The sequence below is a fragment of the Hyla sarda genome, chromosome 7, assembly GCF_029499605.1.
Source record: "Hyla sarda isolate aHylSar1 chromosome 7, aHylSar1.hap1, whole genome shotgun sequence".
Taxonomy (NCBI): domain Eukaryota; kingdom Metazoa; phylum Chordata; class Amphibia; order Anura; family Hylidae; genus Hyla; species Hyla sarda.
The window spans coordinates 199863063-199935151 of record NC_079195.1 but is presented as its reverse complement, the minus strand read 5'-3'; the positions used below and the strand labels follow the sequence as shown (position 1 = coordinate 199935151).

Genomic DNA, 72089 nt, shown 5'->3' with positions numbered 1-72089 from the left:
TGTGGGAGCCCTAGGTAAAATATAAGAGACCTAAACCGAGGATACTGCGTTGCACATATCCGTGTGCCAAATATATACTAATTTAAAAAATGGAAAAATAGCAGTCCTACTAGGCTAGGAAGAAAATTTAGAATAAGGCAGAATAAATAGAGATAAATAAGAAAGAAAGGAAGTGTCTGATAATAACATATAAAATATAATTACATTTATTGAACAATACTGTGAGGTCGGGGGCAGGGCCCTTGCCGCAGACAGCTCACTAAAATAGAATGGTAAAAGTTAGTTATAAACATTTAAAACATGACGTTAAAATAATATTGCACTTAAACGGTGGGACAATGGTGGGGGTTATAGTCCAATGTTTGTAATAGGATATGTCCAATAAACAGTTTTTGCAGCGCTGGAGGCTCACAGTTACGAGCCCACTGAGTATACTTGTATGCACAGTAGCGCTAAAGATCTATCCTCTATACCCCAACGGCACGGGGACAAAGTACAAGAGGAAAAATAGATCAAAGTCAGGCGCTCCGGCGAAAGCAGTCATATGCGCATAGCAGCGCTTAACGATAATCCGGATTGATGCCTCTCAGCCCCGGCAGCACGGGGAAGGTGTAGGAGAGGTGAAGATGTCCGGTACAGATGGTTATTGGGTAGTCCACTGGAAAAGGTAATGTTCGTTTGTAGCGTGTGGCAGCGCTGGAGGTCTTTGGTGTGGGATCCCTCTCTACCCCGACGGCGCGGGGAGAAGCTTAGAGGGCAGTAAAAGACCAATAGTGGTGGACAAATAATCCAAATAGTCCCGACTTCTTGTGCAAAGGCAGTCTTGGGCCAGTCTTTGCATATCCACCATTGTAAAAGGGGACGCTGCTCCCAGAAACGTGTCTGGCCCAAGACTGCCTTTGCACAAGAAGTCGGGACTATTTGGATTATTTACTGTGCTCTCAGCTTCTCCCCGCGCTGTCGGGGTAGAGAGGGATCCCACACCAAAGACCTCCAGCGCTGCCACACGCTACAAACGAACATTACCTTTTCCAGCGGACTACTCAATAACCATCTGTACCGGACATCTTCACCTCTCCTACACCTTCCCCGTGCTGCCGGGGCTTAGAGGCATCAATCCGGATCACCATTAAGCGCTGCTATGCGCATATGAATGCTTTCGCCGAAGCCGGTAAGAGGCACAGATATGGTTTTATGTTTGTCCTTAAAGGGGTACTCCAGTGCTTAGACATCTTATCCCCTATCCAAAGGATAGGGGATAAGATGCCTGATATTCGGAGTCCCGCCGCTGGGGACCCCCGGGATAATGCACGCAGCACCCCATTTGTAATCAGTCCCCGGAGCGTGTTCGCTCCGGGACTGATTACCGGCAACTACAGTGCGGGCGGCGTGTGACGTCACGCCTCCGCCCCCGTGTGATGTCACGCTCCGCCCCTCAATGCAAGCCTACGGGAGGGGGCGTGATAGCTTTCCTTTGGATAGGGAATAAGATGTCTAAGCACCGGAGTACCCCTTTAATTAAATAAAGTTCTTCTTGTTCTATTTGTGGGAAGAACTTTCGTCATGCACTGCGCATGTGCAAACTGCAAAACCATATTGTGCAAACCGGATGGAACCGTACGCACATAAGGTTCAGTACGGTTCCCATAGACCACCATTTTTTTAAAGAAACGTACACAGGTTGTTACTGGTTTTTCACCCGGACATAAAACCATAGTAGACTACGGTTTTGTGTACGGGAAAAAAACGGATAAAACCGTAAATGATGCAAAACGTACACAACCGGATGCTACGGTTGACATATGGTTTTCTATGAAATGTCTATACATACAGTTTGCAATACGGTTCCATCCGTTTTTTCCCCTGAAACCGGATGGGGGAACCGTATTGCATAAACGAGATGTGAATGCAGCCTAAAGGAAAGAATGAATGGGGCCATGTATTGTGAGATTTTGGGTGAAAACCTCCTTCCATAAGCAAAGGTATTGAAGATAAAACGTGGCTGGGTCTTTAAACATGACAATTATCCCAAACACACGCTTGGGCAACGAAGGAGTGGCTTCGTAACAAGCATTTCAAGGTCCTAGAGTGGCCTAGCCAGTCTCCAGATCTCAACCCCATAGAAAACCTTTGGAGGGAGTTGAAAGTCCGTATTACCCAGCGACAGACCCAAAACATCACTGCTCTAGAGGAGATCTACATGGAGGAATGGGCCAAAATACCAGCAACAGTGTGTGAAAACCTTGTGAAGACTTACAGAAAACATTTGCCAACAAAGAGTATATAACAAAGTATTGAGATGAATTTTTATTATTGACCTAATACTTATTTTCCACCATAATTTGCAAATAAATTCTTTAAAAATCAGACATTGTGACTTTATGGATTTTTTTTCTCATTATGTCTCTCATAGTTGAGGTATAACTAAAATGACAGGCCTCTCATCTTTTTAAGTGGGAGAACTTGCACAATTGGTGGCTGACTAAATACTTTTTCCCCCCACTGTACACGAGACGGTCATGTTCTAGCAATCAGGTTTTACTGGAGTCGGACCCCATAATGAAAGGTGTTGCGTGTTATGATACAGCAATGCCATTTCTTGCTGGGCATAAGTCTATGAATATTGATGCACTAAACAGGTTTGACAGCTCCAATCTCCCACTGTCTGCACCTGGGCACAGACTCACTGGCAGCGCCTCCAGTCTCCAATGAGCAGAGGAGTAACTTGTAGCTTCTGGGTCCTAATGCAAAGTCTGTAATGTGACCCATGTCTACCATGTGCCATTCATAATACTGGTGTCAGTCACAGGGCCCCAATGCGACTGCTACCTCTGTACCCACTTCAATTACGCCTCTACCAATGAGCAACAAAAGTATTGTCCAGCAGCAAGAAGTGCAGCGGAGTGATGTATATTTATGAAAGTAAAATCCCTTGATACAGCGCAAATAAAGGTTGACGCATTTCGGGTCTTGGCAACCCTTGGCCTTTCTATGCTCTGTATCAAGCGATTTTACTTTAATAAAGATACATCCCTTTGACTGCACTTCTTGCTGCTGGACAATACTTTTATTGTTGATAATAATCCTTTTATTTATATAGTGCACACAGATTCTGCAGCACTGTATGCTCAAATTGGTGCCTGTCCCCCGCAATATAAATTCACCTATCACTATGTTTGGGAGGAAACCCACACGAGGAGAACATACAAACTAATTGCAGACGTTGTTCTTGGTGGGGTTTGAACCTAAGATTCCAGTGCTACAAGGCATCATTGCTAACCACCGAACACCAGGATACTTATGAATATTGATGAGGCGATGATAAAAGTGTATCTTGGTGCATGTATTTTGTATTTTGGCGCTAATCTCTCATTTATTATGGACGGTTTCTCTGGCATCCAATATATCAGATATTTTTTTTAGTGATCCGAATCACCGTAGCGTGCGGCCAATTCTGGATACCTTGACTCAACAGTAAAGTTTCCCTAAAATCTATGTTAAAAACCTTTGCAACTGAGTCAGTTCCTTGTGAACTAGTAGGTGACACATTCTGCTTTATATGTCATATCACTATTTGCTAAAGAATTAGTCTTCAGTCGTATCGTTCTCCAGCCCTTCAAAAGTCATAAATATCTGCACCGGGCCAAAGGGCACAAAAGCCTCATGTACATGGCCCCGAAAGCTCAGTGCGGAGCGGAATGATCATTGTTCTGTGATTTTTTTAAGGGCAAGGACCTGTTGACAAAAACATATTGTACCGATTATGCTATTATTTTTCTCCTCTGACCTGCATGAGACAAGTGACAGAGATGGCAGACAGCTGCTATAATGACTCTATGTATCACCATCACGCTGTAAACTAGGAAAATGTCAACAACAACTGCTCGTGGCCCCAGGTTTGTGTTTACAGAACGGCTGCCATGAAATGATTTGTAAGTCAGACATGATCTGGTCGAAAGACGAAAAAAAAAAATTCTTTCAGCAATCCGTTACCTAACATGCCCTGGTCCCATAGCGACATTATCACAGGGCATTCTGGTCTCGAATAACATTATAAAATCGTTTGGTTCACATGGCCAGAAGAAGGGCACCTCAGAGGTTTACTAAGGGTGTAGCTGTGAAGGATAGGTAAACATGTAAAATGGGCACAATCACTTTAAAAACAAACTTTTGACATGTTCTAGGGCAGTGTGTTCCAATTTGTGTGTCTCCAGCTGTTGCAAAACTACAACTCCCAGCATGCCCGGACAGCCAAAGGTACAGATTGTTTCTGTTTGGCCACAATGGGGCACAGGGCATATTATTACTATATAGGGGCACAGAGGACGTTATTACTATATAAGAGCTCAGGGGACAATATTACTATATGAGGGCACAGGGGACATTATTACTATATGGGAGCTCAGGGGACAATATCATTTCAGGGGAAATTATTAGTATATATATAGGGGCGCATGGGGCATTATTACTATATGGGAGCAAAGAGGATATTATTAGTATTTAGGGGCAGATTGGACATTATTACTATGATGGGACACAGGGGACAGTATTACTATATGGGGCAAAGAGGGCATTATTACTGTATGGTGGCACAAAGGGCATTATTACAATATGAGGGCACAGGAGGACATCATTATCACAGAGGACAATGTTACTATATGGGACAGAAGGACATAATCATTATATGGGGCACAGGGGACATCATTATTACTATATGGTGGCACATGGGGCATTATTACTATATGGTGGCACATGGGGCATTATTACTATATGGTGGCACATGGGGCATAATTATTATATGGGGGTACAGGAGACATTATGTGGGCACAGGAGACATTACTATAATGGGCACAGGGGACATTACTATAATGGGCACAGGGGACATTACTATAATGGGCACAGGGGACATTATTGCTATATAGGGGCTAAGGAGGCATTATGAGTATATGAGGACACAGGGGGCATTAGAACTATATGGGGCACAGGGGGCATTATTACTATATGGAGTCACAGGGGACATTATTTCTATATGGGGGCACAGGGGACATAATTATTATATGGGGGTACAGGGGACATTAAGTGGGCACAGGAGACATTATTACTATAATGGGCACAGGGGACATTATTGCTATATAGGGGCTAAGGAGGCATTATAAGTATATGGTGACACAGGGGGCATTAGAACTATATGGGGGCACAGGGGGCATTATTGCTATATGGAGTCACAGGGGGTGTTTTTCTGCTATATAAAGGCATGGGGGAATTATTTCTGTATGGAGCACTTACAGAATGGAGGCATTATTATTGGAGCATAGGGGTTCAAGGGCCATTATTATTTCTTTGGGGCACTATTAATGAGTAGGGGTACTGTTGGGACATTATTTGTGAGTGGGATCACAGTAGAGGCATTATTAGTGAGGGGAACAAATGGGGTATTATTAGTGACTGGGAGGGGGCACAGTTGGGGAATTATTATAGAGGATAATATGACTGCATGGTAAACTAATAGTGGTCAGAAAAAAAGGAAAAGTGAGCAACCTGTGAGTCCAGGGATGTAACTGTAATAACCTATACGGACTGCAGAGCTCCTTTATCAGTTGTCCGGGCATGCTGGGAGTTGTAGTTTTGCCACAGCTTGAGGCACCCTGCTTGGGAAAAAGTGTCCTTTATAATACTGAAGTGTGTAGAGATTTCTGTGGATGTTCTGCATAAAAATCCACGTGGGAAAATACACAGGGTATATGATCCATATGAAAGTATCAAAACACTATGGGGAGATTTATCAAAACCTGTGGAGAGGCAAAGTTGCCCAGTTGCCCATAGCAACCAATCAGCTCGCTTCTTACATTCTTAATAGGGCCTCTGAAAAATGAAAGAAGCGATCTGATTGGTTGCTATGGGCAACTTTGCCTCTCCACAGGTTTTGATAAATCTCCCCACATTTTTACGAGGCCGATTTCCACCCTCTTACCATTTAGCGGATACGCATCTTCTGTATTAAATGTTGCGGGGTCTGTCAGGTGAGGTTGCCATTATCGATCTTTATACATGAGGTACATTAGCTGCCACTAATGACAAAGAAAAAGGAGTTTTAATAACTGAGCTAATACATTTTTAGTGAACTTCACAGACTGTTGGCAACCACCGGTGCGGCTCTGCTACAACCAGCTGAGACACTGATGCATTCTCCTCTCCGCAGAGCTGCGTTTAATTAGAGAGTCCATAAAAGCGGCGAAACGCAGTCAGGCCAATGCGCTCCGGGCAGAACACTAAATCTTATTGTTAGCACAGTAATAACATTCAAATACAAGTAATTGAGTTAATAATTAAAAGTTACGGGGGAAATTAAATAAGGAGGGCCGGCCAGATGGATTACATTACCGAATTTTTCCTAGTTTAGTCTTTATGTTCACGTAAGGAGGGTTGTGTAATCCATGGAATTTGTCAGACGGCCTTTCGCTGCAGTGAGATCTGGAAATGTCAATTCTGCAGAATCTACACAACAACTGAATAATAAAATAAAAAAAATAAAAAAAAATAATAAAAAAAATATATAAATATTTTATCTTTTCTCATGGTGTTTTGGTTTCTTCATGGCAGATTTAAATGTAGATAGGTGAAATCCATTGCGAATCTGCATATTAAACATGAGGATGTTGCTGCAGATTCTGCGCAGATTTGCAGCACAATCCACAGTCAGAGTTGGGGCAGTGTGGATGTACCCAGAAATTCCCTCCTGAAATTTAAATGGACACTGTAAGGTTCAAAGACTTTTTATCTGTTATACATCTTGGCAAAACTTTAACCTTTCTAATAAACGTCATAAAACATTTTTTTTTTATCTCCTTTTATCGAAATCATGGCTTAAAAAAAAAAAAGACTAGGGGTCCCCATACCAATGAGAACATAACAATCCTGTCCGGCTGCAGCTTTATTTTTTGTCCTAGCTGAAGTCAGGGTGGGACTAGCACTCCTCTGTGTTCACTCCTGTCCTGTCTATCAGACTCCTGTCTGAAAACACAGATGATGAGGTTACAGAGCATCCTACAGTGATTGGATGAAGAGACCCAGCACAGCACAGCAGACTCAGGGAGGAAGTGTATGCATGGTGAGTGAGGGCGGGCTCAGTGCTTGCCTCTTCCTGAGCAGTGGATGTCAGAATGCATGAGCAGTAAACTCAGGGAGGAAGATGATTCATGCAGAGTGAGGGCAAGAGACAGACACATCCCCTCCAGAACGCAGGATGAAAAACCAAGTGAGTAAACATAGAAAGTGTTTGTGAGAGAAATATACGTGCTAGACACATGAAAATTAAATATGCATGACCAAGCTTAGGTACTGAGTAACATATAACACTTTTTTTGTGGGATATGAGATACTCTTTAAATGTCACTGTCGATAAAAAACTTGACATATCAGAGACATGTCAAAAGTTTTGATTGGTCTAGAGTCTTTGTGTTCAGACCCCCTCTGATTAGTAGAATAAACAGGGAGAAGAGTACTGCTTAGCACTTTCCTCTGTGGCTCGCTGCTCTCCCCATCTTACTGCAGGAGGTAGGTTCCATAGACTACCTATAGAATCAGGGCGACAGGCAGTGCAGCAATCTGGGAAAGAAAGTGCTCAGCTGCGTGCTTCTCCCTGCACATTCTAGTAATCGGAGGGGGTCTCGACTTCAGACCAATCAAAACTTTTGACATGTCGGTGAAACATTTACATTTAAAGGGAACCTGTCACATAGAGAATACAGTCCCCTTGTAGACACAACGCTGCAGAACAGGAGACACGAAGCAGAGTGATAATATAGGTTTGTGGGAAAAGTTCCAGGATAACTTGTCAATTATTTATATAAATCTTTACTAATTCTGGGCTAAGTAGTCATGTGGGTGGTCCTACTCGGTGATTGACAACTCACAGGTAGCTGCCAATATAACTAATTTGTCCACAATGAGTACAGACTTACGTTTTCAAGGTTCCCTTTAAAGTGGGCGTGTCAGCAGCAAAACAGGGTTAATAATTGGATTAGGATTCCGGACATATCTTTTTAGTTAGCCAGCCCATCTCCTTCTATTCAATGCCTTCTGCAAATCAATGGCGGGTAGGATTATGCAGGCAGGCACAGAGGTGCTGAATAACAGGAGTTATGCTCAGAATCCATAGGACTAGTTTACCCGTTTAGTTGCTGACAGGTTTGAATGAAAATGCACCAGATTTATTCATGATGTGGCCAGGGCTGCCATCATAAATTTTGGGGCCCCTTACACAGGTGAAGGCATGGGCCCCCTTCCCCCTAGGTGGCCTGCCCCCCAAGTCTGCCCCCAGGGACCACCCACCCAGTTGTTTTCTAATTATGTATTTTTAATTAGATTACAGCAGAGGGCAGTGCCGTAAAACACTGTGCAGCAAAGTATGTAACTGCGCCGCACTCTGCTATAATCAAATATATCCTATTCTGGTTACTGTAAAATTGCACTAAATAATTGTGAGTATTCCCACATACTGGGGGAGATTTATGAAAACCTGTGAGAGGAAACGTGGAGAAGTTGTCCATAGCAACCAATCAGGTGGCGATCTGATTGTTGTTATGGGCAACTGCATCACTTTTCCTCTCTACAGATTCGGATAAATCTCCCCCACTGACCACACAGAGGTAGAATCCAGAAAGCGTCTGCTGACAGTAAAGGTGATTACAATGACAGGACTCACAGGCGACGTCTTCTCTGAGCGGAGTCGTTCAAGTTTCTTTTCCTTCTCCATCTGGCCTGGACCTCCATGAAGACTTTTTTCAACAGAACCTGATGAACACACAATTTAGGCTCCTTTCTAAAGCACCATCCCCACCTCTATACAAAATCCTCATCAATATTGCCTCACATAGTAATAGTGTTCACTTTGTACCCCCATACACAGATACAGCACAAAAACATGTGCGCACAGGCAGTATTATACCAGGGGCACAGTGTGTGACAGTGTTATACAGTATTATACCAGGGGCACAGTGTGTGGCAGTATTATACCAGGGGCACGGTGTGTGGCAGTATTATACCAGGATCACAGTGTGTGGCAGTATTATACCAGGGGCACAGTGTGTGGCAGTATTATACCAGGGGCACAGTGTGTGGCAGTATTATACCAGGGGCACAGTGTGTGGCAGTATTATACCAGGATCACAGTGTGTGGCAGTATTATACCAGGGGCACAGTGTGTGGCAGTATTATACCAGGGGCACAGTGTGTGGCAGTATTATACCAGGATCACAGTGTGTGGCAGTATTATACCAGGGGCACAGTGTGTGGCAGTATTATACCAGGATCACAGTGTGTGGCAGTATTATACCAGGGGCACAGTGTGTGGCAGTATTATACCAGGGGCACAGTGTGTGGCAGTATTATACCAGGATCACAGTGTGTGGCAGTATTATACCAGGGGCACAGTGTGTGACAGTATTATACCAGGGGCACAGTGTGTGGCAGTATTATACCAGGGGCACAGTGTGTGGCAGTATTATACCAGGGGCACAGTGTGTGGCAGTATTATACCAGGGGCACACTGTGGCAGTATTATACCAGGGGCACAGTGTGTGACAGTATTATACCAGGGGCACAGTGTGTGGCAGTATTATACCAGGGGCACAGTGTGTGACAGTATTATACCAGGGGCACAGTGTGTGGCAGTATTATACCAGGGGCACAGTGTGTGACAGTATCATACCCGGGGCACAGTGTGGCAGTATTATACCAGGATCACAGTGTGTGGCAGTATTATACCAGGGGCACAGTGTGTGGCAGTATTATACCAGGGGCACAGTGTGTGGCAGTATTATACCAGGATCACAGTGTGTGGCAGTATTATACCAGGGGCACAGTGTGTGGCAGTATTATACCAGGATCACAGTGTGTGGCAGTATTATACCAGGGGCACAGTGTGTGGCAGTATTATACCAGGGGCACAGTGTGTGGCAGTATTATACCAGGATCACAGTGTGTGGCAGTATTATACCAGGGGCACAGTGTGTGACAGTATTATACCAGGGGCACAGTGTGTGGCAGTATTATACCAGGGGCACAGTGTGTGGCAGTATTATACCAGGGGCACAGTGTGTGGCAGTATTATACCAGGGGCACACTGTGGCAGTATTATACCAGGGGCACAGTGTGTGACAGTATTATACCAGGGGCACAGTGTGTGGCAGTATTATACCAGGGGCACAGTGTGTGACAGTATTATACCAGGGGCACAGTGTGTGGCAGTATTATACCAGGGGCACAGTGTGTGACAGTATCATACCCGGGGCACAGTGTGGCAGTATTATACCAGGGGCACAGTGTGTGACAGTATTATACCAGGGGCACAGTGTGTGGCAGTATTATACCAGGGGCACAGTGTGTGACAGTATTATACCAGGGGCACAGTGTGTGGCAGTATTATACCAGGGGCCCAGTGTGTGACAGTATTATACCAGGGGCACAGTGTGGCAGTTGGAGAACAATTATGATTTAACAAATGTTTTTCTGGCATGGCATGGCACTGCGGCCGCTAGATGTGAACCAGGTCTTAGCGTTTAGCTCGGACCTTCACTGGATGTCAGACCTGGATAAGCGGACCCCTACTAAGAGTAGTTGAGTACCCCTGATGTATAGGAATTAATACACAGGAAAAAAATAGTTTTTTAGACAACGCATAACCAAATTAAATTACACTGTGTTCTGCTGCCCCCTTGTGGAAAAACATTAAAACTCAAATACATCTAACTAAAACTATGATGGGAATTTATCATTGTCTTTAGAGCTGATTTTATGTGTATAATTGTATCACAGTTGGTTTACACTTAACTCCTTAAGGACACAGCCCATTTTGGCCATAAATGGACACTGTCAGATACAAGAACTTTTCATATGTTGTAAAGCATGTATAACCAATAGGTTAACAATTGCTTTCCTTAGAAAATGTTCAGTATTTCATACTGAAAAAGCCAAAGAACTGCCCCCCTGCCTGCTTGGACACATAATAGTCCTGCTGTGTCCATGCATTATCAACTACATCATGGACACACTTCCTTGATTGACAGCTGTGAGCGCAGGGCTCACGGTTGGAGGAAAAATCCTCCCACTGTCATCTTGTGTCCCGCTACTGTCAGTGAGGACAAGCTGGGAGTTGTAGTTTTGCTAATGCTAGGGGAGATGTGAGCAGACAGCATACTGAGGGAGGGGGCGGAGACCTGCACAGTGAGGCCACGCCCCCTCCCTTTGAGAGGAATTCAGACTAGTGAGCTAAATTAAAAGTGTAATAAAAAAATAAATAAAGGTGCTAGACACAGAAATTGGATGTACATGGTCAGGATTAGGTACTGAGTGATATATTAGAAAAAACGCTTTAAGGACACATATTTTTGCATTTTAATTTTTTCCTCCTCTCCTAAAAATCATAAATATTTTATATTTCCATCCAAAGACCCATATGATGGCTTGTTTTTTGTGCGACCAATTGTACTTTGTAATGACATCACTCATTTTACCAAAAAATGTACGGCAAACCCAAAAACGTATTCTTTGTGTGAGGAAATTGAAAAGAAAACAGAAATTTTGCTAATTTTAGAGGGTTTCGTATTCACGCTGTACACTTTAACCCCTTAAGGACTCAGCCCATTTTGGCCTTAAGGACTCAGACAATTTAATTTTTACGTTTTCATTTTTTCCTCCTCGCCTTCTAAAAATCATAACTCTTTTATATTTTCATCCACAGACTAGTATGAGGGCTTGTTTTTTGCGCGACCAGTTGTCCTTTGTAATGACATCACTCATTATATCATAAAATGTATGGCGCAACCAAAAAACACTATTTTTGTGGGGAAATTAAAACGAAAAACGCAATTTTGCTAATTTTGGAAGGTTTTGTTTTCACGCCGTACAATTTATGGTAAAAATGACGTGTGTTCTTTATTCTGAGGGTCAATACGATTAAAATGATACCCATTATTATATACTTTTATATTATTGTTGCGCTTAAAAAAAATCACAAACTTTTTAACCAAATTAGTACGTTTATAATCCCTTTATTTTGATGACCTATAACTTTTTTATTTTTCCGTATAAGCGGCGGTATGGGGGCTCATTTTTTGCGCCATGATCTGTACTTTTTTTTGATACCACATTTGCATATAAAAAACTTTTAATACATTTTTTATAATTTTTTTTTTAATAAAATGTATTAAAAAAGTAGGAATTTTGGACTTTTTAAATTTTTTTTCGTTCACGCCGTTCACCGTACGGGATCATTAACATTTTATTTTAATAGTTCGGACATTTACGCACGCGGCGATACCAAATATGTCTATAAAAAAAATTTTTTACGCTTTTTGGGGGTAAAATAGGAAAAAACGGACGTTTTACTTTTTTATTGGGGGAGGGGATTTTTCACTTTTTTTTTACTTTTACATTTTTTTACATTTTTTTTTACACTTGAATAGTCCCCATAGGGGACTATTCATAGCAATACCATGATTGCTAATACTGATCTGTTCTATGTATAGGACATAGAACAGATCAGTATTATCGGTCATCTCCTGCTCTGGTCTGCTCGATCACAGACCAGAGCAGGAGACGCCGGGAGCCGCACGGAGGAAGGTGAGGGGACCTCCGTGCGGCGTTATGAATGATCGGATCCCCGCAGCAGCGCTGCGGGCGATCCGATCGTTCATTTTAATCGCGAACTGCCGCAGATGCCGGGATCTGTATTGATCCCGGCACCTGAGGGGTTAATGGCGGACGCCCGCAAGATCGCGGGTGTCGGCCATTGCCGGCGGGTCCCTGGCTGCGATCAGCAGCCGGGATCAGCCGCGCATGACACGGGCATCGCTCCGATGCCCACGGTTATGCTTAGGACGTAAATGTACGTCCTGGTGCGTTAAGTACCACCTCACCAGGACGTACATTTACGTCCTGCGTCCTTAAGGGGTTAAAAAAGGACGTTTTCTTTATTCTGTGGGTCAATACGAGTAAAATGATACCCATAGTTACATACTTTTCTGTACTGTACTGCTTTTAAAAAAAACTTTTATCACAAAATAAGTGTTTAAAATTGCCCTATTTTACCCCCTATAACTTTCTAATTTTTCCGTATACAGGGCTGTATGAGGGCTCATTTTTGCGCTGTGATCTGTAGTTTTTTTTGATACCCCATTTGCTTTTATGTGACTATTTGATCACATTTTACAATTTTTTGGGAATGTGATGTGACCAAAACACAGCAATTTTGGACTTAAAAAAAAACAAAAAAAAAAAAAACAAATATATATATATATATATATTTTTTTTTACGTTTATGCTGTTCACTGTACGGGATCATTAACATTTTATTTTGATAGTTCGGTCATTTACGCACATGGTGATACCAAATTTATTAATTTTATTTATTTTTTTAAGCTTTTTGGGGGTAAAATAGGGGAAAAGGCGCAATTAACTTTTTCTGAGGAGATGGGATTTTTCTAATTTTTTTTTTTTTTTTTTTACACTTTCTATGTCCCCATAGAGGACTATCATTAGATTGCTAGTACTGTTCAGTGCTATGCATAGGCATGGCACTCATCAGTATTATCGTCGATCTTTTCTGGTCTGCTCAATGTCAGACCAGGAGTCCGCCATTTTGGATGATCAGATCCCCGCAGCAATCATCCAACAGAACGCCCGCATTGCCGCAGATGCCATGATCTGCATTGATCACAGCATCTTAGGGGTTAATAGCGGACATCAGCGTGAATGCTGACCAGACCGTCTTTTTTCTAAAAAGTAGAAAATTCTTGAGCAAAAACCACTAAAGAGTCGCAAAAATACACCAGCCCAGACTAAGCTTAGCTTTGTAGTGTATGTGTACGGTGAAATTTCAAAAAATGTGTACCTGCACATATTGTATCCAATTCCCTTTAAAGGTATACGCCGCTGCTCAGCGTTTGGAACAAACTAGAGCTTGTGATGTCATAGCCCCGCCCCCTTATGACATCACGCTTCGCCCCCTCAATGCAAGTCTATGGGAGGGCGCCCCCTCCCATGGACTTGCATTGAGGGGGCGGGATATGACGTCATAAGGGGGTGGGACTATGACGTCACGAGCTCCCGGCGCTGGCTTCAGTGTTCCACTCAAGACGGATCCCTCCAAGGAACAGCACAGGATAGAGCCGGCGCACACAACTCCAGGTACAAACTGTTGATTTCCCGGCATGCTTCTTTTTTATTTAATAAATTATTATCATTGACACTTTTTATTAACTGATTATACTCCAAAAAATAAAGAGAAGAGGGGTCACTAGCCAAAACTTCTTAATACTCCTTATCAGAGAGGATTCTGAGGGCTTCATTGATATACGCAGCTCTGCCCAGAACTGTGATTCCGCTCCCCTTGTCAGCGGGGCGAATAATTATAGATAGATTATCCTGTAGACTTAACAGCCTGTCGTCGGACTATACTTAGGTTGTCTTGTATCTTACTAAAATTATAACTGTCTCGCAAAGTACAGAGTTCCTTTGAGACAATTTGATAAAAAGTCTCCACATAAGGGCCTTTATTATGGATAGGGTAAAAGGACGAAGGAGGAGCTACTTTTACATGTTTGATCTCAGTATCGTTGGGGACATCCGAAATGTGTGAATCTCCCATATCAGATTGCCCCAACTGTAAGTCCTCTACTGAAGAGTTACGTTTATTTAAAAGGGAAAAATGTCTGCTAAGTGTTAGTTTTCGTATAATACGATTCAAATCCAAAAATAATTGGAAATTGGGCAAAATGATAACCCTTTTGATAATAAATTAATTTCGTTCTGAGCAAAACATAAGAGGATAAATTAAAGATCTTAATTTTACCATCATGGTCTCTTAACTATATTATCAGGGGCAGTAGCCTCCAATTCTACATTTATTACAACAGATTTTTGTTTTTCTTGGGATCCGGGCTGGGACCCTTTAGATTTATATTTTCTACCTCCCCTACAGTATCGAATTTTCTTTTTATTGATTTTGCTGCGATCGGTTGGAAGTATTGGGTGATGCGATTTAAAGTCACACACTCCTCCATCTGCTGGAGTGTCACAGTGCTGGCAATTATAGGACGGGAGCCTAAAAAAAGACTCGAGTCTGAGCTAACTTCTATCGGGCTCTGAGTCAACATGGAAGAAGAGATATCATGTACCGTGAGTATAGAACTATTTAAACTAATATCCTCTAACATTGATTCATCACAAACAGATCCCTGCATAGGTGGATCTGGTGTGTGAATCATATTCACATGTTGCGGTTTTATGGAAACCAAATTTTTTTGTTGCAATTCAGTTTGAACTAAGCTCACATTTTGCGGTAAGGGAGCAGCATGTTGTGCTCGTCCCAAAGGTAAGTTAGTATTAACAGAACTAGTAGGAGCTGCAGCTACGTCTGGAATTACAATATTCCTAGGTGTTATGTGACTATCTAATAATAACGCTGTACCACTCGGGCAGCTGATGAATGGAGGTCAATAGAGACCTTCGGTGTATTATGTTTTTTATGAAATCTAGAATTATAAATCATGCGACTCCCATTAGAAGGAGATCTAGACTCATAGTGGTTTTTCATATTATGCTTCCCTTTGTATTGATTATTTCTAGGGGTATTAGAATAACCAACCTCAACGGGCAAAGCTCGGCAGTGACCCCTCTTCTCTTTATTTTTTGGAGTATAATCAGTTAATAAAAAGTGCCATTGATAATAATTTATTAAATAAAAAAGAAGCATGCCGGGAAATGAACAGTTTGTACCTGGAGTTGTGTGCATCGGCTCTATCCTGTGCTGTTCCTTGGAGGGATCAGTCTTGAGTGCTTCACTTGTGTTGCCAGGAGCGGCTGCCGAGCTTCACCTGTTGAGGGTCTATTTCATGCCTACACCATAGTTGTACTTGGTTGCAGTACAACTCCTCTCGGTGAGCAATATTGCTTTATACACTATACCGTAATCGTAACGTTATCACACCAGGAGCGCTTTCCCTTTTTGTTCATTGGCTTCAGTGTTCGGAACAGTTGAAAGGGTACCTCTCATCAAAAAAACTTTTGATATATTATAGATTAATGTATGCAGAATAACTTTACAATTGCATGTTATTAAAAAATATGCTTCTTTCTATTTAATTTTCCACTTTGAAGAAATGACCACTAGGGGTCTCCCTACCAGTCCTGGCAGCAAGCATTTCAGACTCATGCTGGAGTCCTAAACACTACAAGCTGCCAGTCTGCTTTGTTCACAAAGGAGAACACTCAGAGCTGCCAGCCTGCTTTGTTCACAGCCTGTTTGGCTGTGAACAAAGCAGGCTGGCAGCTCTGAGTGTTTAGGACTCCAGCATGAGTCAGAAATGTTTGCTGACAGGACTGATCGGGAAAAATACAATAGAAAGAAGCATATTTTTCATTAACATGCTATTGGAAAGTTATTCAACATTCATTAATCTAAAATATCTTAAAAGTTTATTTGATGAGAGGTACCCTTTAATAAATTTGGTGCACCTACACCAGCACACGAAAAAAGGTGTACAAAAATGCTTCACCTACAGTGATAAATCCCCCCCCCCCCAGTGTTCCTCCAGTGAAAATATATAAATGTTGTGATATAAAGTTACTGAGAAATAGCTTCCTATGAAAGAAGCCCACCTCTATAAGTAGGCCACCACCATATCCAGGCTGTATTTCTTGTGTCAAAATTCTCTGAGAAGACTACCCCCATGGAAGACCATTTGTTAAAGCAATTTTGCAATGGTCATCTCAAAGAGGTTTCACTCTCTATATACAGGTGAAACTTGAAAAAAAGTTGTGCAAAAGTTAATTTCTTTCAGTAATGCAATAGCGAATCTCTCTCATTTATTTATTTTACCTTTTAAAGGGGTACTTTGGTGGAAAACTTTTTTTTTTTTAATCAACTGGTGCCAGAAAGTTAAAATAGATTTGTAAATGACTTCTATTAAAAAATCTTAATCCTTCCAGTACTTATTAGCTGCTCAATACTACAGAAGAAATTATTTTCTTTTTGGAACACAGTGCTCTCTGCTGACATCAGGAGCACAGTGCTCTCTGCTGACATCTCTGTCCATTATAGGAACTGTCCAGAGCAGCATATATTTTCAATGGGGATTTTCTCCTACTGGACAGTTCTCAAAATGGACAGAGATGTCAGCAGAGAGCACTGTGCTCATGATGTCAGCAGAGAGCTCTGTGTTCCAAAAAGAAAAAAAATTCCTCTGTAGTATTCAGCAGCTAATAAGTACTAAAAGGATTAAGATCTTTTAATAGAAGTAATTTACAAATCTGCTTAACTTTCTGGCACCAGTTGATTTAAAAGAAAAAGTTTTCCACCGGAAAAACTAATATTTGAGAGAAAATCATTACAAGCAAAGCAAGATGGTTCAAGCCGTGATTTGTCATAATTGTGATGATTATGGTTACAGCTCATGAAAACCCCAAATCCCCAATATATGATATGATTTGGGGAGCCATGTCATCTGCTGGTGTTGGTCACTGTGCTTCATTAAGTCCAGGGTCAACACATCCGTCTACTAGGAGATTCTGGAGCACTTCATGCTTCCTTCCGCAGACGTTTTGCATTACTGAAATAAATGCATTTTAGCACAATATTCAAATTTTTCGAGTTTCACCTGTATTTTATTTGCACAGTGTTTTAAGGCCCCATTCAAAAGGCAGCATTTTGCTAAATTCCTCTCGAAAATTCAGTTGCAGCAGACTCCCATTGTTTTTAAAGGGATTCTGCTGCACCGTGCACACCGTAAAACATCTGCCACGAAAATTAAAATGCCAGACTCCACAGAAAGAATGGACTTGTCAATTATTTCTGCTGACTCTGCTGGGAAATGCAATGCTGTCTTCATTGAGACAACGGATTTACGAGTGGTCCTAGCCAGGGCTGTGGAGTGGGAGTCGAGGAGTCGGACGAAATTTTGGGTACCTGGAGTCGGAGCAGGCAAACAATGCACCGACTCCGACTCCTACTAAATTTAAATTGGAATGAAAAAAAAAGCAAGTTTAAATGTCCCAATTCACAAAAAGTTATAATTATTGACTTCTCTACTGTAAGAATAAAGACCAATGCATGCAGTGCCTCACGTATCCGCAAAACGAACACGTTAAGTGACCGTGTAGAAGCATGCTTTTCATGTGCTTCACTATATGGCACACAACGCACAATTAGGAGCGGCAATACTTATACTTTCCATAGTGCTGTGTCCTGCTGTTACAGGGAACCCATGGGTAACCTAGCCTCTCACTGATAAGGGATTAAGTAAATATGTTTTTTGCAGGACTAGAGACACTTGTATAAGTGAAGGGAATGGAGGGTCAATAGTTCAAGACTGAAGCTGTAAACCATTGAAAAAACTGCTGCCATTCAGCTAAGGCTATAAAAACTTGTAAACTCTGATTGTTAGCTTAAACTTTAAACATGACTATGGGATTCTACTAGGGAAATCATGTTTTATAATAAATGCCCCTTCCTGGATCCTCCCACTGCCCTATCTTCAGCAGCAGATCAGCACACAAAAAGGAGAAGGCAGCAGCTTCTGCCCAACTACCTCTCTCTGCTAGAAGAGCTTAGAAGAACTTGGTGGAACAGCTTCTTGGATACAACTGTAAGTGTTTATAAATACATTCGCATATTAATGCAGAGGAGTCGGAGTTGGAAGTACAAAAAACGGTGGAGTCGGAACCTTTATCTACCGACTCCACAGCCCTGGTCCTAGCGCCGGCTTGTCCTGCCTGTGCCTGCTGCCGATTGCACAAAGTCACCTACTAACCAAATTTATGAGCGTAATCCGCCAGAAAAATTCGGCTTGGAAATTCCGTTGCAGTAGAATCCCATTCTTTTGGTGGAATCCGTTCGGAAATGCTTTGCCATCCGTGCGGTCCTAGCGCCGGCATATTCTGCCAGTACCCGCTATTTGCGCAATGTCCGCCCATGTTTTCCAGGCTGACATTCCGCAAATATTTCGCCATGTGAACATAACCTGAGACTGCACATGAGTTTAGGATAAAGAAAAAGATGGTAGGAAACTGCACTTAAAACTTTTATTTGGAAATCTTTATAATTTGATATAGTTTGATAATTTCTATAGACTTTGAACTAACTTTATCGTGACAAAATGGCTCATAAAATGAGATACTCAAAACAGTCTAATCAGTCCTATAACTCATAACTAGGTAAACACAGATGGCAAACATACATACGTGTTCCCGAGATCTCATCCTATCCATTCACAGGCCATATCATTGGTCAATACAACATTCATGAAAATGCAGCATATCAATGCAGTATAAGGAGCATATTAATAGATGCTTGTTTGCATCCATTAAAGGCAGTGTTTTCCAAACCACGTGCCTCCAGCTGTTGCATAACTACACCCCCCAGCTTGGAGTTGTAGTTTTAAAACAGCTGGAGACACATGGTTTGGAAAACACTGATTTAGGGAAACGAGTGCCAGCCTGACTACGGGTCTACAGCAGTGCTCCCCAACCAGGGAGCATCCAGCTGTTGTGAAACTACAACTCCCAGCATGCCCGGGACAGCCAAAGGCTGTCCGGGCATGCTGGGAATTGTAGTTTTGCAACAGATAGAGGCACCCTGACTGGTCTGGAGACCCAAACTGAAAACATCACAGTGATCTATGATGCTGACAGTTTGGGCGATTGACCCTGTGGTTGGTAAATGAGCATCAATCATTCCGCTCGCCTGTGTAAAAGGGGTACTCCGGTGGAAAACAATTTTTTTTTAAATCAATTGGTGCCAGAAAGATAAACAGATTTGTAAATTACTTCTATTTAAAAACCTTAATCCTTCCAGTACTTATCAGCTGCTGTATGCTAGAGGCAGTTTATTTATTTTTTTATTTATTTTCTGTCTGACCACTGTGCTCTCTGCTGACACCTTTGTCCATGTCAGGAACTGTCCAGAGAAGGATAGGTATGCTATGGGGAATTGCTCCTGCTCTGGACAGTTCCTGACACGGACAGAGGTGTCAGCAGAGAGCACTGTGGTCAGACAAAAAAGTAATTCAAAAAGAAAAGAACTTCCTCTGTAGTATACAGCAGCTAAGTACTGGAAGGATTAAGATTTTTAAATATAAGTAATTTACAGATCTGCTTAACTTTCTGGCAGCAGTTGATTTAAAAAAAATAATGTTTTCCAGCGCAGTACCCCTTTAAGGCTCTGTTCACACCACTTTTTTCCCCCCTATATGTACACATCTGTATAAATGCACAAACTCGCTGTTCTGTATTTGACGTATGTTAGAAATATGGATTAGGTGAAATTCCAGATCTTGAGTTAAATTCATCTGGACCACCTCTGTTGGAGTGGGCTGAGCTAATTCATATGTGCTCACCCATACAAAGCATATGCACCCAGGAAAACATAAACTGCATCTTAAAATGTAACTATTTGTTTTCAGTCTCATTAAAATTGTACAAAAAAAAGACACATAAAAGATTAAAAAACAGGGCTGGGTATTTGGAATCTAAACAATATTGTTTCTTTAAAGGGGTTGTCAAGGGATAATGTTAAAAAAAAACATATATATATATAGCTTAGGATGGTGTGACATAAAAAAAATAAAAAAAGAAGTGATACTCACCTACCCCAATCAGCTGAAGCTGCTGTTTCGACAGCTCCTAGTTCCTGTTTGTCACCTCTGGTGACATGTCATTCCCACAAGAACTTCCCAATCATCCATTCAATGAGGAGAGACACAACGCTATGGACAGTGATTGGCCTAGTGGGGCCATTCTTGTGGAGACAACTCATCTTTAGAACCAGGTAGAGGCAGTGATGCTGGGATGGGGTAAGTGAGTATCATCTCTTGTTTATTTTTACACCACCCAAAGCTATATGTAAAAAAAAAAAAAAAGTATTACCACCTAATAACCCCTTTAATTATTTCTGAAAATATTTTGGTATCTATATAGCAACGTGGCAGAATTTCCAGAGTGATTAGGTGCTCTCGCTGTGGGCTGGTGTCTCACTTGTCCCTGATTCAATCCCAAGGCTCTGGCTATGTGGTACAGCCTGACCTAGAACACAAATGCAGAGAACATTAATAGAGAAATTATATTTAAAGGGACTCTGTTACCTAAACTAATGGGTAAATAGGTTAAACAACACAGATTCTGAATCTATTAGTCTGCAAACGGGGCAGGCTAATCCATACAGAGGACTAATAAATGTGGCAATAAAATAGAGAGGACCTTGAAGCATCCACACAATTTGGTCCAGTAGAGGTTGGAAATGAAAGCAACCCCTCAACATCACGCCAGGAGATAGATGCCCCATCCAGTCAAAGTAACACACAGCAAAGGGGGTCAAGGCGCGGTAATGTTGGGTCAGCTCCAGATTACACTGTAGAATCTGAAACCTTAGCTTTAATTCAGCGTGTGGATGGGGAAGACCGAGGGATCATCTGGCTTATTGTTTGGCTGCACGTCTATGAAAAATGGCAGATCATCGTCAATGGTGCTGTGTATCTGCAATTTTTCAAGTCATGGATTTATATGCATACTCTGAGGTACTTCCTGATAATATAGAGATTTTGCTATGTATAAACAACTTACCTAGCCGTAGAGGTACTGAAGTGCCACGTCAGCATCCTCCTAATTTGACAAGTGAATCTAGGAATCCTACAAATGTAGAATCAAATACCTATGCTTTTCATACTAATTCAAATCCAGGACCTCAGGGGGCTTATGAAAGGACATATGGCTTGTCCTCTATGTCTTTTAGAAGCCTCTTAAATGAACCATTACCACAATCAGAAATTCGTCCAACAATGTCCATTGACAATGATGAGAATGACAGGCCACCACGTTTTTTGAATATGTAATTTGGCCACTGAAAATATATATTTTTGTTTATTTTTTAATTAAGTTATGTTTCCTTTTACCTTTACCCATGCTGACCCTTGTTTCAAGGCCTGAGAAACAACTAGGCTGGTAAATTTTGTTACAATGCTGGAAGTAGTTTGGCCTGGAAGCTGTAATAGTACCCTTACTTTTTAGATTATATTGCATAATCATCATTGTTGACATGGGTGAAGTGTGCCAAGTCAGGCAATGTTTTGTTTCCTAATGTATAAAAAGTGTTGTTAAAACAATTATTGGTTCTTTGTTGAAACACAATATACTCCTCCAATATACTACTCCTCCTATGCTCCTTTGTTTAGCAAATAGACGTAACATCACAATTATATGTTGTCATATACAATTTAATAAAGGTAGTTTTTTTTACCACTATGTGTCCCTAATTGCTCATTTAAAAAAAAAACGGCTTGTGTGAATAAACACAATGTCATGTGTCTAGAGGGACCCTAGTTTCCTTTTTGGAAAAAATATTAAACATTATTTATGAATAATTAAACTTTGTATTTACACATGTTTATTTACCTATGTCTTTAAAGAAACACAAATCACATTTTAGAAAATTCAAAATAAAGATGTTGTTATTGAAAGTAAAGTGCATTTTATGACAGAAAGGAATAAAAAATTGGATAACATATACATGTTACCTTGTTAACCTTAAAACACATTAAAATAAAGATAATTTACAAATCATAAACATAAAATCGGGACACAATTGAAAAATAAAGAAAATAAATAGTACAACAAAACATAGGTATAGCAAATTTTGCTTAAATCAACATAGATAAATACATTACATTCTAAATTAAATAACATTTAATAAAAATTAATTGCAACTAACATATATTCATTAAAGTAATCACAAACATAAAATATTAAATAATGAAGATATTGAAGAATAAAATAAATATGGGAAACACATTAAACAGTGGTAGGGGATACACACAGGAGGGTGTGCTCTTTTGTCCACTGCATGTCTCCTATTGCTAAATTTTGATGGTTTGAACTCTGACATCTTCTTTTGGGTTAACATAAAAAGTTTTCTGCAGGGGCCTCTCATTGGGCCACAGACTCTGCAGAAGGATGCTCATCAACACAGGAATATTGCCAGGGTACGGCACCCTTGGCAGACATGAAGTAGTCAGCAAAGGATTCCCGAACAGGTCCACCATCCTCACCCAGGTGTGAGACACTCCAGTTGATGGCAGAATCTAAGGTATCTTCCTGGGTATGGGCGCAGCAGGTTTGGGAGCAACGGGAAAGGCTCATCCGATACCATCATGAAGGGTACTGGAAGTGTGGACCCGGGAAGAGGTTGGTGAGCTGGGACTGTCATGCAAGCTTGAAGAATTTACCTACCAATTTGTGATGTTTGCAACACCTGAGAATCCAATGAGGAATTCTGTACGGACATTCCGGACGTGTGAACATGGCCTAACATTCAGAATATATCTGACGGCATTCAGAATATATCTGACGGCATTAAGAATATATCTGACGTCATTCAGCTGTGTGTTACTCTGAAATACAGCTTGTAAATAGCTTTTTGGAAGTAAACATCTCACAAAAAGAGGAATTGTATATAAGTGGGTAATCTTCACCTAATTAGGATACCCTGGCAGATTGATGTTTAAAGGGTACCAATTCTTCGTTTGACATCGGTGGGGTATGGGTACTGAGCCCCACAGTGATTACTAATAGAAAGAGGCCGCAGCGCTGTGTTATTTCTATCGCTCTCAGCAGCGCTGTTGGTGTATGGATTCACAGAAAGTCCGTGAGAATTCTATGAATCTTTAGATGGCACTATTGTTTGGGCTCTATCTATAAAAACCTCAACGATATTCTTTCCCAGAAATAGAAATATACAGTAGGTATTTTTTTCTCTTACCAAATAAGCTTGTATTGGGTTCTGCCATGAAACTGACATTCATAGGCACAGTAGAAGGCATGTAGTGTGGGCTTGGCAGATAACCAGGTGGTATGTATTGAGGTATTGGAGAGTAATAGCTTGGACGGAAATCTCCCCTTACATCTTGAAGCTGTAAAAAAAAACAAAAAAACTATAAAAGATTAACATGTAAAATAAAATATCTAGGCAAATAAATATTTGCATGCTTTATATATGATGTGGCTTTTCTGCAGGCAGCTGTTCTCTGTACAGTGAAGGCCGTGGCTATTGATTTCATTGCTTCCACACACTGGGGGAGATTCATTAAGACCTGTCCAGAGGAAAAGTTGCTGAGTTGCCCATAGCAACCAATCAGATCACTTCTTTCATTTCACAGAGGACTTGTTAAAAATGAAAGAAGCGATCTGATTGGTTGCTATGGGCAACTCAGCAACTTTTCCTCTGGACAGCTCTTGATAAATCTCCCCCATTGTTCTAACATCCCTGAGCAAATGTATGACAAATCATTCATGCAGTCTGATCCTTTATCCTTCCATTCATCAGTATATTATAAATATGAATGAATAGGCACTAAATGATAACCCTATTTTAAATATATGATGGGGTGTTCCAATCTAAAGCATATTTCACCTATCCACTGCATAGGTGATACTGTATCCACAGGGACTCCCACCGACTGCTACAATACATGACTGTGCATACCATCTTTAAAAGGGTTATCCAGGTATAGAAACAGAGCTAATTTCTTTCAAAAACAGCACCACCCCTGTACTCAGGTTATGTGTGCTATTACAACTTGGCTCTATTCACTTCAGTTGAACTGAGCTGCAATACCACACCCAACCTGTGGACAGACGTGGAACCGTTTTTGAAAGATATTAGCTATGTGTTTAAATCCCTGGATAACCCCTTTAATAGAGCAGCAGTTGATCATTTCAGAACAGCAGAGCTATTTCCCCCCACTTTTGTGTTGGTAACGTGCCTGACTGGGGCCAGTTGTGTCACTATGTTTACTGGACTGATCAACATGTCAAAAGTTGTTTTTAACGACTGCAACACTTTACATTATTGATAAATATTATTAATGCTTGAACAAAATGTATACAACTACTATCTTTACTGTCCTGTACTCACTGGGTAGTATGGTCGTAAACCTCTAAATGGGAAAACTGAAGAAGCAGGAGTGGAACGAGTAGAAAGGGGTATAAATGCATTCCTAAATCCTGAGGCAGGTCCGCCTATTGGGAATGCTGGGTAGTGGTATATAGGTGGGCAGCCAAGATACATCCTTGTGGTCTCTCTTGCGAAGTAATCCAAGGTTTGCAAATATTCTGTGGGATACATGGGGGGCCCTGCAAAAAAAACGCAGCAAACATACTTATTTATACATTGGTCTGGAATAATGTATGTATTAAAACCATTTTCTTATACAAGACGGAGAAACCAGAGAACAGGGCCAAATCAAGAACTAAAGGGAAACTACAAATAACTTAAAGGGAACGTATAATCCATATTTGTTTTTCTAAGATACTGAAACACTGCACAGCGACTCACACATCGCAGCAGTGTGTCTGCTCGTAGCATCGGATTGACGCTCCGAGCAGGCACATCTGGAGGCACACTATAGGGGTCCATCGTCGGTGGATCCGCAGTGTAAAATATGCTGTGGATCCACCCATGTGAACGAGCCCTTATAGCATAACCACAAATGACGTGGCATTTGTGGTTATAGATGCTACGAATGCTTATGATCATGGTATCTATACAGATAAAGGACTGGCATCAGAACAAGCTCCAATGTCGGTCATTACTGGTGGGTGTCAGTCGCAGACAGAAGCCGACACCCACAGTGTATGGCGTGGTCTCAGCTTCTGATCACATTCCATACTTCCCCACCCAATACATGATGTACAAGTACATAATGTGTCAGAAAGGGGATTAAAGCACATTTCTCTATCGGCTCCATTGGGGGACACAGACCGTGGGTGTATGCTGCTGTCTCTAGGAGGTGTGACACTATGGTAATAAAAAAAAGTCGGCTCCTCCCAGCAGGATATACCCGCCTTCAGGCTCTGAGCTAATCAGTTTAAGCTTAGTGTCTGAAGGAGGTGGACATGGTCTGGTTTGCTCCAGACCAGGTCTTCTGTTTTTTGTTTTCCTAGTATAGGGACGTTAGTTTTTTATTCCCTTTTCTTTTCTGTTTTCAGGTGGGGACTCAGGGACTCCGGTTCCGTTTCCCCATTGCAAGTAAGGGGGCACAGACATTGCGTATATGCGCTGTTCACCCCCCCTCGCCAACGGTCAGCGCCTGGGTGGTACCTCATGGGTCCGGGTCCCCCTATTTTCCTGCTCGCCTCGCTCGCGCATAGCAGCCAGGCGTGATGCAGGTAACTAAAGCTGACTAAAGACTTCACTGAAGACTCCATTAGGTAAGTTCTTCTGACTGAGGTAAGTACTTTTCTCCATAGGTACGGACTTGCAACCTCTGGAGACCCCCTGTTTTTGCCCCACCTTTCCTATGGAGCTGGCTCATACAGGGGCTGCATTTTTATTCCGGGGGAGCAGTGGCACTTAAGGGGGCAGTAAATATGGAGCACTTCACTTTATATGTGTGTGTGGGGCACTTCACTTTATATGTGTGTGTGTTTAGTGCACTATGTCCTCAGCGCCTTATATGCGGCTGTCAGCCGCGGCGCTGTTACGGGCCGGGCGCTCTCAGCGCCGGCTTTACTTTCACTATGCAGACAGCGCCTTATATGCGGCTGACAGCCGCGGCGCTGGTACGGGCCGGAGTTTCTCAGCGCCAGCTTAGTTATTCTTTCTCCGGCAGCCTCTGCCGGCGTTAGGCCACCGGCTCCATTCCCCCGAGCGCATATGCGACGACAGGTGCGCTCGGGACAAGGAGCGGGCGCCATGACAGTTCTTCACGGCCAGTCTATAGCTCCGCCCACAGGGCTGGGAGCTCTCAGAGGCGCAATGCAGCCTCCAATCAGCACTGGGGGCGCGATTTTCAGTCAGAAGGGGTCACTTAGTTAGTGCCTGGCTTCGGGCACGCCCCTCTCTTCCTATTGGCTGGCCTGTTCCTTCACTATAGCTGCACGGAGCGAGCTCTTCTCTCTGCAGCTGACAGGGGACACAGTCTTTTTTCTCATTATGCCATACCCAGGGCTGTTTCTCCCTCTAAACAGAAGCCTGGGACTTCAGTGACTTATTTTCTCTGTAAGCACTGTAATACCAAGATGCCTGGCTCTACTGAGCCCACTTGCCCTGTCTGCTCCCCTGATGCCCTTTCGGTTCCGGTGGGTTCAGCCACTCCACCAGCCTGGGTTTCTTCCCTGACCCAGTATGTGGCTGACTTGACCCAAGTCTCCTGTTTCGGTGGCTGAGGCCTCCCGGGAAGTGGTGTCCGCCTTGAAGAAGTTTCTCCCTGCGCAGGACCTCTGAGAGGGCCCGCTCCTCAAGCGTACTAGGGGTGCCTCGTCTGACTCTTCCATTGAGTCTTCAGATAGGCGTGAGCGTTCCCCTCGTGGGTCTCACCCCCACCCCCCTGTCATTTGGGCACAAACGTTGCTCCTCCAGAGGACGTTCTCGGAGTCGCCGCTCTGCCACGCCATAGCCGCGTACCCGGTCAGGGTCGCCCCCCTCCAGGACTGCCTCTACTCATTCTCATTCCCCTGGTGAACTGGTGGACGAGGCTTCCGAGCTGGCATCTGACTCAGAGGACCGCTCGGACTCAATTGCAATGGTGAACTCATTGGTGACAGCCATAAGAGACACCTTTCCTTAGAGGACCCAGGATCTTCGGATGTCAATCCAGAAGTATCCTTTGATCGTGCTAAGCCAGCACCTCAAAGGTTCAGCTCTCACGCTGACTTTAACGACATTCTGGAATCTGCATGGAAACATCCAGACAAGAGGTTCCCGAGAATCAAGACAATTCAAGAACGTTTTCCATTTGACAAAGTCTTTGTCGCTAAGGTGGTTTCACCTCCCTCAGTGGATCTGCCAATCTCCCGGATCTCTAAGGCGACTACACTGCCTCTGGCAGATGCCGCTGCCTTCAAGGATTCCACGGACAAGAAGGTAGACTCCTTAGCGAAGTTTGCTTCTGAAGCAGCTGGCTCTTCTCTTCTTCCCATCTTCGCCTCGACATGAGTGTCCAAGGCCTTGTCGGAGTGGTGCCAAAAGCTCCATCAGGATATCTTAGCGGGATCCTCTCCTGAGGATCTATCTGCTCTGGCTCTCCAATGCTCTACAGCTGGGGACTTCCTGTGCGCAGCTTCCATGCAGTCAGCCCGTTGTTCTGCCTTTGCAGTGGGTCACCTAGCGGCTCTCCGCCGCTCTATGTGGCTTAAAACTTGGCATGTGGATGCCGCTTCCAAAAGATCTCTCTCGGAGCTTCCCTATACGGGGGGCCGTCTTTTTGGCAATCGCCTTGATCAGATTATCTCTGAGGCAACGGGAGGTAAGAGTTCCTTGTTACCTCAAAATAAGGCTCGCCCTACTTCCCAAAGAAAGTCTTTTTCCTCGGTCCTTTCGGACCTCTGGCTCCAGCAAAGGGTCCGGGAAAGCTCCCTCGATCTGGGCACGCCCGTCTTGGAAGTCGGACTCCAACCGATCCGGCCGTTTTGCGCCCAAATCAGGCAACCGCAAACCCACTTCTGCATGAAGTGAGGCCCCCACCCGCGGTTTCTTCTCGGGTGGGAGGTCGTCTCTTGCTTCTTCGGGACATCTGGACCTCGCACATTCAGGACTTTTGGGTCAGGGACGTGGTGTCCAAAGGTTACCAAATCGAATTCGTCTCCCTTCCAAGGGATCGCTTTTTTCGATTACGGGCCCCCGGTCTCCTCCTTTGGCAAAGCAATTTTGAGCGACTCTCCAGTCTCTGCTTCTCCAGGGGGTGATTGTTCCCGTTCCTCCAGGGGAACGGTTTCGGGGTTTCTATTTAATTCTTTTGTGGTCCCCAAGAAGGACGGTTTTGTGCGACCAATCCTAGACCTCAAGCGTCTCTACCGTCTTCTTCTCGTCCGCCACTTCCGAATGGAATCCTCCATTCGGTGGTGGCGTCTCTGGAACAAGGGGTGTTCCTTTCATCGGTGGACATCAAGGAAGCCTACCTCCATGGGCAAATATTCCCAGGCCAACATCGGTACCTCCGCTTTCCGGTTCCGGAGGGGCACTTTCAATTCGTAGCCCTCCCCTTCGGTCTAGCCTCGGCTCCTCGGGTCTTTCCAAAGATCTTTGCGCCAGTGATGGGTCTGTTTCGGTCGAGGGGAATCTCGGTGATACCCTATCTGGACGGCCTTCTCATCAAGGCTCCAACCAGAGCCCAGACTCTGGAGAATCTGGACACCACTCTCCACACTCTGACTCGTTTCGGGTGGATGGTCAACCGGGACAAGTCAGTTCGCCGTCCTACCCAGTCTCTGACCCTCCTGGGTCTTCGATTCGACACGGCCTCTGCCCGAATTTGTCTTCCGTCGGACAAACGTCTGACGCTCCGGTCGGGGGTCCGCTCCCTTCGGACCCGGGTATCAGTCTCCATCCGCACTTGTATGGAAGTAGTGGAACAGGTCTCCTCTGTCCCTCGATCGTCAGATTGTTCTCCCTTGCAGGGTCCATCAGGCTCTGCTCTGGTGGCTCCACTCCCCCCTTCTTCCCCAGGGGCGGTCGTTTCTCCCCCTTCACTGGCAGGTTGTTAGAACGGATGCCAGCCTGTCGGGCTGCGGCGGCGTGTTCAGGGATCGGACGGTCCAGGGACTCTGGTCTTCCCAGGAGACCCTTCTTTCGATAAACATATTGGAATTACGGGCGATTCTTCTTTGTCTTCTTCATTGGGAGGCCCGTCTTCAGTCCCGTCCTGTCCACGTTCAGTTGGACAATGCCACGACCGTGGCGTACATAAATCGACAGGGCGGCACTCGCAGCTCGGCAGCCATGGCCGAGGTAACCAAGATTCTCACCTGGGCGGAGAACAAGGTTCCGGCCATTTCGGCAATTCACATTCCAGGAGTGCTCAACTGGGAAGCAGACTTCCTCAGTCGGTCCTCACTACCCTGGCGAGTGGTCTCTACATCCGGAGGTCTTCGCGCAGCTCTGTGACCTCTGGGGCTTTCGGGCGTGGATCTCTTCGCGTTCCGCCACATTCGGAAGATCCTTCCGTTTGTGTCCAAGTTCCGGGACCCTCAGGCTCTGGCCGTGGACGCCCTAGTGATTCCCTGGGCGGGGTTTGCCCTACCCTATCTGTTCCCTCCTCTTCCACTCCTTCCCAGGGTGCGGAGGACGCTCACGGCAGAGGACGTCCCCGCCATTCTGGTAGCTCCAGATTGGCCTCTAAGGTCCTGGTACGCCGACGTAGTCAGGCTCCTGGACGATGCTCCACTGCGCCTTCCGCTCCGCCCGGACCTGCTCTCTCAGGGTCCTCTTTGCCACCCCAATTTACAGTCGCTGCATTTGAAGGCGTGGCGGTTGAGACTGCGGTTTTGAGGGCCCGTGGGTTCTCTTCCCAAGTCATTCACGCCATGCTCAAGGCTTATTTTCGTTGGTGTGAAGCTCAGGACTTCTCCCCGGTAACCTTCTCGGTTCCCCGTCTTCTCTCCTTTTTGCAGTCAGCGTTGGAACTGGGGTTGTCTCTCAGTTCACTTTAATGTCAGGTTTTGGCCCTTACTGTTCCTTTCCAGCGGCCCCTGGCTTCTATTTCTCATATCCGGATCTTCCTTCAAGGAGTGGCGCACGCTGTCCCTCCTTATCGGTCACCCTCTCCCCCTTGAGACTTCATTTTGGTTCTGAGTGCCCTCCAGGGTGCACCCTTTGAGCCCTTTAGAGAGGTGTCTTTCCGTCTACTTTCTTGAAAAGTGGCGTTTCTTGTTGTTATCACCTCCATCCGGAGGGTGTCTGAATTGGCAGCTCTTTCCTGCCGTTCTCCATTCCTGCTGATCCACCAGGACAAGGTAGTTTTCAGGCCAGACCCTTCCTTTTTGCCTAAGGTGGTCTCGACCTTTTCATTTCAATGAGGATATTGTCCTCCCGTCTTTCTCCTTCTCATCCTAAGGAGTGCTTACTACACATGTTGGATGTAGTTCGGGCTGTTCGGTCTTATCTCTCCATCACCTCTTTATTTCGTCAGTGTGCTTCCTTTTTCGTCCTTACGGAAGGTCGTCGCAAGGGACAACCTGCTTCCATGGCCACCATTTCTCGGTGGATTCGGTCCACCATTCGGAAGCCTATCGCTGTAAGGGGACGATCCCTCCTTTCAGGGTTGTGGCTCTCTCTACCCATTCAGTTGGGGCATCCTGGGCTCTCCAGAATAGAGACTCGGCCTCGCAGATTACAAGGCGGCTACCTGGTCGTCTTTGCACACTGTCTCGAGGTTTTACCGAGTTCATACTTTCGTATCGGCTGGTGCTAGTCTGGGTAGTAAAGTGTTGCAGGCGGCAGTGGAGCAGCCGTCTGCCTGACTGATTGTCTGCCCACCCAAGGGACGGCTTTGGTACGTCCCACGGTCTGTGTCCCCCAATGGAGCCGATAGAGAAAAGGAGATTTTTTAACACTTATCGTAAAATCTCTTTCTCGAAGGATCCATTGGGGGACACAGCTCCCGCCCTTTTTGGGATTTTTCCTTTGGTTCTCTGTCCGAGGGTGTGTTCAGTTGTGTTTGTTCTTCTGGTCCTCAGACAGTTTTGGGTCTTTCTTTGACCTGATGGTCTCCTCCTATTGCTCTAGAACTTAAACTGATTAGCTCAGAGCCTGAAGGCGGGTATATCCTGCTGGGAGGAGCCAACTTTTTTTATTACCATAGTGTCACACCTCCTAGAGACAGCAGCATACACCCACGGTCTGTGTCCCCCAATAGATCCTTCGAGAAAGAGATTTTACGGTAAGTGTGAAAAAATCTCCTTTTTGAAGCCAAAGCTTGGAGTTGATAATAAATAGAGGACATACAGTAATCCCTCGAGATACGATGGCCTCGAGATACGTTATTTTCAACATACGATACTTTTTGACGGGGCCATCATGAAAATGAACGATTCTCCGGTGGCACTGGTTGCTGCAGCTGCCGCCACGCTGTTTCAACAAAGTACTGTAATCGCAGAGGAGCGGAGGTTCAAATCTTGTGGCTATGTCATGTGACGTTACATCGTCACATGACATTGCTGCGTCACACAGAGATTCGCTCTGTGACAGTGATGGTCTGCTGCGGGCTAGGTGTATACAGTAAAAAAGAGTGGCGAGTCCTCTAAAACCTATCCCCGGCGCATTAACCCCCATGGCTGCATGAACCCCTTAACCTGTTAACGTCCATGTGCCGTTAACGGGGTATGCAATGGGCTCCCGACTCGAGCCCGCGTCATACCGGCCGGCCGGCCCCCAGCTGATTCATGTAGCTGGGAGCCGGCGTTAATAGCCAACATGCGGCGATAGCTGCAGCCGGCTATTAACCCTTTAGATCGCCGCTGTCAAATTTGACAGCCGCGTCTAAAGGTGCCTTTATCGTGTCCATAGTGGTCCAGTGGGGTGGATCGGAGCGCGATTGCGGGGGGGGGGGGGGGGGGGGGGGGGGGGGGCGATCCACTGTGGAGGTAGCCCGAGGGCTTACCTCTGCTTCCATGCTGGCTGCTGTGCTCTGAATGATAAAGCCTGGCAGGACCAGGCTTTATCAATCGAGCACAGAGCACACAGATCAATATGGTTCTATGGAACCATAATGATCTGTATGAGGAATCAAGTGATTCCTCCTAAAAGTGTAAAAAAAAAAAAAGAAAAAAGTTAAGGACGCAGCCAATTTGGGCCTTAAGGATGAAGACAATTACATTTTTGTTTTTTCCTCCTCGCCTTAAAAAAATCATAACTCTTTTATATTTTCATCCACAGACTAGTATAAGGGCTTGTTTTTTGCGCGACCAGTTGTCCGTTGTAATGCCATCACTCACTTTACCATAAAATGTATGGCGCAACCAAAAGAAATAATATTTGTGTGGTGAAATTAAAAAGAAAAGCACAATTTTGCTAATTTTGGAACGTTTTGTTTTCACGCCATACAATTAACGGTAAAAATGACATGTGTTCTTCATTCTTTGGGTCAATACGATTAAAATGATACCCATGATAACATACTTTCTATTACTGTTGCGCTTAAAAATAATTGCAAACTTTTTAACCAAATTAGTACGCTTAAAATCCCCCTATTTTGAAGACCTATAACTTTTTCATTTTTCCGTATAAGCGGCGGTATGAGGGCTCATTTTTTGCACCATGATCTGTACTTTTTATTGATACCATATTTGCTTATATAGAACTTTTAATCCATTTTTTATTTTTTTGGGGGAATAAAATGTTATAAAAAAGCATCTATTTTGGACTTTTTTTTTATTTTTACGTTCACGCGGCAGATATTTACGCACGCGGCGATACCAAATATGTATATAAAATATATTTTTTAACACTTTTTGGGGGTGAAATAGGGAAAATGGGACAATTTACGTTTTTATTGGGGGAGGGGGTTTTTCAATTTTTTTTTACTTTATTTATTTACTTTTATTTTTACACTTTAATAGTCCCCATAGGGGATTATTTATAGCAATCACTCGATTGCTAATACTGTTCAGTGCTATGTATAGGACACAGCACTGATCAGCATTATCGGTCATCTTCTGCTCTGGTCTGCGGGAAGGCAGATCGGAGCAGAAGACGCCGGGAAGGCAGCAGAGGCCGGTGAGGGGACCTCCGTCTGCCGTGCTGGTTGATCGGATCACCGCGGCAACGTTGCGGGCGATCCGTTCATCCATTTTAGTGACCGCGATGCTGCAGATGCCGTGATCTGTATTGATCACGGCATCTGAGGAGTTAATGGCGGACATCCGTGGGATCGCAGATGTCCGCCATTACGGGCGGGTCCCTGGCTGCGATCAGCAGCCGGGACCTGCCGCTCATGATCCGGGCATCGCTCCGATGCTCGCGGTTATGCTTAGTAGGGATCGACCGATATCGTTTTTTTAGGGCCGATACCGATAATCTGTGGCCTTTCAGGCTGATAGCACCGCACACCGCCCCCCCACCGCCGCTATCCCCCCCCACCACCGCTACCCCCCCCCACCGCCGCTATCCCCCCCCTACCCCCGCACCGCACACCGCCCCCACCCCATTGCCTCCCCTATCCCCGGTTTTATAATTACCTGTTCCCGGTGTCCGCGTTACTTCTGGCTACCGTCCTGAGCTGTCACTGTGCGCACTGACGGTGACGTCACGTTGAGGACGTCACTGCGCTGCGCAGCGCACAGCGTAATGCAGGACGCAGCAGGAGCCAGAAGTAGCACGGGCCCCAGACCCCGGGAACAGGTAATTATAAAACCGGGGATAGGGGAGGCAATGGGGGCGGTGTGCGGTTGGGGGGGTCGTCGCGGGCGGGACATTATCGGCAAGGTAATTGCTGATACCGATAACGTCAAAAATCGTGAATATCGGCCGATAATATCGGCCAAACCGATAATCGGTCGATCCCTAATGCTTAGGACGTAAATGTACGTCCTGGTGCGTTAAGTACCACCTCACCAGGACGCACATTTACGTCCTTCGTCGTTAAGGGGTTAAAAACACACACATTAACCCCTTCCTTATTAAAAGTTTAAGTCACCCCACTATTCCCAAATTCCATATAAAAAATATATAAACATAATAAAAATAAACATATGTGGTATCATCGCGTGCGTAAATGTCCGAACTATAAAAATATATAATTAATTAAACCGCATGGTCAATGGCGTACGCGCCAAAAAAATTCCAAATTCCAAAATAGCATATTTTTGGTTACTTTTTATACCATTAAAAAAATTTATAAAAAGCGATCAAAAAGTCAGATCAAAACAAAAATGGTACCGCTAAATACTTCAGATCACGGCGCAAAATATGAGCCCTCATACAGCTCCATACACAAAAAAATAAAAAAGTTATAGGGGTCAGAAGATGACAATTTTAAATGTATTAATTTTCGTGCATGTAGTTATGATTTTTTCCAGAAGTACGACAAAATCAAACCTATATAAGTAGGGTATCAATTTAATCGTATGGACCTACAGAATAATGATAAGATGTAATTTTTACCGAAAAATGTACTGCGTAGAAACGGAAGCCCCCAAAAGTTACAAAATTGTGTTTTTTCTTCAATTTTGTCTCACAATGATTATTTTTCCGTTTCGCTGTAGATTTTTGTGTAAAATGACTAATGTCACTGCAAAGTAGAATTGGTGGCGCAAAAACTGTGCATCCCTGGCTACCTAAGTCCCTGGCATACCTAACTGTTAACCAACCAGGGTGCATCCTAGTGTTGTAAAACTAGAGATTATCTGGGCATGCTGAGAGCTGTAGTTTTGCAACAACTGGATGCACCCTGTACAAAAAACTATTTTTTTCTGGTTTATCTGTACTTTGTGTGGTTATTTTTACTTACTTTGGGTTAAAATTTTATTGACTCAGGAACCAATTACCAGTTTTCCACAGAGATATGTACTCAACATATGATGGTTTCAACATACAATGGTCCTCCCTAAACCAATTACCATCATATGTTGAGGGACCACTGTATATGAAGGAACTCTTGAGACTTCTCTTTTCCAAAAATTTTTTGCTTTGGATTCAAAAACTGCACCTAAAATCCCAAATGTGTAAAGAACCCTAATTGTTGTACTTTCCAAAGGAAATCCATTAACAACAAGGCTTGAGTAATAGTTAAAGACATACTATAACCACATAATATATGGGATAAAGAATTTCGCTTTGTATAATTGGATTACAGAAGGGCAATCCTGTTTTATGTGTTTCCTCTACGTTTAAAACAGATAAATTCTACTCCACCCAAGGGGTCTCAGGTACAACCTATACAGACATTTCCAGTTTATTAGTTGCAGAGATCGCAATGCACTTTGAAGGAGTCCTTGTACTCATGAGCTGCGGAATGTGCTGGTATGAGCAGATGTAAACAATGAAGAGGCTGCGGTGCTTGCTCGAGCGCTATGGCCCCTGCAAACAGCTGAGTCAAATGAGAGCTGGACCCCTACTGATCTAAGATTGATGGCCGTCAATTTGAAAAACCTGGATAATCTCTTCAAACGTTATTAGCTGCAGAGCTCACATCGTCTCCATATATCCATGATGCTTCCCTGCCCCTCAGACGATGACCGTTTTCTTTCTCCGCACAATAATACACAGAATGTAATAAAAAGTAGTACAGGTGAACGTTATCAAGCTGTCTACATGTCTATATGTGTACATATACGTCACAGCGAATTACCGTCTATGAAGCAAGCGCTGGAGCTGCACTCGCTTCCCTGCAGGGGTCCGATGAGCATCCTGGAACCTAAGCCTTTAGATTTCATGATCGGCCTTGATCATGGCATCTAAACAGTTAATACCCTAAATCAGCATAATCACTGATGTCTGTGATAAGCCGTGGGACCCACTGCTAATCACAGACATCATTGATTATGCTGAGGCCCGCCATTAACCGTTTAGATGCTGTGATCAATGCCAATCATGACATCTAAAGGCTTAGGTTTCAGGATACTCTTCGGACCCCCGCAGTGAGATTGTGGGAGTCCACTGAGTTAAACTGGGGGAGGTCAATTATATAAATGCTTCTAACCTAATAAAAATGTTAATCCCTCTTTTCTATTTTACAAATATTAATAAGTATAAACATATTTGGTGTCGCGTATGCAGAATCGTCTGAACTATTAAAATATGCTTATCAGAAAGAAAATTAAGAGAAAGTAAACAAAAAGTTCAATCCGATAAAAATTACAGATGCTATAAAATGAGCCCTCATATAGCCCAGTATAAAAGTGTTATGGGGGTCAGAATATAGCCATTTGAAACATACTTATTTTGATTTAAAGAAAATGAAATTTTAAAAGTGGTACAATAATAGAAAAACCATGGGAATTGTTTTACTCATATTTTTCAACATATTAAAGAGAACATGTCCATTTTATAGTAATGTATACACCCCCCCCCCCCCCCCTCCAAAATGTGCAAAACTGATGTGCCCCTTCATATGGGTCTGTGGATGGAAAACAAGAGTTACAGTGGGGCAAAAAAGTATTTATTCAGCCACCAATTGTGCAAGTTCTCCCACTGAATAAGATGAGAGAGGCCTGTACTTTTCATCATAGGTATACCTCAACTATGAGAGACATAATGAGAAAAAAATCCATAAAATCACATTGTCTGATTTTGAAAGAGTTTATTTGCAAATTATTGTGGAAAATAAGTATTTGGTCAATAACTTTGGTCAATAAATTCTTTAAAAAATCAGACAATGTGATTTTATGAATTTTTTTTTCTTATTATGTCTCTCATAGTTGAGGTATACCTATGATGAAAATTACAGGCCTCTCTCATATTTTTAAGTGGGAGAACTTGCACAATTGGTGGCTGACTAAATACTTTTTTGCCCCACTGTATGTCTCCTAAAAAGTGAGGAGGAAAAATGAAAACACAAAAATGAAAATTGGCTGTGTCCTTAAGGGGTTAAGTTCTATCAAACGCACAACACAACAAAATAAGGCTAGGTTTCCACTTTGTGAAAAAACGCTGCAGCCAGATGTTAGCTGCAAGTCAATAGTTGACTGCAAAATGCCATATGCACTTGGCGTTTTTCAGTTTGGCGTTTTTCAGTTTGGCGTTTTTCAGTTTGGCGTTTCTTTTATCCTTTTGGCATTTTTGGGCTCCTTGGCAGTTTTTAAAAAACGACCTCTTGTTGAGACTTTGGCGTTTTTTCGGGAAAATCTTGGTGCCAAGAAAAACGCCATGTGGGTTTTAACTTTGGCATTTTTTCAGGCGTTTTTTTATAATTTTTTGGACTTCCAAAAAAGGGATGGGATGGAGATACCTTTTTTTTATTAAAATCTCGTAGGGTACCATAAAAAAGAAAATAATAAAAAAGATACAGTAGTCATGGAAAAAATTGTATTTAACTAAATGTATCTTTTTTTATAACAAAATTTGAATTAATTTTTAAACAGGGATCAATTTATGTAGGCAGGAAGGGCACTAAAAATGTAGCCGACGATAATAAAAATGTAGTGTGTGTGTGTTTTTAACTTTAAAATTTTTTTTTTTAAAGGTAGTACTACTACTCCCAGCATGGAACACACTGTTCCATGATAGGAGTGGTAGTACCTGTACTAATTGACAGATCGCCGCGGGTCCGTTGCAATCCTTCTGTATAATGTATAGATGCGGCAGGCCACTTTTCTATGGTCCCCTGCCCTGCCATATATATACACCTATTCATATTTCCCGCGCAGAGCTGTGATTGGCCAGATGGTTCCAGCCAATCACAGCTCTCTGTGGAAAATATGAATAGGTGTATATATACGGCAGTGCAGGGGACCATAGAAGAGCGGATGGCCACATCCATACATTATACAGGAGGATCACAGTGGGTGTAAGGAGTGACACTCGCTGTGATATGTCTATTAATGCAGGTACTACAACTCCCAGCATGGAGCAGAGTATGCTCCATGATGGGAGCAGTAGTACCTGCAGTAAGGGACAGATCACAGCGGATGTCACTCCTCCTGACACCCGCTGTGATCGTCCTGATGTGAATGTCGGGATCAGCAGTACACACAGCTACAGAGTCGGGAGATCAGCTGATGCTGAGCAGTAGATATACATAGTATATCGTATATCTACTGCACAGCAAAAACTTACAGTGAGCCTGCAATGTGTATACAGTATATATATCTATAGATAGCTGTATATAGTGTATACAGAAGACGATGTCCGCTTATTTCCCTTCAGTCCCGGGCAGGTCCGTGTAGCTCCGCTCCCTAGTGATGACATCATTGTACTTTTTGTATAATGTGAACAGACCCTTCTGGCAGTGTCTTCCCAGATAGGGAGACTCCAGCTGTGACTAAACTACAACTCCCAGCATGCCCAGACAGCCAAAGGCTATCTGGGCATGCTGGGAGTTGTAGTTTTGCAACAAAGCATTATGGGTGCTCTCCCCAGCAGACAGCGCCAAAAATGTACTAACCAATATTTTGTGTTTTTTTCTTTTCTTCTCGTTTCAGATCCATGTATGCAGAGGATTACGGCGGATTCAATGGATTATGGTGGATAAACTGGATTTTTCCCCTTTTAATAAAATGGTTAACGGGGGCTGTGGGAGAGTGTTTTTTTTTAAATAAAATAATTTTTCCAATGTATCGTCTTTTTTTTTTTTTATTGAATTTTCAGGCTTAGTTGTGGAAGCCGGTTTTATTGACGGAATCCATTACTACATCCAACATAGAAGGAATAAGATGGCAACTCACTTGAGTGTAAATAGCTTTATTCCACAGGATACGGTGCGTGCAGGTGCGTACAAACAGAGCAACGTTTCGCCAAGTGCTTTTTCCGGCTCACTGCAGTGAGCCGGAAAAAGCACTTGGCGAAACGTTGCTCTGTTTGTACGCACCTGCACGCACCTTATCCCGTGGAATAAAGCTATTTACACGCAAGTGAGTTGCCATGTTATTCCTTCTATGTTGGATGTTACATTGGACTGTTCTTTTTGAGGATGTAGCACCGCTTGCAGCAACACCCGGGCTTGTATGTTTTCAAGCAGAATCTTGCGGCAGCATATAACCCTGAGAGACTTGTTTGCACAGGAGTAGTGCCAGCAACTCTTACTGTTTGGAATCCATTACTAAGCTGGGCTTAGCGTTAGCCCCAAAATTATTACCCCGGTACTCACCGCCACAGGGGTGCTGGGAAGAGCTGGTACCAACAGGCCCGGAGCGTAAAAAAAGGCGTTCCTGGGCCTAGGTGGTAACAGGCTGGTGTTATTTAGGCTGGGGAGGGCCAGTAACAATGGTCCTCGCCCACCTGGTAACGTCAGGCTGTTGCTGCTTGGTTGGTATCTGGCTGAGAATAAAAAGACGGGGAACCCTATGCATTATTTTTTTTTGATAAATAAAAAAAACGCATAGGGTTCACCGTATTTTTATTCTCAGCCAGATACCAACCAAGCAGCAACAGCCTGACGTTACCAGGGTGGGCGAGGACCATTGTTACTGGCTCTCCCCAGCCTAAATAACGCCAGCCTGTTACCGCCTAGGCCCAGGAGCGCCATTTTTGATGCTCTGGGCCTGTTGGTACTGGCTCTTCCCAGCACCCCTGTGGCGGTGGGTACCAGGGTAATAATTGGGTGTTAGCGCTAGCTGTTTTTGGGGTTAACACTAAGCCCTGGCTTAGTAATGGATTCCTTCAATAAGACAGCTTCCACTACTAAGCCTGAAAATTACATTAAAAAAAAAAGACGACACATTGGAAAAATTCTTTTATTTTAAAAACACTCCCCCACATCCCTCGTTAACCATTTTATTAACCCCTTAAGGACTCAGCCCATTTTGGCCTTAAGGACTCAGACAATTACATTTTTACGTTTTCATTTTTTCCTCCTCGCCTTCTAAAAATCATAATTTTTATATTTTCATCCACAGACTAGTATGAGGGCTTGTTTTTTGCGCGACCAGTTGTCCTTTGTAATGACATAACTCATTATATCATAAAATGTATGGCGCAACCAAAAAACACTATTTTTGTGGGGAAATTAAAACGAAAAACGCAATTTAGCTAATTTTGGAAGGTTTCGTTTTCACGCCGTACAATTTATGGTAAAAATTACGTGTGTTCTTTATTCTGAGGGTCAATACGATTAAAATGATACCCATTATTACATACTTTTCTATTATTGTTGTGCTTAAAAAAAAACACAAACTTTTTAACCAAATTAGTACGTGTTACGCCGAGCGCTCCGGGTCCCTGCTCCTCCCCGGAGCGCTCGCGGCGTCCCTCTCTCTGCAGCGCCCCGGTCAGACCCGCTGACCGGGAGCGCTGCACTGTCATTGCCGGCGGGGATGCGATTCGCATAGCGGGACGCGCCCGCTCGCGAATCGCATCCCAAGTCTCTCACCTGTCCCGTTCCCCGTCTGTGTTGTCCCTGTGCGTGCCGCCCCGCTCCTTAGGTCGCGCGCGCGCCGGGTCTCTGCAATTTAAAGGGCCACTGATTGGCGCAGCAGGCCTAATCAGTGTCATCACCTGTGCACTCCCTACTTATACCTCACTTCCCCTGCACTCCCTTGCCGGATCTTGTTGCCCTTGTGCCAGAGAAAGCCTTTCCTTGAGTGTTCCTAGCCTGTGTTCCAGACCTCCTGCCGTTGCCCCTGACTACGATCCTTGCTGCCTGCCCTGACCTTCTGCTACGTCCGACCTTGCTCTTGCCTTATCCCTTGTACCATGCCTATCTCAGCAGTCAGAGAGGTTGAGCCGTTGCCGGTGGATACGACCTGGTTGCTACCGCCACTGCAAGACCATCCCGCTTTGCGGCGGGCTCTGGTGAAAACCAGTAGCAACTTAGAACCGGTCCACCGACACGGTCCACGCCAATCCCTCTCTGACACAGAGGATCCACCTCCAGCCTGCCGAATCGTGACAGTAGATCCGGCCATGGGTTCCGCTGAGGTGCCGCTGTCAAGTCTTGCCGACATTTCCACGGTGATCGCCCAGCAATCCCTAATGATCACCCAACGAAATCACCAGCTGTCATACTTGACCACCGTGACACAGCAACTTCAGTCACAGATACAGCAGCTGCTACCGCAGATACAGCAACTTCAGTCACAGACACAGCAGCTGCAACAGCAACAACCATCTCCTCCGCCGGCTCCTGTAACTCCTCCGCAGCGAGCGGCCGCTCCTAACCCCCGCTTGTCCCTGCCGGACAAATTTGATGGGGACTCAAGACTCTGCCGTGGTCTCCTGCCTGGGAAGGCCCTGCCATGGGCCACACCGCTCGGAGCACCTCTCTCACAGTATCCTTTGCAATCTACCCCTGTGCCTCCCGCCGAGGAGGCTATGCAAGTGGATCAGTCTCGCCTGACCCCTGAAGAGAGGACTCGCCGCAGAAAGAAAGATTTACGTCTATACTGCACTGTGCGTTACCGCACAGAACCCCTGCTCATGAGCATGGAACTGCATCTCGAAAAAATTGAACTTTTTGTTTTGCCCAAATGCTCCTCTGAAGTCCTCCTCGGTCTGCCATGGCTCCAACGCCACTCTTCTACCCTTGTCTGGACCACCGGGGAGATCAAGAGCTGGGGTGCTTCTTGCCACAGAAAATGCCTCACGTCTGCTCCCAGTCCCGTCAGTCAAACCTCTGTGTCTCCTCCTTTACCTGGTCTCCCCAAGGCCTATCTGGACTATGCTGTGTCTCCTCCTCACAGCCCCCGTCCTGTTAACATTCTACCCCGTGCCAAGCTTCACCCTCTTCCCTCCCTCCCCACTCCCACGCCTTCTTGTGTGCCCGCTGTTGATGAGGTTTCCCGGGGCTTCGCCACCGTCTGGAAAAAGACTCTAAAATCCCTCATACTAGCCTCATCCCGGGTGAAGAAGCATGCCGAAAAAAAGAGAAGAGCTCCTCCTGTTTTTGTGTGGCTCTCCGCCAAGTATATCCGCTTCCGTGTCCCCAGTTTTTATCCGGGACCACGTTATCTTGGACCCTTTGAAGTGAAGTACCTAGAGGAAGCTACTCCTGTCTCCGGGTCCTCAGACGTCTTCCGGATTAAAGAATTTTCAGGTCCCAAAAAAGGGGGAGACCCAAGGGGGGGGGTACTGTTACGCCGAGCGCTCCGGGTCCCTGCTCCTCCCCGGAGCGCTCGCGGCGTCCCTCTCTCTGCAGCGCCCCTGTCAGACCCGCTGACCGGAGCGCTGCACTGTCATTGCCGGCGGGGATGCGATTCGCATAGCGGGACGCGCCCGCTTGCGAATCGCATCCAAAGTCTCTCACCTGTCCCGTTCCCCGTCTGTGTTGTCCCTGTGCGCGCGGCCCCGCTCCTTAGGGCGCGCGCGCGCCGGGTCTCTGCAATTTAAAGGGCCACTGCGCCACTGATTGGCGCAGCAGGCCTAATCAGTGTCATCACCTGTGCACTCCCTACTTATACCTCACTTCCCCTGCACTCCCTTGCCGGATCTTGTTGCCCTTGTGCCAGAGAAAGCCTTTCCTTGAGTGTTCCTAGCCTGTGTTCCAGACCTCCTGCCGTTGCCCCTGACTACGATCCTTGCTGCCTGCCCTGACCTTCTGCTACGTCCGACCTTGCTCTTGCCTTATCCCTTGTACCATGCCTATCTCAGCAGTCAGAGAGGTTGAGCCGTTGCCGGTGGATACGACCTGGTTGCTACCGCCGCTGCAAGACCATCCCGCTTTGCGGCAGGCTCTGGTGAAAACCAGTAGCAACTTAGAACCGGTCCACCAACACGGTCCACGCCAATCCCTCTCTGACACAGAGGATCCACCTCCAGCCTGCCGAATCGTGACAGTACGTTTATAATCCCTTTATTTTGAAGACCTCTAACTTTTTTATTTTTCCGTATAAGCTGCGGTATGGGGACTAATTTTTTGCGCCATGATCTGTACTTTTTTTGATACCACATTTGCATATAAAAAACTTTTAATACATTTTTTATAATTTTTTTTTTAAATAAAATGTATTAAAAAAGTAGCAATTTTGTACTTTTTTTTTTTTCGTTCACGCCGTTCACTGTATGGGATCATTAATTAATGACATTTACGCACGCGGCGATACCAAATATGTCTATAAAATGAATTTTTTAAGCTTTTTGGGGGTAAAATAGGAAAAAACGGACGTTTTACTTTTTTATTGGGGGAGAGGATTTTTCACTTTTTTTTAACTTTTACTTTAACATTTTTTTACATTTTTTTTACACTTGAATAGTCCCCATAGGGGACTATTCATAGCAATATCATGATTGCTAATACTGATCTGTTCTATGTATAGGACACAGAACAGATCAGTGTTTTCGGTGATCTTCTGCTCTGGTCTGCTCGATCTGCTCGGGAGCCGGACGGAGGCAGGAGAGGGGACCTCCGTGCGGCGTTCTGAATGATCGGATCCCCGCAGCAGCGCTGCGGGCGATCCAATCATTCATTCAAATCACGCACTGCCGCAGATGCCGGGATCTGTATTGATCCCGGCACCTGAGGGGTTAATGGCGGACGCCCGCGAGATCGCGGGCGTCGGCCATTGCCGGCGGGTCCCTGGCTGCGATCAGCAGCCGGGATCAGCCGCGCATGACACGGGCATCGCTCCGATGCCCGCGGTTATGCACAGGACGTAAATGTACATCCTGGTGTGTTAAGTACCACCGCACCAGGACGTATATTTACGTCCTGCGTCCTTAAGGGGTTAAAAGGAAAAAAAATCCAGTTCATCCGCCGAATCCACCGTAATCCTCTGCATACACGGATCTGAAACGAGAAGAAAAAAAAACACAAAAAATTGGTTAGGACATTTTTGGCGCTGTCTGCTGGGGAGAGCGCCCATAATGCAATGTCTTCCCAAACAGGGAGTCTCCAATTGGTGCAAAACTACAACTCCCAGCACGCCCAGACAGCCAAAGGCAACAGCTGGAGTCTCCCTGTCAGGGAGGACACTGCCAGAAGAGTCTGTTCACATTATACAAAACGGACAATGTGAACAGAGCCTCACAGAGCCTTACTAGCCTGGCTCCCTTCTGTAGCCCTGCCCCATAATGACATCATCACTAGGGGGCGGAGATACACGGACCCGGCTGGGCCAGGAGCGAGGGAGGTAAGTGGACGTCAGCTTCTGTATACACTATATACAACTATCTATAGATAGCTGTATAGTGTATACCGCCCAAAGGGGCTATAGGAGCAGGGAGTCCTGTCAGTCTGGTGACAGGATTCCTGGCTCCTGTATAGTATACACGGGTACACTATGCACCCCTGTATACTATACGGCCGGGGGAGGTGAGTAGTGATGCGGTACATCACTCCTCATCTCCTTACACTCTGTGGACCGGGCGCTCAGCATCTGACCCACAGAGTGTTACCTGAAGGCAGTAAGAAAACTTCCACAGGGGGGAAAAAATGACTATTTCCACACACCAGGAAAAATGCCAGAAAAACTGCCAAAACGCAGGAAAAAGCTGTGGCAGTTTTCTGGTGTTTTTGCTGGCGTTTTATTTGGTGTAAAAAAAAAAAAAAAACAAGTGGAAACTAGCCTAATACAATAACAGAATAATCAAACTGCAGAAAAAAATCTGATCTGATGTTGTGGAGACAATTTTCTGCTATTGGGTGTCAGAGGTGAAGCTTTTCTGTGTGAACAGGTACAGCGTACAACTCATGGATGGATACTGTAAATAAACTGTTCTAGAGTCAATATTCACCTGTCAGTACGGTGGCTGGGCTTCTTTTTACAGTTTCAAAAGATGAAATCCTGGTTGGGGACATTTTCTTCCTTTTTAAATCTAAAACACAAACGTGGAAATGGTTACTAAAGGGACACAAAAGTCTAGTGTAAGGCTATGTTCACACAGCGGAATTTCTGCATGGAATTCTGAATGAAAATTCTGCGGTAAATTCCGTGGAAATTTACAACGGAATCCCATTGAAGTATATTGGCTATAACGTCATGCAGAATTTTCATGCAGAAATTCTGGCGTGTAAACAAATCCTTAGGGCAGTGTTTCCCAACCAGGGTGTCTCCAGCTGTTGCAAAACCTCAACCCCCAGCCTCTGGCTGTCCGGGCATGCTGGGAGTTGTAGTTTTGCAACAGCCGGAGGCCCCTGGTTGGGAAACACTGCTCCTATCTAACATTGGGCCACAGTTGTTCTGATGAATTCAAAATAGCAGTTAGGCTACGTTCACACGTCCGGAATGTATGCACAGAATATCTCCATGCGGACATTCTGGAGACTGTGGACGCCGACATAATATGCCAGCACTAGGACCACACAGGAATATGCCATCTCACAGACGGCTATGCATTCTGTGTGGAGTCCACAGAAAGTGAAGGGGTTAATTCTTTCTGTAGACACGGAAAATGGAATTTCATCTGGCAAGGAAATTCCGCCATGTGCACAGTGCAGCAGAATCCCATTGAATCATGCTCCGGAATCTCTGGTGGGATTCCAATGCGGAATTCCGCACAGAAATTCCGAATTTGTGAACATGGCCTTAATGGCCAGTTTTAATGAACTGGTACCAAAAAGTTAAATAGATTTTTAAATTACTTCTATTAAAAACCATTATCCTTCTAGTACTTATTAGCAGCTGTATGCTACAGAGGAAATTATTTTCTTTTTTTAATTTCTTTTTTGTCTTGTCCACAGTGCTCTCTGCTGACACCTCTGTCTGTGTCAGGAACTGTCCAGAGCAGCAAATGTTTGCAATGGGGATTTTCTCCTGCTCAGGTGTCAGCAGAGAGCACTGTGGACAAGACAAAAAAGAAATTCAAAAAAGAAAAGAATTTCCTCTGCATACAGCAGCTAATAAGTACTGGAAGGATTAAGATTTTTTAATAGAAGTCATTTTCAAATCTGTTTAACTTTCTGGCACCCGATGATTTAAAGAAAAAAAAATGTTTGCTATCATGAACTGTTATTTGGAACAGAGAGTGCACAAATATTGGTGGAGATTTATTAAACCTTGTGCAGAGGGACAATGGAGAAGTTGCTCATAGCAACCAATCAGATTTCAGCTTTTTTAAAGGCTTTTTGCAAATGAAAGCTGAAATCTGATTGGTTGCTATCCAATGTTCCTCTGCAAGTTTGTTGGCTCTCCTACTCTTGAAGGTTGTCCACATCCTGGAAGCCAATAACAAGAGGAGCTCGTCTACTGGATAATGTTCTGTAAGGGCGGGAAGGCACTTGTTGTATGACATTTTTTGTTTTTTTTTTGCACCAAAAACTTGGCTGCCATATATTAGCTGGGAGTCAATAGGAAGTATATGAAATGTCATACTTATATGAATTTTTGAGGGGTTGTTTTTCCTCATTTTGTGGCATTGTTAGACTAAGTTTCCAGTTGTTGTTTTTTGTGTTTTTTTGTGTATTTTTGACCTTTAAAAAATCTATATATATAAAACTCAATGTGTGTATGTATGTATGTGTGTATGTTCCAGCATCACGTCCAAATGGCTAAAGATATTAACATGAAACTTGGCACACGCTACTTATATGTCAACAACAAACATAGGATAGGTGATTTAACCCTTACTCACCCCCATTTGCCAGGGTCGGGGATTATGTTTAAAGTCCCATACAAGTCAATGGGAAATATATGTTACTGCATAACTTCCAAACGGCTGGAGATATTTCGATAATACTTGGTCACATGTTACTTATATGTCCACTTAAAATATAGGATTGTAAATTTAACCCTTAACTACCCCCATTTGTGAGGGTCAGGGTTTTTGTTTAAAGTCCCATGCAAATCAATGGGAAATGTATGTTCCCACATAACTTCCGTACGGCTGGAGATATTTCATTACCTGGTACACATATTATGGGTCGGGATAGGAGGTCAGGATAGGAGGTCGGGATAGGAGGTCGGGATAGGAGGTCGGGATAGGAGGACGGGATAGGAGGACGGGATAGGAGGACAGGATAGGAGGTCAGGATAGGAGGTCGGGATAGGAGGTCGGGATAGGAGGACGGGATAGGAGGACGGGATAGGAGGACAGGATAGGAGGTCAGGATAGGAGGACGGGATAGGAGGACGGGATAGGAGGACCGGGATGGGAGGTCGAGATAGGAGGACGGGATAGGAGGACGGGATAGGAGGACGGGATAGGAGGACGGGATAGGAGGTCGGGATAGGAGGTCGGGATAGGAGGACAGGATAGGAGGACGGGATATGAGGACGAGATATGATGACGGGATAGAGGACGGGATAGGAGGACGAGATAGGAGGTCGGGATATGAGGACGGGATATGGGGTTGGGATATGACAACAATATATGAGGACGGGATATGAAGTCAAAAGCTTCCTCCTTTGTTTATTTTCCTCCCCAACAAGGATTAGGAAGGAAAAACTGGGCAACGCCGGGTATTCAGCTAGTAAATAAATAAAAATAGAAACACCAATGCTAAACCAACATGGCGTTTTTTTTTTTTTTTTTTGCTACCCTAGACTTCTATGTAAAAGAAACACTAAGATTTTATTTTAAAAAACGCCATAGTATCAGCAATTTTTTAACCTTATATATGTAATTACTATCTATGTAGTTCCCTAATACCATGAACCTTACCTATTTTTCTACTATCTATGCTGTTTCCTTTTATGTTTAGTTACTATATATGCAGTTTCCTAATACCATAAACCATATATATATATATATACTAGCTGAGTACCCGGCATTGCACGGTTTTTCCTTCCTAATCCTTGTTATGGAGGAAAATCAACAAAGGAGGAAGCTTTTGTCTTCATATCCTGTCCTCATATATTGTTGTCATATCCCAACCCCATATCCTGTCCTCATACCTCGACCTCCTATCCCGTCCTATCTTGGCCTCCAATCCAATCCTCCTATCCCGTCCTCCTATTCCGTCCTCCTATCTCGACCTCCTATCTCGACCTCCTATCTCGACCTCCTATCTCAACCTCCTATCCTGACCTCCTTTCCCGACCTCCCATCCCGACCTCTCATCCCGTCCTCATATGCCGACCCGTAATATGTGTACCAGGTATTGAAATATCTCCAGCCGTACGGAAGTTATGTGGGAACATACATTTCCCATTGATTTGCAAGGGACTTTTAAAAAAAACACGAACCTCACAAATGGGGGTAGTTGAGGGTTAAATTAACTATCCCATATTTTAAGGGGACATATAAAGTAACATGTGACCAAGTATTATCGAAATATCTCGAGATGTTTGGAAGTTATGCAGTAACATATTTCCCATAGACTTGTATGGGACTTTAAACAAAAACCCCTCCCCTGGCAAATGGGGGTGAGTAAGGGTTAAATCACCTATCCTATGTTTGTTGTTGACATATATGTAACATGTGTGCCAAGTTTCATGTTAATATCTTTAGCCTTTTCGACGTGATTGTGGAATATATATATATATATATTTTTTTTTGCTACCCTAGACTTCTATGGGAAAGAAACGCTAAGATTTCGTAAAAAAAATAAATTAAACGCCATAGTATCAGCATGCTGCGATTTTGGAAAACTACCACTGAACCTAAAACCATAGCAAAATGCCAAAGATGGGTGAAAAAACACCAAAGGGGGTCTGGCATTTCATAAATCTCTATTTAAAGGGGTACTCCGCTGCTCAGCTTTTGGAACAAATTGTTCTGAACGCTGGCGCTGGGAGCTCATGACGTCATTGCCCCACCCCCTCATGATGTCATGTCCCGTCCCCTCAATGCAAGTCTAGTTCATGAACTATTTCTCCCGTTACTATCTTCCGTCACAAAATAACGGCCGTTATTAATAACGGGCTATAACGGGTTAAAACGGCTATTAGAAAAATCCCGTAGACTATAATGGTATTTTCTAACGGCCTTATAGGATTTTGTTTCTGCCGTTTTCAGCTGATTTTCAGACGGAACTTTGTACGGATGTTTAAAAACTGAGAATTTTGTAGTGTGAAAGGGGCCTAAGCTGAGCTGTGACTGGTTCTTTTTTTTATTAGATAAAATGAATTAGAAAAAACTGCAAACTAGAGTTGTGTGTGAATAAAGACTCCTGGATCAGGGCACCTACAGGAGCAGAATGGAGAACTTTAGCGCATACACACAACTATAGGAAAGTAAGGCTGTGTTTACATTGTGCTAAGAAGGTACAGCCAATGCCAATAAATGCTCCATAAATGCCAGATTCTAATTTTACATGCCCTAAAATTGACACCTTCTGTCATTCTCGACTGGCACAAGAACACAGTGTGTTGGCAAACACAACAACATGGCGCCAGATATCATCAGGAGTGGTAAGTTATACCAGCGCCACCCCTGACAGTAACCATTTCCCTGACAATTAACCAGCATGTAAGGGCTGGTGGGGCATGATCACTACTCAACTGGGTTACTATGCCCAAAGCATGCCAGTCCGGGGTAGTACCCAGTGGTTACTAGTAGGGATCCACCGATTATCGGTTTGGCCAATATTATCGGCCGATATTCACGATTTTGGACATTATCCGTATCGGCCAGAGACAGCTGCCCCATTGCCTACCCCATCCCCGGTTTTATAATTACTTGTTCCCGGGGCCCGGGGTCCACACTACAGTGACCCCCCGACATACGATGGCCCCGACATACGATCATTTCATTTCATACATATGATGGTCTCTCAGAGGCCATCGCATGTTGAAGGCAGCATCAACATACGATGCTTTTGTATGTCGGCGCCATCGCATAAACAGTTATCCGGCAGTGCAGACTGCTTCAGCTGCTGCCGGATAGCCGTTTACAGTGCCCCGTGTGGTCCGCTGATGATCACTTACCTTTCCTCGGGGCTCCGGCGCGTCCTCTTCGGGATCCTCTGCATCGTCGGCGCTCTCCGTTGACGTCATCACGTCGCTGCGCCCGCCGTCCCGTCATCCAATAGGAGCGGCGTGCGTAGCGACGTGATGGCGGCAACGGAGAGCGCAGATGCCGGGGAAGCAGAGGCCTTGCCGGAGCATCGGAGACACCTCGGGGACGCGGCGACAGCGATGGATGGCGACACCCAGGGCAGCGGTGAGGGTCCGGAGCGGCGGGGACAGGTGAGTACAACTTCCTCTAACAGTGGTCTACAACCTGCGGACCTCCAGATGTTGCAAAACTACAACACCCAGCATGCCCGGACCGCCAACGGCTGTCCAGGCATGCTGGGTGTTGTAGTTTTGCAACATCTGGAGGTCCGCAGGTTGTACACCACTGTCCTATACTTTACATTGCACGGATCCCTCAACATACGATGGTTTCAACAAACGATGGTTAATTTGGAACGGATTACCATTGTATGTTGAAGGACCACTGTACTTCTGGCTCCTGCGGCATCCTGCACGCTGCGCAATGACGAGTGACGTCCTCAACGTGACGTCCCCATCAGTGCGCACAGTGACAGCTTAGGACGCCGCTCGAGCCAGAAGTAGCGCGGACCCCGGGAACAGTTAATTATAAAACAGGGAATGGGGGAGGCAATGGGGCAGCGGCGGCAGTGGTGGGTGGACTAGGGAGGACCCCCAGGACAGGCAGGGGGAGACAAGCAGGCGGCGGCGGTGGTCTCTGGCCCCACAAAAGCCGCTGCAGTTCATTGATTTAAAGCGCCTTTAAATCATTGATCTGCAGCGGCTTCTGCGGAGCTGGGGGGGAGGAAATAGCTGATAACTTATACCGGAATATTGGTATAAGTTATCGGCTATCGGCCTGAAAGGTCACAGATTATAGGTATCGGCCCTAAAAAATCGATATCGGTCGATCCCTAGTTACTAGGCAACAGACTTCATCAGATCACAGGTGACCACCAAACCCAGTCGTGGGACATTCCATACACCGATAACCTCCGCTATGTAATTACTCTTTATGCAGTTTCCCTATATCATGAACCTTATCTATGTAATTACTATCTATGCAGTTTCCTTATTTATTTAATTGCTTTTTATGCTGTTTCATTTATATATGTAATTAACCTTAACACAATTTCCTAATACCATAAAATGTGTAAATTGCAGTTTATGTAGTTTCCGAATTCCATGATCTTTATATATGTAATGACTATCTATGCTGTTTCGTAATACCATGAGCTTATTATATGTTATTACTATCTATGCACTTTCCTAATGTCCTTTATACAGTACTATGAATCTCATGTATGTAATCACTATCTATGCAGTTACCAAGATTCTTATATATGTATTCACTTTGCAGTTTCCTAATACCATGATCTTTTATATATGTAATTCCTATGTATGCAGTTCTCTTATATATGTAATTTCTATGTATGCAGTTCTCTTATATATGTAATTACTATGTATGCAGTTCCCTTATATATGTAATTACTATGTATGCAGTTCTCTTATATATGTAATTACTATGTATGCAGTTCCCTTATATATGTAATTACTATGTATGCAGTTCCCTTATATATGTAATTACTATGTATGCAGTTCCCTTATATATGTAATTACTATGTATGCAGTTCCCTTATATATGTAATTACTATGTATGCAGTTCTCTTATATATGTAATTACTATGTATGCAGTTCTCTTATATATGTAATTACTATGTATGCAGTTCTCTTATATATGTAATTACTATGTATGCAGTTCCTTTCTATATGTAATTACTATGTATGCAGTTCCCTTATATATGTAATTACTATGTATGCAGTTCCTTTCTATATGTAATTACTATGTTTATAGTTCCCTTATATATGTAATTACTATGTATGCAGATCCCTTATATATGTAATTACTATGTATGCAGTTCTCTTATATATGTAATTACTATGTATGCAGTTCCTTTCTATATGTAATTACTATGTATGCAGTTCCCTTATATATGTAATTACTATGTATGCAGTTCCTTTATATATGTAATTCCTATGTATGCAGTTCTCTTATATATGTAATTACTATGTATGCAGTTCCCTTATATATGTAATTACTATGTATGCAGTTCTCTTATATATGTAATTACTATGTTTATAGTTCTCTTATATATGTAATTACTATGTATGCTGTTCCCTTATATATGTAATTACTATGTATGCAGTTCTCTTATATATGTAATTACTATGTATGCAGTTCTCTTATATATGTAATTACTATGTATGCAGTTCCCTTATATATGTAATTACTATGTATGCAGTTCCCTTATATATGTAATTACTATGTATGCAGTTCTCTTATATATGTAATTACTATGTATGCAGTTCTCTTATATATGTAATTACTATGTATGCAGTTCCCTTATATATGTAATTACTATGTATGCAGTTCCCTTATATATGTAATTACTATGTATGCAGTTCCCTTATATATGTAATTACTATGTATGCAGTTCCCTTATATATGTAATTACTATGTATGCAGTTCTCTTATATATGTAATTACTATGTATGCAGTTCCCTTATATATGTAATTACTATGTATGCAGTTCCCTTATATATGTAATTACTATGTATGCAGTTCCCTTATATATGTAATTACTATGTATGCAGTTCTCTTATATATGTAATTACTATGTATGCAGTTCCCTTATATATGTAATTACTATGTATGCAGTTCCTTTATGTATGTAATTACTATGTATGCAGTTCTTATATATGTAATTACTATGTATGCAGTTCCCTTATATATGTAATTACTATGTATGCTGTTCCCTTATATATGTAATTACTATGTATGCAGTTCTCTTATATATGTAATTACTATGTATGCAGTTCTCTTATATATGTAATTACTATGTATGCAGTTCCCTTATATATGTAATTACTATGTATGCAGTTCCCTTATATATGTAATTACTATGTATGCAGTTCCCTTATATATGTAATTACTATGTATGCAGTTCTCTTATATATGTAATTACTATGTATGCAGTTCCCTTATATATGTAATTACTATGTATGCAGTTCTCTTATATATGTAATTACTATGTATGCAGTTCCCTTATATATGTAATTACTATGTATGCAGTTCCCTTATATATGTAATTACTATGTATGCAGTTCTCTTATATATGTAATTACTATGTATGCAGTTCCCTTATATATGTAATTACTATGTATGCAGTTCCCTTATATATGTAATTACTATGTATGATGTTCCCTTATATATGTAATTACTATGTATGCAGTTCTCTTATATATGTAATTCCTATGTATGCAGTTCCCTTATATATGTAATTACTATGTATGCAGTTCCCTTATATATGTAATTACTATGTATGCAGTTCCCTTATATATGTAATTACTATGTATGCAGTTCCCTTATATATGTAATTACTATGTATGATGTTCCCTTATATATGTAATTACTATGTATGCAGTTCTCTTATATATGTAATTACTATGTATGCAGTTCTCTTATATATGTAATTACTATGTATGCAGTTCTCTTATATATGTAATTACTATGTATGCAGTTCCCTTATATATGTAATTACTATGTATGCAGTTCTCTTATATATGTAATTACTATGTATGCAGTTCCCTTATATATGTAATTACTATGTATGCAGTTCCCTTATATATGTAATTACTATGTATGCAGTTCTCTTATATATGTAATTACTATGTATGCAGTTCCCTTATATATGTAATTACTATGTATGCAGTTCCCTTATATATGTAATTACTATGTATGCAGTTCTCTTATATATGTAATTACTATGTATGCAGTTCCCTTATATATGTAATTACTATGTATGCAGTTCCCTTATATATGTAATTACTATGTATGCAGTTCCCTTATATATGTAATTACTATGTATGCAGTTCTCTTATATATGTAATTACTATGTATGCAGTTCCCTTATATATGTAATTACTATGTATGCAGTTCCCTTATATATGTAATTACTATGTATGCAGTTCTCTTATATATGTAATTACTATGTATGCAGTTCCCTTATATATGTAATTACTATGTATGCAGTTCCCTTATATATGTAATTACTATGTATGCAGTTCTCTTATATATGTAATTACTATGTATGCAGTTCCCTTATATATGTAATTACTATGTATGCAGTTCCCTTATATATGTAATTACTATGTATGCAGTTCTCTTATATATGTAATTACTATGTATGCAGTTCCCTTATATATGTAATTACTATGTATGCAGTTCTCTTATATATGTAATTACTATGTATGCAGATCCCTTATATATGTAATTACTATGTATGCAGTTCCCTTATATATGTAATTACTATGTATGCAGTTCCTTTCTATATGTAATTACTATGTATGCAGTTCCCTTATATATGTAATTACTATGTATGCAGTTCTCTTATATATGTAATTACTATGTATGCAGTTCCCTTATATATGTAATTACTATGTATGCAGTTCTCTTATATATGTAATTACTATGTATGCAGTTCCCTTATATATGTAATTACTATGTATGCAGTTCCCTTATATACGGTATGTAATTACTATGTATGCAGTTCCCTTATATATGTAATTACTATGTTTATAGTTCCCTTATATATGTAATTACTATGTATGCAGTTCTCTTATATATGTAATTCCTATGTATGCAGTTCTCTTATATATGTAATTCCTATGTATGCAGTTCTTATATATGTAATTACTATGTATGCAGTTCTCTTATATATGTAATTACTATGTATGCAGTTCCCTTATATATGTAATTACTATGTATGCAGTTCTTATATATGTAATTACTATGTATGCAGTTCTCTTATATATGTAATTACTATGTATGCAGTTCCCTTATATATGTAATTCCTATGTATGCAGTTCTCTTATATATGTAATTACTATGTATGCAGTTCCCTTATATATGTAATTCCTATGTATGCAGTCCTCTTATATATGTAATTACTATGTATGCAGTTCCTTTATATATGTAATTACTATGTATGCAGTTCTCTTATATATGTAATTACTATGTATGCAGATCCCTTATATATGTAATTACTATGTATGCAGTTCTCTTATATATGTAATTACTATGTATGCAGTTCTCTTATATATGTAATTACTATGTATGCAGTCCTCTTATATATGTAATTACTATGTATGCAGTTCTCTTATATATGTAATTACTATGTATGCAGTTCTCTTATATATGTAATTACTATGTATGCAGTTCCCTTATATATGTAATTACTATGTATGCAGTTCCCTTATATATGTAATTACTATGTATGCAGTTCCCTTATATATGTAATTACTATGTATGCAGTTCTCTTATATATGTAATTACTATGTATGCAGTTTCCTTATATATGTAATTACTATGTTTATAGTTCCCTTATATATGTAATTACTATGTATGCAGATCCCTAATATATGTAATTACTATGTATGCAGTTTCCTTATATATGTAATTACTATGTTTATAGTTCCCTTATATATGTAATTCCTATGTATGCAGTTCCCTTATATATGTAATTACTATGTATGCAGTTCCCTTATATATGTAATTACTATGTATGCTGTTCCCTTATATATGTAATTACTATGTATGCAGTTCTCTTATATATGTAATTACTATGTATGCAGTTCCCTTATATATGTAATTACTATGTATGCAGTTCCCTTATATATGTAATTACTATGTATGCAGTTCTCTTATATATGTAATTACTATGTATGCAGTTCCCTTATATATGTAATTACTATGTATGCAGTTCTCTTATATATGTAATTACTATGTATGCAGTTCCCTTATATATGTAATTACTATGTATGCTGTTCCCTTATATATGTAATTACTATGTATGCTGTTCCCTTATATATGTAATTACTATGTATGCAGTTCTCTTATATATGTAATTACTATGTATGCTGTTGCCTTATATATGTAATTACTATGTATGCAGTTCCCTCATATATGTAATTACTATGTTTATAGTTCCCTTATATATGTAATTACTATGTTTACAGTAATTACACTTTATGTAGTTTCCTAATACAATGAACCTTATATATTTAATTACACTTTCTGCACTTATATACTTCTTACAATTTGAGGGACATACTAAAAGGAATGACAAAGTGGAATGCCCATAGAGAATAATGGGGCAGAGTGGAATGCCCATAGAGAATAATGGGGCAGAGTGGAATGTCCATAGAGAATAATGGGCCAGAGTGGAATGTCCATAGAGAATAATGGGCCAGAGTGGAATGTCCATAGAGAATAATGGGCCAGAGTGGAATGTCCATAGAGAATAATGGAAATGTTAAATTTAAATTAGAGGCAAAAACGCGGTCGACCACGTTTTTGCCTGCGGTCGGGAAACTGCATATGGCTGAAAACTAAGCCGACCGGAGGCTGCGGTTCACTCCGGTCGGCTCATAGACATGCATTAAATACGGTTCCCGAATACGGCTGAGTGCGGGCGCCGCTATCAAGCCCCGCCCCCTCCTCCCAGCCGTATACGGGAACCGTAGTTACAAATCGTAGTGTGAACCCAGCCTTACACAGATTTACATGCAAATGAGCTCATATTTCACTTATAGTCTATGGGCATTCCATTGTGTAATCCCATCTTGTCATTCTGCAGAAAACAATGATAATTCTTCTTAATTTGAATATTAAACAATGTCACTGAGTTTTGAGAGTTTTGTCTGATAAAGATTTATTAGATATGTCAAATAGTTTTGTCTCTAATTTAAATTTAACATTTCCATTATTCTCTATGCACATTCCACTCTGCCCCATTATTCTCTATGGACATTCCACTCTGCCCCATTATTCTCTATGGACATTCCACTCTGCCCCATTATTCTCTATGGACATTCCACTCTGCCCCATTATTCTCTATGGACATTCCACTCTGCCCCATTATTCTCTATGGACATTCCACTCTGCCCCATTATTCTCTATGGACATTCCACTCTGCCCCATTATTCTCTATGGACATTCCACTCTGGCCCATTATTCTCTATGGACATTCCACTCTGCCCCATTATTCTCTATGGACATTCCACTCTGCCCCATTATTCTCTATGGACATTCCACTCTGCCCCATTATTCTCTATGGACATTCCACTCTGCCCCATTATTCTCTATGGGCATTCCACTCTGCCCCATTATTCTCTATGGACATTCCACTCTGCCCCATTATTCTCTATGGGCATTCCACTCTGCCCCATTATTCTCTATGGGCATTCCACTCTGCCCCATTATTCTCTATGGACATTCCACTCTGTCACTCCTTTGAGTATGTCCCACAATTTGAATGTAAACCTATGGCGGCCGCCGCCTGGGACCAGAAGATAACGGTCCTCAGAATGTAGCCGTTACCATAGTAATACCGGTCACACCACTACATCATCATTAATGCCGTGACGTCACCGCGCACTCTCTCCAATAAACATGGCTGAAGTCATGACGTCACTAATCTACCATATATCTACCCGGAGACTCCGCCTGGGCCGCGCGCGGCGCCGTGTTCCCGGTTCTGTCGGGTGTCCGGTCCTCGGTGGGGGGCGGCTCTTCGGTCCGGGGCCTGCGGAGAAGCTTGTGCTCCTCCAGGATCTTATGTCTCTCGGTGATGAGGGAACACTTGGGGCAGTTGCACAGTTTCCACATGCAATGGCCGGAGTGTCCCCGCACCGGCACCACAAGGCCGTGATTTCGGCAGCGGGTACACTTTGGGATCCGAGTGGGTCGCACTAGAGCCGGGTCACCGGACATGGCGGACACCTCCTGAGTCCTGACTGTAGAGTCCGTCACCAACCGTCTGAGGGGAGAACAGAGGGGGAGGGGCTGCACCCGCCGGCGGTGTCCAATGGATGGCGCTATCCTGTAGCTGTGTGTAATGTTTCCATCTCATTTGTGTTCCCTCCAGTTTTCAATAAAGTAACAATGTGCCCTGAACCTTCATGTAGCCGCCATAACACAGGACACCTGTTAAACACACAAGGAAAAATCTCAAAATATTATAAACTTATATATACACCAAGATACTACTGTACAGCAGGGTGAGGACTCCAGAAAAACTACAACTCCCAGCTGGTTGTAGTTTTGCAGCAGCTGGAGGCGCTCTGGTTGGGAAACGCTGTACAATGGTCCCTCAACATACGATGGTAATCCGTTCCAAATGAACCATCGTTTGTTGAAACCATCGTATGTTGAGGGATCCGTGCAATGTAAAGTATAGGACAGTGGTCTACAACCTGCGGACCTCCAGATGTTGCAAAACTACAACACCCAGCATGCCCGGACAGCCAACGGCTGTCCGGGCATGCTGGGAGTTGTAGTTTTGCAACATCTGGAGGTCCGCAGGTTGAAGACCACTGGTATAGGAAGTTGTACTCACCTGTCCCCGCCGCTCCGGGCCGTGACCGCTCGTCACCGCTGCCCTGGATGTCGCCTTCCATCGCTGTCGCCGCGTCCCCGAGGTGTCCCCGACACTCCGGCAAGGCCTCTGCTTTCCCGGCATCCTCGCTCTCCGTCGCCGCCATCACGGCGCTCCTATTGGATGACGGGACGGCGTGCACAGCGATGTGATGATGACGATGGAGAGCGCCGACGATGCAGGGATCCCAAAGAGGACGCGCCGGAGCCCCGAGGACAGGTAAATGATCGTCAGCGGACCACACGGGGCACCGTAAACGGCTATCCGGTGGCAGCTGAAGCAGTCTGCGCTGCCGGATAGCCGTTTATGCAATGGCCCCGACATACAAAAGCATCGTATGTTGATGCTGCCTTCAACATGCGATGGCCTCTGAGAGACCATCGTATGTTGAAATGATCGTATGTCGGGGCCATCGTAGGTCGGGGGGGTCACTGTACTAGACAAACACATTAAAAACATAAAAACAAAAACTACATATTTTATCCCTGGCTACAATAGAGCAATGGGCTACTCCACCAAGGCACAAACACTATAATAGGCCATGGGCAGTAGGTATAACAATAAATCAGCATGCCCAAAACACAGTCATATACCAAAGGCCGATATACATGTAGATTGAATGAATGAACCCCCTGGTTCTAGGTTTGTATATACAGTGGTCCCTCAAGTTACAATATTAATCGGTTCCAGGACGACCATTGTATGTTGAAACCATCATATGTTGAGACCATAACTCTATGGAAACCTGGTCATTGGTTCTGAAGCCACCAAAATGTCATCCAAAAATAGGAAAAAGTGAGGATTAAAGAAAAATAAGTAGATAACTAATATAGATAAAGCAAATCCTTATATATAAAAGTAAGAAAGATCTGCTGGGAGCTGTAATCACTGTCTATTTCAGTGTTTTCCAACCAAGGTGCCTCCAGCTGTTGCAAAACTACAACTCCCAGCATGTCCGGGCATGCTGAGAGTTGTAGTTTTGCAACAGCTGGAGGCACTCGGGTTGGGAAACAATGGTTTATGTAGAGGACAGGAGCTTCTCCAGGGTCCTATACAGTACGCACAGTGTCCCAAATGGAGCCACCCTTACTTGGTGTCCGAAGGAGCAACTAACCCTGGCACAGGTAAAGAGTAGTACAGAACTTGTAGTTCCTCCCTTTTACTGTAGGGGGCGCTACCAGACAGCCAGTCAGTGCAGGCACTTAAATGCCCATTCTGATTGGTCAGTTCCTCCAGATGTGACACGTTTCACAGATCTGGACTGTCCGGAGCATTGTATGTTGAGTCTGGTTTCAAGTTACAATGGTCCAGGAAAGACCATTGTATGTTGAAACTATTGTATGTTGAGGCCATTGTAAGTTGAGGGATCACTGTATATGTATGTTCCAGCATAACTTCCAAATGGCTGGAGATATTTCGATGAAATTTGGTCAAATGTTACGTATATGTCAACTAAAAAATATATTAGACTTAAAGGGGTACTCCTGTCCTAAGACATCTTATCCCCTATCCAAAGCATAGGGGATAAGATGTCTGACCGCGGGGGTCCCGCCGCTGGGGACCCCTGCAATCTTGCATTCGGCACCCACCTCTTTGAGCTGCATGCCGCGCTGCCAGCTCAAAAACTGTCGGGTGCCGACCACGGGGCCCGAGTATTGTGACGTCACAACTCCGCCCCGTGTGATGTCATGCCCCGCCCCCACTATGCAAGTCTATGGGAGGGGGCGTGACGGGCGTCACGCCCCCTCTCATAGACTTGCATAGCAGGGGGCGGGGTGTGACGACAAAGGGGGGCGGAGTCGTGATGTCACGATACTTCGGCCCCGTGGTCAGTGGGTGCCAAATATAAGATTGCGGGGGTTCCCAGCGGCGGGACCCCCAGCGGTCAGACATCTTATCCCCTGGATAGGAGATAAGATGTCTTAGGGCCGGAGTACCCCTTTAATCCTATTTTTTTATTTTTGCAGGGTTCAGTAGTGTGATCTAATATACTTTTCAATCCCACAAAAGTAACAGTATGTGGGATATTTATCATTGTATAAATGTGTGTGTTTTCTACACCTCAGTTTCACTCAGTTTTTCAAATTAGATATTGCCGTAATTGGACTGAACAAAAAAATTATAATTATAATTTACACCACACGGAAGAAAAAAAAAAAATATATATATATATAAACTACACGGGATAGAGTATTAGCATCTTATTGTGAGGGGTCTGACTGCTGGGACCCATGTGATCTCCAGAACAGGCCCCCCCGCAATCTGATGCTTATTCCCTATCTCCTATGGATACTGGATGAGTAATTTTTGGCTGGATTTTTAAAAAAAATTAAACTCAATAGTAAAACTGCTGTTTTGTTCACATATGCCTTCATTTTATGGCAGCGATTCTTACCGCTGTAAAATGAATTGACATGCTGTTTATTTTTAACTCCTCAATGACGCAGGATGTATATTTACATCCTGCGTCGGCTCCTGCGATATAACTCGGGGTAACGCGGTGACCCTGTTTCAGATCGGGTCGGTCCCGGCTGCCATCAACGGCCAGGACCCGCGGCTAATACCGAAAATTAATGATCGTGGTGATGCCCGGTATTAACCATTCAGACGCGGCGATCAAAGTTGATCGCTGCGTCTGAGGTGAAAGCTTCCCGACAGCTCAGTAGTGCTATTCAGGACCGGCATCCTGAACAGCTTGCAGGATGTGAGGAGGAACCCTACCTGCCTCCTGTGCGTTCCAATCGCCGAATGACTGCTCAGTGCCCGGGATCCAGGCAGGAGCAGTCGAGCGGTGATAACACTTACCAATGCCATGTTATTGCATAGCAGTGATCAGTGTAGGGAATCAGTGTGGCAATGTTATTGTCAACTATGGGGGGCTATAACATTGCAAAAAAAAAAAAAGGTGAAAATAAAGTGTTAATGAATGTGATTTAACCCCTTCCCTAATAAAAATCTGAATCACCCCCCTTTTCCCATGTTAAAAAAAAAACTATGTAACTAAAAATAAATATAAACATATGTGATATCGCCGCGTGCCTAAATGTCTGAACTATATAAATATATTGTTAATTACAGTCAATGGCGTACACGTAAAAAAATTCCTAAGTCCAAAAGCGTATACATTTTCATGCATGTAGTTATGATTTTTTCCAGAAGTGAGACAAAATCAAACCTAAATAAGTAGGGTATCAGTTTAATTGTATGGACCTACAGAATAAAGATAAGGTGTCGTTTTTACAAAAAAAATGCACCGCGTAGGAACGGAAGCCCCCAAAAGTTACAAAATTGCATTTTTATTTCAATTTTGTCGCACAATTATTATTATTATTTTTTTGTTTCGCCGTAGATTTTTGGGTAAAATGACTGATGTCATTACAAAGTAGAATTGGTGGCGCAAAAAATAAGCCATCATATGGATTTTTAGGTGGAATATTGAAAGGGTTAGGATTTTTTAAAGGTAAGAAGGAAAAAACGAAAGTGCAAAAAACGAAAACCGCTGAGTCCTTAAGGGGTTAATATCAGATGGTCCTGGACAAGGGAACCCACGTTGCTGCGTTCCGGATGCCTAACAAATGATGCACTTTTGACATTACTTGTGGCATGTTTTAGGCTGGGTACACTGAGCTGGATGTGGGACATATATGAACCCAGATTTATGAGAAAGGAGTGAGTGACTCTTGTACTTCTGGGGGAGATTTATTAAAACCTGTGCAGATGAAAGGTGGAACAGTTGCCCGTAGCAACCAATATGGTAGATTTGTTTTATTTTTACTTTTCACACAAATAAAAGAAGCGATCTGATTGGTTGCTATGGGCAACTGCACCACTCTCCCTCTAGACAGGTTTTGATATATCTCCCCCTTTGGGAAATCTGTGGAAAACTCACTGGGGGAGATTTATCAAAACCTGTCTAGAGGAAGAGTGGTGCAGTTGCCCATAGCAACCAATCAGGTTGCCTCTTTCATTTTCCCCAGGCCTTCTTAAAAATGAAAGAAGTGATCTGATTGGTTGCTATAGGGAATTGCACAACTCTTTCTCGGCAAAGTTTTTGTTAAATCTCCCCCACTATGTTTAGTTCTACCATTTTTAGGCTAGGTTCACACTATGGAATCTCCGGGCAGAAAATTTTCCGCCCGGAGATTCTGAGTGCGGCAAGAGCCGACTGAATCAGTCCGCGCTAGGACCATGCGGACACTGCAGTCTCCAATAGACTGCAATGTGTTCCGCGAGTATTTCCGCCTGAAGAATGAGCAAGACCATTCTTCAGGCGGAAATTTTCAATCGGATTTTCCGTTCACAAATTCTGCTTTAGCTAGGTTCACACTACGGAATTTCCGCCTGCAATTCCGCTTTGAAATAGCAGGCAGAAATTCCGCTTGCTAAAATGTATAGTGTAATCAATGGGTTTCCTTTCCACAAATTCACACTGCGGAATTTGTGAAGCGGAATTTGTGAACGGAAAATCCGCTTGGAAATTTCCGCCTGAAGAATGGCGTTGCTCATTCTTCAGGCGGAAATACTCGCGGAACACATTGCAGTCTATTGTTAAGGCCCAGGAGAGCAGCGTAGGGGCCACATGGGATGAGCCCCCCTCCCCCAGGCTGTGTATATTAAGTTATTATTATTATTATTAATACTATGGTATACTTACACTTGTGCTGAGATTTTCATTACAGAGCCGGCTGTTGCTGGGCAGAATAGACCTGGTGGCTGATTGGTTGAGCTGGTTCAGGCGGGAAGATTGAACAGGATATAAGTCAGGTCAGCGTGCGGTGTTGGACCAGTTGTTCCAGACCTGTGAGGAAGAAACAGCCCCCCCCCCACCCCTTTTTATGTCACGATCGTTGAGGAAGTCACCAGAGATGAGCGAACTTACAGTAAATTCGATTCGTCACGAACTTCTCGGCTCGGCAGTTGATGACTTTTCCTGCATAAATTAGTTCAGCTTTCCGTTGCTCCGGTGGGCTGGAAAAGGTGGATACAGTCTTAAGAGACTCTTTCCTAGGAATGTATCCCACCTTTTCCAGCCCAACGGAGCACCTGAAGGCTGAACTCATTTATGCAGGAAAAGTCATCAACTGCCAAGCCGAGAAGTTCGTGACGAATCGAATTTACTGTAAGTTCGCTCATCTCTAAAAGTCACCGTTGGTGGACAATTTGGTATTAATTATGATGTTTTATCAATTGGGGGTCACCCAGAGTTCTGGGTGGACAGGTAATGTTTTGTGGAGAGATGGTGAGATATTTATCTCAGTGGATATTGGTTTAAGTTTTTATATTTATTGGTTATTTATTTATTAAATATTTATTATTATTTATTGATTTATTTATTGCTCAATAAAACGGCCATGGCCTTTTATGCAGCTATGGAGTCAGCGTATTATTTATATTAATAAGTAGGTCATAATGGGGTGAGGGGGGGTCTCTATCCCATGGAGACTGCAGTGTGCGCGTGGTCCTAGCACGACTGATTCAGTAGGCGCTGGTCGCACTCGGAATCTCCGAAGCCTTACAAATTTCGAAGTGTGAATTTGTGAACGGAAACCCATTCCCTACACTATACATTTTAGCAAGAGGAATTTCTAACTGCAATTTCAAAGCGGAATTGCAGGCGGAAATTCCGTAGTCTGAACCTCGCCTTACACAGGAGAATGTCCTCACGGAAATATTCCCCAACAGCGGAGCGCCGGAAGAACACGCCAGTGCTAAGACTGCTCAGAAATGAGCTGTCTGTTTAAAAAAATATATTTTTTTTTGCATTCACCTGAATTTGAATTAAAGCGGCAGAAATGTCTGGCACGAACAATTCTGCTGTGTGAACAGTGCTGCGGAATCCCATTGACATCAATGGAACTCTGCTGCTGCGGAATCTCTGCGCGGAATTCTACACCAAAATTTCATTGTATGAGCATATCCTTAGAATCAGGGGCGTAGCTATAGAGCAGTGGTCTCCAACCTGTGGTCCTCCAGATGTTACAAAACTACAACTCCCAGCATGCCCGGACAGCCGTTGGCTGTCCGGGCATGCTGGGAGTTGTAGTTTTGTTACATCTGGAGGACCACAGGTTGAAGACCACTGCTATAGGGGGTGCAGAGGTAGCAGGGGCTCCAGTACTTTTTTTTTTTTTCAGCTCATGGTTTTTGTGGATTTGTTAAAACGCTATGATTTTTAAACATTTTCCTAAGCGTTGTTTGGGTGATTTTTTTAATTAATTAATTATTTTATTTAATACATAAAATGATTCCTTTTTTTGCATGTCCTATAGCAGTGGTCTCCAAACTGCAGACCTTCAGCTGTTGCAAAACTACAACTCCTTGCATGCCCTAAATTGTAGTTTTGCAATAGCTTGAAGTCCACAGTTTGGAGGCCTAATAGGTGGGTTATGTATAGCTTTATTTACAAGGACAATAAATTGCTGGCACAAATTCAGGCGGTTGCCATCGATTGAATTTAAAATTCCTCAATTTTGCAATTTTCTACTACGGAACCAACTTTTTGGTGCATAGCAGACAGAATGGCACAAAGAATATGGATCCATAGTTGACATTTTCAGTTAACTAGTTAACAGCAATCTATCCATTGTCGAATTGCTGGATTTGCTCATGTCACCAAATATGAATGATCAGAATTAACTAAATATCACAATATCTTCATATATCAGTGTTGACCCCACCCTGTGGCTCTTCCCCTGTGACTTGCATGATGGGAGTTGTAGTTCTGCAACAGCAGTAGAGCCACAGGTTGGTGAACACTGTCATAAAATGTAACCACACTATCAGTCAGACAAGTGCACTGTCTCTTTAAGAAGACGTAACACGGGACAATGCCGTGGAGCCTGTGACGTCACTAGGCGTCGCCGCCCATTGGCTTCAGGCGGTTGTCACGTGACCGGAAGAGCACAGGAGTAATGACAGGCGTCTCCATTGCTATAGCGACCAGGGCACAGAATGGCTGGGAAGAAGTTTACGGGGGCTCCTTTTGGCTGCCAGACTGCCAGGTACAATGCCCTTCCAAAACGGGGGAGACGGGGGCACAATCGCCTCCACATATCGCTGTGTGTGATCCTCGTCTAGTGTCCAATGCAGTGCTTTCGGTGCAATGTGCACTACACAGTACTATAATGTGCACTATAATGTGTAACCTATACATTGTATGTGTACATATGTATATATATATATATATATATATATATATATATATATATATACCTTATATATTGTGTTAATATATATATATATATATATATATATATATATATACCTTATTTATATATATATATATATATATATATATATATATATAAATAAATTATATTATATATTATATCCTATATATAGGATCAAAACCTTGGCTCTTATAGAATATATATATATATATATATACATACACACACAATATATATATATATATATATATATATATATATATATATTGTGTGTGTATATATATATATATATATATATATATATATATTGTGTGTGTATATATATATATATATATATATATATATATATTCTATAAGAGCCAAGGTTTTGATCCTATGGTCCTTAAAGGGGTACTCCTGTGAAAACCTTTTTTCTTTTAAATCAACTGGTTGCAGAAAGTTAAACATATTTGTAAATTACTTCTATTAAAAAATCTTAATCCTTCCTGTACTTATTAGCTGCTGAATACTACAGAGGAAATTATTTTCTTTTTGGAATGCTCTCTGAGGACATCACAAACACAGTTCTCTCTCCACTGAGCCACCATGCTGCCCTTAGCATACACCTGCTATGCATGGTTGCTAAAATGGACAGAGATGTCAGCAGAGAGCACTGTGCTCGTGATGTCATCAGTGATGTCATCAGTAGCTGCTGAATGCTGTAGCATTCAGCAGCTAATAAGTACTGGAAGGATTAAGATTTTTTAATAGAAGTAATTTACAAATATGTTTAACTTTCTGCCACCAGTTGATTTAAAAGAAAAAAGGTTTTCACCGGAGTACCCCTTTAACCCCTTAAGGAAGCAGCTAGAGATGAGCGAACTTACAGTAAATTTGATTCGTCACGAACTTCTCGGCAAGGCAGGTGATGTCTTTTCCTGCATAAATTAGTTCAGCTTTCCGGTGCTCCGGTGGGCTGGAAAAGGTGGATACAGTCCTAGGACTGTATCCACCTTTTCCAGCCCACGGGAGCACCTGAAAGATGAACTAATTTATGCAGGAAAAGTCATCAACTGCCGAGCCGAGAAGTTCGTGACGAATCAAATTTACTGTAAGTTCGCTCATCTCTAGAAGCAGCAATAAATGTTTTGCCTTTTCGTTTTTTACCTTCTCGCCTTTTAATAGCCATAACTTTTTCAATTTTCCACCTAAAGAGGCGTGTTTTAATGCAGGACCAATTCTACACCAATTACATCACTCATTATACCATAAAATCTATGAAAACAAAAAAATTTTTGGAACGAAACTGAAAAAAACAACAACAGTTTTGTTTCTACACAGTGCACTTTACGGTAAAAATGACATTAGTATCTTTATTTTGTAGGTCCATATGATTACAACGATATATAGGTTTTATTTTATTTTACTACATAAAATCAAGATGAATGAAGGCTTTTTTTTGCACCATGATCTGTCGTTTTTTATTGGTACTAGTTTTTTTATTTTTAATGGTACTTGTTGATCGCTGTTTAGAATTTTTTTTCTGATAAATGAATTGACCAAAAATCAACAATTCTGGGCTTTTTAATAGTTTGGACATTTCTGCACGTGGCGATACCACATATTTTTATGTTTATTTTTGTTTGCGATATTTTGTTAGAAAAATGCAAAAAGGGGGATGATTATGACTTTTATTAGGAAAGGGGCTTTTTAACATTTATCAACTTTTTCACTTTTTTTTTTAGTCCTCATAGAGGACAATTAACTTTAAATTGCAAACAGTTTGGGAGAGTTTTTTCAAAACCTGCGCATAGGAAAAGTTGACCAGTTGCCCATAGCAACCAATCAGATTGTTTCTTTCATTTAAAAAAAAAAAAAAGGCCTCTGAAAAGTAAAAGAAGCAATCTGATTGGTTGCCATGGGCAATTGGTCAACTTTTCCTATGCGCAGGTTTTGATAAATCTCCTCGCTGTGCTATTTGCATAGCATTGATCAGTGTTATTGGTGCTCTCTAGCCAAAGCAAGTTGGAGAAGCAAAGCACCATGGGGATGGCATGGAGGCAGGATGCAGGTTCATTAGGACTCCACAATCGTGCTGCGGAGGTACCAATAATTCCCCCCCCCCCCCCAAAAGGACTGGTGTCGCATTTTTAACACTTTTAGATGCTGCAATCAACTTTGGCAACAATGTCATCAATTGGTTAAAAAAAAACGTGCAAAAAAGTAAAGGGGTTACCCCAAGATTAAAAGTTATCACCTGTTCCAAGAATACTGTGACAACAAGCTGATCCTAAGGCTCTGTTCACACAATGCAGTTGCAGTTTACCTTCCTCGCTCCTGCACCGCTGCTGGAATCACAGAACTCCGATTCCCACTGCCATTTTTGGGTTTGTTGATTTCACGTCCCCAAACCCGGGAGCATCAGATAGTAGGAACCAAAGTTCTGTGATTCTGGCATCGTGGGAGCGAGGAAGGTAAGAAAGGTTTTTTTTGTTTTTATTTTATATTATTATTATTTGCTTACCCCCTCCATGAGCGGATTGTAAGTAGAAAAGTATTACCGTAGTACTTCTTTAAAGAAAAAATTCACATTTTGAAAGCATAAAACTTATGCACAGCGATGTATATAAAGACAGGAACGACCTTGGTCGCACAGGAAAGGTCACCTGTTGTTACTGAAGGGGGCGCTATTGGAATTAGTGGCCTAGGCACCCAGAACTTACTGCCCTGATCCTACCCTTGTGCCCAAACCTATGTAAGGGCAAGTGCTCAAGGGGCAGCTACATTTTCTATTTTATTGACTTATTTTATTTTTATTTCAGCTGCTGTATATGGTGCTCAATGAGGAGCATCAATAGAAGCTAATTTACAAAACTTCAAAGATTTGACATAAAAAAAAAAACATTTCTTTATGTTATATGGTCTATAATCTATAATCAATTGGATTGGGGTTGATTATAAAACAATGGGAATTTTGTACAGGTATCTCATTGTACTGTTTTGTCCAGGACAGTAATTCGGACAGGTTTAGCTATTTGTGTAACGCAGTCATGGTTTATGGTCAGTGACCTTTGTTGTTAACATGCAGCTAAATTACCTAATCCTTCAATAGACCTTGAGCATTGAGCACCATTGCATTATCCTGTACATTTTCTTGCAGATTTGATGTGTCAGCAGTTTATCCTGAATTGAAGAAGCCGGGTACATACACACAAGTATCATACTGCAAAAAGGCAACCTCAGAGCTAGTGAGTAAAAATGCCTCAAGACAAGGGACATTAAAGGGAAACTGACAGCAGGGTCACCCGCACTAACCTGAATATACAGGTAGATAGTGCGGGAGATGCTGATTCAAATACTTCTTACTGGGTGAATGTCGGTGCAGCCGTTTGGCTAAGCTATTCATCCTGTTGCTAATATGTTTTTTACTTCTTAAAGGGGTACTCCGGGGAATTGGACTTATCAGACACTTATCCCCTATCCACAAGATATGGAATGTGTTTGATCGTGGGGGGGTCCGACCTCTGGAACGATTTCAGGTATGGGACCCCAGCTACTTACCTGTTCTCGGCATGCTCTGACCCCATTTTTCTGGACGAGCGCAAGTGACGGCCCACTCAGCCAATCACTGGCCACAGCGATGTCCCGCCAGTGACTGGAGACCACCAAGATCTCCCGCTGGAGAAAGCATTGGTCATACAGCAGCAGCCGCCTCCCAATGCAGTTAAGAAGTAAAAACCATATTAGCAACAACATGAATATCTCCTGATACTGGCTGCACTGATTTTAACCAGGTAGAGAAGCATTTGAATCACTTGCGCCATCTACCTGTATATTCAGGTTATTGCGGGTGACCCTGCTGTCAGTTTCCATTTAAAGGGGTACTCCGCCTCTAGACATCTTATTCCCTATCTAAAGGCTAGGGGATAAGATGTCTGGTCGCAGGGGTCCTACCGCTGGGACCCCCCGTGATCTTTGTGCTGGGTTTGGGTGGCGTGGGTCGTAACGTCACGCCACACCCCCTCAATGCAAGTCTATGGGAGGGAGCGTGGTGGCCGTCACCCCCCCCTCCTATAGACTTGGATTTAGGGGGCGTGACGTTACAAGGGGCGTGGTTGTGACGTCACAACCCCCGCCGACTGCACCCACCGTTCTGCACAAAATGTTCCGAACGCTTGGGCAGCGAAGTACCACTTTAAAGGGGTTATCCAGCGGTGGACTGCAGGGGGCTGAGTTCTCTTTCCTTACCTTGTTGCTCAGATTGCTTAGGTTGTACTGCACGCGTCGCCTGAAGGCCACAATGTCCATGATTGGAGGATTGCACCACTTTCACATATCTTCCCCTTACTCTGTCCCATCTTACCGGCTAGCTTGATCAGCTTTGATTTGTACAGTATGTTGCATAATATTGTTATCTCAGGGGGCTAGCCTGGCAGAGATTGGGGTCGACAGAAAAAGTAAAGTTCAGAGACGACTACATTTTTGTGGCAATGGAACAATGGTAAGCCAAAAAGTAGCATACGTTGCATAACTGTTCATCTGTTATAGATTAATAAGTAATTTTCTAGTGCAGGAGTGTCCCTTTAGGAGTCCATAGATAATACAATGCAGCTGGTGAAACAGGGTCTATAACCCAAAGGTCACACGCTGGCTGCCATTTATTTGACTTCATCTGTGATGGTGGCAAGTGTGACCCTCTTGGGCCATATTATCAGCTTGTTGTAATAAGACAGTGGATTCATATTGTACTCTTATCCAGGAAAGACGTTTGGGGCCTGGAACATATGAAGCAGGACCTGGCGACTTCAGTCCATCTGTTCTTGAGAGAAATGCATCTGCCCCGGGATGGAAACGGGCAGAAGAAACAGAAAGGTTGACGGAAATGCCCCATCTTCTCTACAAAGAGACCTGGGAGAGGAACCGCTTTCTGGTGAGATGAAGCTTACATGTAGATTGTTACATTCTGTCCCCAGTATTAACACATGGTCTGACATTTTGGCTTCATCTCTGTTACCATAGAAACAAAACATGGGACCAGGTCGATATAACACAAAGTCATTTGTAGAGATGATGGAGGAGAAGCCGTCAAGCGTACGGGGAGCGTGCAACACCAGAGATGCGCGATTCAAGGAAGATTCAAAGGTAAAGCAATTTAAGTATTTTCTTGACTATTCTTGTATAAATGAAAACACTTTAAAGGGGTACTCCACTGGAAAACATTTTTTTTAATCAACTGGTGCCAGAAAGTTAAAAATATTAGTAAATTACTTCTATTTAAAAATCTTAAACCTTCCAGTACTTATCAGCTGCTATATGCTCCACAGGAAGTTCTTTGCTTTTTGAATGTCCTTTCTGTCTGACCACAGTGCTCTCTGCTGACACCTCTGTTCATTTTAGGAACTGCCCAGAGCAGGAGAAAATCCCCATAGCAAACCTATCCTGCTCCGGACAGTTCCTAAAATGGACAGAGGTTTCAGCAGAGAGCATTATGGTCAGACTGAAAGGAAATTTAAAAAGAAAAGAACTTCCTGTGGAGCATACAGCAGCTGATTAAATAGAAGTAATTTACAAATCTGTTTAACTTTCTGGCACCAGTTGATTAAAATAAATGTTCACCATGAAGAGCGAGACCTGGAGCACTCACCTTGGACAACAGTAGATGCGACCAAAAACAGGCCTGACTGGCACCGCAGTCAGACACATACAGGGCAGTCCAGTTGCTCGGATCCTATACTGGATAAGAGTATACTAGGTTATTATAATTGTGACAGTGCCCGGCTATGCATCTATGTTTGCTATACATGATAAAAAAAAAATATTTTCCAGGAGAGTACCCCTTTAACATTGTAGAGACTAGGGATGTAAGAAAAAATCGATTCGTGCGATTATCGCGATTTTTTCACTTGGCGATACTGAATCGATTCAAAATATTTTTGAATCGATTCTTTTAGGGATGTGGAATTTGTATCTCCTGACGCCCGGAACAGCATGTCCCGGGCATCAGGAGATACAAGTTCCACATTTGTGGAGCCGGGCAGGCCGGATCTGACGCGGCGGCGCTCTGGGTGTACGGAGCGGGCTCCGACTCGTGCCCGCTCCATACTCAGCAGCCCCGGGGGCCACCGCTAATAGCCAGCATGCGGCGATCGCCGTGGCTGGCTATTAAAGGAGTAGTCCGGCGTGCACTTTTCTCATTTTATCCCGTCCGGGCTGCAAAATAAAAGAAAACACACATTCT

The 72089-nt window shown here is 42.9% G+C and overlaps 2 protein-coding genes across 5 annotated transcripts in view; one reads left to right on the top strand and one right to left on the bottom strand.

Moving 5' to 3' along the window:
• Positions 1–20364: 20364 nt before the first annotated feature.
• DMRTB1 (DMRT like family B with proline rich C-terminal 1) lies at positions 20365–58201 on the bottom strand. Its single transcript, XM_056532147.1, has 5 exons — positions 57760–58201; positions 45086–45166; positions 24962–25179; positions 23807–23957; positions 20365–21078 (listed from the first exon to the last, which is right to left on the bottom strand). The coding sequence occupies exons 1-5, from the start codon at positions 58037–58039 to the stop codon at positions 20999–21001; spliced, it is 810 nt and encodes a 269-aa protein (XP_056388122.1). The 5' UTR covers positions 58040–58201; the 3' UTR covers positions 20365–20998.
• Positions 58202–65551: 7350 nt separating this feature from the next.
• CIMAP2 (ciliary microtubule associated protein 2) overlaps positions 65552–72089 on the top strand; it is a 16743-nt gene continuing 10205 nt past the window's right edge. For 2 of the 4 annotated variants that reach the window (XM_056532145.1, XM_056532142.1), the window contains exons 1-5: positions 65571–65704; positions 69012–69099; positions 70272–70352; positions 70611–70781; positions 70871–70993. In XM_056532145.1, the coding sequence (XP_056388120.1) occupies positions 65655–65704; positions 69012–69099; positions 70272–70352; positions 70611–70781; positions 70871–70993 (513 nt within the window). In that variant the 5' untranslated portion in view covers positions 65571–65654. Of the gene's footprint in view, positions 65705–69011; positions 69100–70271; positions 70353–70610; positions 70782–70870; positions 70994–72089 lie in introns of all 4 variants that reach the window. The other 2 variants (XM_056532143.1, XM_056532144.1) reach the window with 2 other exon arrangements.

Coding starts and splice junctions, on each gene's coding strand:
- DMRTB1 (XM_056532147.1), bottom strand. CDS start 58,039: ATGTCCGGTGACCCGGCTCTAGTGCGACCCACTCGGATCCCAAAGTGT. Junction 45,167..57,759: donor GGCCCAGGCGGAGTCTCCGG/GTAGATATATGG, acceptor TTTGTGTTTTAG/ATTTAAAAAGGAAGAAAATG. Junction 25,180..45,085: donor CCCAGCCACCGTACTGACAG/GTGAATATTGAC, acceptor TTTTTTTTGCAG/GGCCCCCCATGTATCCCACA.